Here is a 72,089-nt window from a genome sequence, read left to right on the forward strand (position 1 = left end):
TAAAGCGTTATCCATTCCTAAAATAAAGTCTACAGAATTTTCCTTGCCAGAAGAATTCCAGATGCTCACATGGGGAGTGGACCCTATGTGAGTAAAATAATTCAAAAATTATCCACTCACTTCATGCTTTGTGTATTCTGTAAGGTGTCTGTAAAAAAAATGTATGTATCTAAAGCAAATTTAAATATGATTCACTGCAATGCCAATCCCAATAAAAGCCAATTAGTATCTGTACTCACAATACCAGTAATTTCTGCAATTAATTAAATTGTAAAAGGCAATATCTGTCACCAAAACTCGATGTTCTATATTAGAAACAGCCATGGAAACTCAACTAACATTGGAGGAACTTCTAGTCGAGTTAACCACATCCCTATGATCTATTGCCCGGTAAACAAACTGAACGAAGAGCATATTATGTTTTTTAAGTCGATAAGCTGCCTACCTACAAAGTTCTAACACTCGTATATAATGTTGCTATAAAATCTTTCGAAGAAATTTTCAATGCTCCTTCGTATCTCTTTAGTTTACATGCTTGTTTATAATCTTGACAAGAAATCAAAGGGTTAATATTTTTTAGTATAAGACATCACACTGTACAAAAAAAAAATTAAAATAGATGCATTTTTATGCATATTTAACTCTACCTAGAATAGAAATTAAATAGGACTGAGTCCTTTTGATGATCTTGATACAATAATATTAAAACATAAATAAATAAAAATATAATGCAGATTGGGAGTAATGTTATTCCAAGAAAGGGTTAATAGCACAAAAAATTCCTACGTTTGAAGTTTATTGTGCAAAACGTCCACAATTTACATTTTTCCACACCTTACATTTTTTTTCATTTTTTTTTTTTTTTGCGTTTTCATCTTTATTTAAACTTTTCATAGCGAAAATCACCACTTTCATGAGTTCATCAATTTTTCCAATAAAAATTTGTGAAATGACGAATATGCCCTTCTATTTAAATAAAATGAAAAAAATAAAAAATTAATTGTAATTATGGTCCCAAAATTTTGAAAAAATTACAAATGAGTCCCAAATAAATAATTAAAAATAATAATAATAAAAAACTTCATCTGCTTCCCCATCTCACCCTAATGAAATGATTTTTGAATTCAAAAGCACAATTTTGGGCTGCCAAATATATTGTCAGTCCAATTTCATTAGAATAATTTCAATGTCCACTTCATTCAATGCCGTAAAAACTAGATTATGTTAAAATTTGGGATTCCATCTTAAAATATCAACTTTATTAAGAGGAGTAGTTCAATTCTTTATAAGTTAGTCTATGTTTCATCTTTATTCGATGTAAGGTTTTATCCCTTAACAGTTTAAAGCGACTAAAGTTCGAGAATTCAACATGTTATCTACAACCAAGTCAACTAACAAACCACATTTTGAGTCAATTATCTTCCATGTATGCAACACAAACTAGTAACCAATCTTTCTTCTATATTATCAAACAATTTCAGTCATCATTATATGCACAATATTTGAGTTAAAAGAAGAAAAATTCACGGCTGCGTCTTAGCTTCTCGCTAATTCAACAGCAAAACCCACATTCAAAAAATTCCACCAAACTGAGGCAATTAACTATATAACTGAAAAGAGAGAGAGAATAAACTGAATATACCTCATCGCTGCTTCAAGCGAGGAGGGGGCTTGGGAGTGTTGAACCACGAGGGTTAATCTCGAAGTTAAGCTTTTCAATCAAAAGTACATTCGGGTGTTGGGTTCTTTATCTCAATCGTGCTAGTCAAATAGATCGTTGACTAAATATTGTTTTCGATTTAAATTTATAGCAAGTATACCGTCCATTAATAAGTAATAAAATAAATTTGAGTTCGAGTATCGTTTTACAGAGATTGATTTATTTCAATTTTTATTATTGTGACTTTAATCCAAACAAGAATAATAAGATGTGTTTATTTGTGATAAAATTATAACTAAAATAAATTACTATGCAATTATGAGTGAATTAAGTAAACTAAATGCAAATTATGCTAACTAAAAGTTGATGTGTTTTAATAAATGACGAATGCACTAGGATCCCGAATCTCCATGTAATAATATTCTTTAACCTTAATTCTACATTTAAATCACACGATTGAATTTTGATGAATTAATATTTGAAAGGGGCCAAAAAACCCCACACAATAAGTTGCAAGATTCAATCGATCCAAAAACAGAAATTAAACTTGCAAAAATAAAGAACACAACAAGATTTTTCGGCCAAAGCCCCAGAGGTTCAGTGTCAAACACCTAATCCCCTGTTGAGCATCCAATCAAAGTGGATATTGCTTGGTTGCACTAAAACCCCAAAAACAGGCAATCGACGGTAACAAAGTTCATCGACCAGTAGAATACATAGAAAAGAGACTTATCTCTTAAACGGAAATCACAGATCTGTTTCAGATCCTCTTCGAATCAACAAACCACAGACCCTAACCTCAACACATGAGTACTCTAAGTATCACTCAAGAATATACACGTATTCAGTGGTTAAAACCTTCAACTCTAATCGAATGAGACGATCGATTACAAAATAGAGAAGCAGAAAACCCTCAGATGAGAGAAAACAGAAGAACTCTCTCGAAGCCTCACTCGAAAAGTCACCAAATGAATAGTTGCAGCCAAACGAAGAGTTAAGTTCATACTTATTTCACCAATATGAAACCCTCCATCCTACGGTAAGAGTAGAGCCACGTGTCAGCATCCAGTAGAATGCCACTTACAAAAGCATGTTTCCATAACCCGTTTTATTAGATGAAAATATGAAAGCACCAATACACGGTTTGAGTCACAACAATCTCCACCTTGCTACCATATTTTCAGGCTTAGTGCAGCCAGGAGTCAATATATTTTTTTCTTTTCATTTGCTCCAAGTACCTACAAGTTATCACATAGTATCAATAGATAATGTTTTCAAACAGTTTTTGAATTTGTTCAAAGGTGTTATCTTTGTCCCCATATCAGATGGGTTATATTGAGTAGGTACTTTACCAATTTTCAAAACACCTTTTGAAATTATGTCTCTTATAAAGTGATACTTAATATCTATGTGTTTAGTTCTATCGTGATACGTGGGGTTTTTACTAAGATGTATGGCACTTTGATTATCAGAATATAGTGTTGCATTTTCATCAACAAAACCAAGTTCCTTTAATAAATCACTTAGCCATATGCCTTCTTTAAAAGTATCAGAAGCAGCAATGTATTCTGCTTCAGTTGAGGACAAAGTTACAATCTTTTGTAATTATGATTTCCAACTAACTATTGCACCACATAAGGTAAAGAAATAGGATAAAGTCGATTTTCTGTTATCCCTATTTCCAGCAAAGTCAGAATCAGTAAATCCCTTTAAGGTTACCCCTTCGTCATTCATTTTAAACACAAGACCCAGGTTTGCAGTACCTTTTAAATATCTCAAGAGCCATTTTAAAGCATTCCAATGTTCTTCCCCAGGGTTGCTCATAAACCTACTTAATGTACTAATACTAAAAGCAAGATCGGGTCTGGTACACACCATCAAGTACATGACAGAACCAATAACATTTGCATATGGTACTTTTGACATTTTATCAGACTCTTCAAAAGTTTTGGGACAGAGATCAGAGGTAAGCTTAAAATGATTTGCAAAAAGCAAAGACACAGATTTGCAGTCAAACATGTTAAATTTTTTCAGAATTTTTATCACATAATCATACTGATTCAGAAACAACATGTTTCTCTCTTTATCTTTATAGACTTGCATGCCAAGAATCTTTTTAGAATTTCCAAGATCTTTCATGTCAAATTCAGATTTAAGTTGCTGCTTAATATATACAATTTCAAATTTATCACAACTAGCAAGCAACATGTCATCCACATAAAGTACAAGATAAAGAGAATGTTTACCTCATTTACCTCTACAGTACAAGCAAATATCATAATTGCTCCTTTGAAAACTAAGTTTCAATACAAAGGAATCAAACATTTTGTACCACTGCCTAGGAGCCTGTTTTAGGCCATACAGTGACTTCTTTAACAAGCACACAGTATTTTCTGGATTTCCTTTTACAAACCCAACCGGCTGTTTCATATAAATTGTTTCTTCCAGATCACCATAAAAAAAGGCAGTTTTAACATCTAACTGGTTCCCAATCGAATTAAGTAACTAATGCAAGCAAACATCTAATTGTAGTGTATTTTGCTACAGGGGAAAATATTTCAGTGTAATCTACACCTTCCTTTTATGTAAATCCCTTGGCTACTAATCTAGCCTTATATCTTACACTATTATTTCCTCCCTCCCCATCTTTTATCTTATAAATCCATTTACAATCTATAAGTTTTTGACCTTTTGGCTTTTCAACTAATTTTCAAGTTTTATTTTTAAGAAGTGAACTCATTTCATCTTCCATAGCTGCTACCCAATGCTTCAAGTCTTTGCAATTTATGGCATCATCATAAGTAGTAGGCTCATTATTAATTTGTTCTTGATAGGTAAATAATGAAACAAAATCATCAGAATCATATCTAGCAGGTGGTCTAGTCTATCTTCTTTCCCTTGATATTCTTCAATGGGAGGAGTCGAATTTTCAGTATGATCATTTTACATAGTATCTTCAGTTTCATTTTCAACTTCATTTTCTGCAGTAATAGTTTCTGGTATAACAGGAGCAGGGGTTTCTCCTTCAATTTTAGGAGACTCCACCTCAATTTGAACATCTTCTGAAGTCAGATTATGTTTCCCTTCTAGACAGGGCATGAGAGTTTCATTGAAGACTACATCTTTTCTGACAATCACCCTATACCCTTTCTCACTTTTAACCCACAATCTATACCCCTTTACATTTTCGCCATAGCCTAAGAAAACACATTTAAGTGATCTAGGTTTTGATTTTCCAACACTTCGGTATGCATAAGTAGCACATCCAAAGGTTTTCAGGTGTGAATAATCAACAGAATTCTTGGTCCACACAGTTTCAGGTACTTCAAAGTTTAGGGCAGAAGTGGGTGATCTGTTTACTAGGTGTGCAGCTGTTTTTACAGCTTCACCCCAAAATGTTTTTGACAAACCAAAACTTAGTAGCATGCATCTAACTTTATTTAGCAAGGTTCTATTCATTCTTTCAGCTCTGCCATTTTGTTGAGGTGTATAGGTGATAGTCAGATGTCTTAAAATGCCATGTTCTTTACAGAAATTATTGAACTCATGATTACAGAACTCCAGACCATTATCTGTTCTTAATATTTTAATCTTATGATCAGTTTGATTTTCTATTTGTATTTTTCAATCCTTAAAAATAGAAAATGTCTCATCTTTAGATTTCAATAAGAAAACCCAGATTTTTCTTGAAAAATCATCAATGGTCAAAAGATAGTATCTAAAACCAGAAGGAGTACACACAGATGCAGGTCCCCATAAATTAGCATGTAAATACTCAAGAATTTGTTTAGTTTTATGAGTTCCAGTCAAAAAGCGAAGCTTAACCTGTTTACCAATGACACACTATTCACAATAACCAATATCACCAAAATTTTGTTTTCCAAAAATTCCTTTATTTTCAAGAGCCTTTAAGCTTTTCTTGCTAATGTGACCAAGTCTTTCATGCCATAATTTTGCAAGAGAGAAATTTTCAGTCAAAGTAGTAGCAGTTAGGCCAAGTAAGGGTTTAGCTTTAAAAAAGTAAAGTTCATGTCTCTTAGGGGTGCTTATGACTAAATCATTACCCCTAAGAATTTCAATATGTCCATGACCCAATTTTATGTTGAACTCCATATCATCCAACATTCATAAAGACACCAGATTCCTCTCAAGTTCAGGAACATATCTGGTTCCTTTTAGAAATAAAATTCTCCCATTATCAAGTAACAATTTTATGGTGCCTATACCATTAACTTTATAAGTCATATTGTTACCCATTATAACTTGCCCACCAGTAGTCTTTTCAATCTCAAGAAAGCTATTCTTATTAGGGCACATATGAAATGAGCAGCCTGAGTCAAGAATCCATTCATCACTTAGTCTATTGTCTCCATTGACGAGGACCAAGCCATCTTCAATTTTATCTTTGTTATATACTAAGGTAGCATCCCCAACTTCATATTTCTTTTCTTTAGACTCATTTTTCTTCTTGTAATAGTCTTTAATAAAATGTCCTTGTTTTCCACAATAGAAACATTTCTTGCCCTTGGCTTTATTTTTAGACTTACCCTTATCAACCCATTTTTGCTTATTTTCATTTGAAAACTTTGAGTGATAGTATGGCTTACTGAAACCTTTTCCCTTAGCCAATAAGGTGTCCCTTTGATTTTCTTTAGACTCAGATTTAATTTCTAGGGCCTTAATTATTATTTCAGTAGTCAACTCATCCCTACCATATTCCAAGGCAATTTTAATGTCTCTATACTTATCACTGATGGAGTTCAACAAGATCACAGCCAACTGATCTTGTGAAAGTTTTTCATAACAATTGGTCAGATCTTGGGTCAATTTTGTAAACCTATTCAGGTTGTCATCTAAATCAGTAGAAGGGTCCATTTTAAAAGAAAAGAGTTGTTTTAACAAATAACATTTATTTGGGATGGTCTTGGTCACATACTGTTTTTTCAAGTTTAGTCCATAATTCAGAAGCTGTCTTAGTTTCACCAATGGTTCTTATCACATTCTCAGACAAATACAGAAAGATAGTGCTCCAGGCAACCTCTTCTAATTCAGCCTTCTTAGCAGGGTTTATATCTTGTGGCCAGGTATCATCAAGTGCCCTTACACATCTCATTTGCATTAGTATAGCTCTCATCTTTTGACTCCACATTTTGAAATCAATTTTTCCATCAAATTGTGCCACTTCAAATTTTGCAGAAGCCATATTATTATGGAACACAAAATGCACAAATACGAGTCAAGTTGATCACATTGCACAACAGTGTCCATAAGAATTAACAATAGTATTCAAGGAGACACAGTACTTGCAAGTTTAAATCACACTTATAATATGCAGATCAAATCAAGGACACACTAACAGAGGGCAGAAATTTTGGGTTTCTTGAATTTCTCCGTCAAGATTCCCCAGATACACCCCCAAATTGGGCTTTTCTCAGATTCCCAAGACCTCACAAGAGTTTTTGGACAAAGACCAGACACCAATGGGTGTTCGGTGTATGGTTAATCAAGGGAAAAAACGAAACACACAAATTTCTAAGGCAAACTTTACAAAATAAAAAGATCTTACCCAACGAGTATTAAATACTCAAGGTCCTTCAATATTGCTTAATAGCAGTTCCAAAAAATTATGAGATTTACAACAGATCGACACCCTCTTCTCAAGATCCAGGTATCTTGCCCCAGTTCAACAGCTCTGATACCACTGAAAGGGGCCAAAAAACCCACACAATAAGTTGTAAGATTCAATCGATCCAAAACAGAAATTAAACTTGTAAAAATAAAGAACACAACAAGATTTTTCGGCCAAAGCCCCAGAGGTTCAGTGTCAAACACCTAATCCCCTGTTGAGCATCCAATCAAAGTGGATATTGCTCGGTTGCTCTAAAGCCCCAAAAAAGGCAATCGAAGGTTACAAAGTTCATCAACCAGTAGAATACACAGAAAAGAGACTTATCTCTTAAACGGAAATCACAGATATGCTTCAGATCCTCTTCGAATCAACAGACCACAGACCCTAACCTCAACACATGAGGACTCTAAGTATCACTCAAGAATATACACGTATTCAGTGGTTAAAACCTTCAACTCTAATCGAATGAGACGATCGATTACAAAATAGAGAAGCAGAAAACCCTCAGATGAGAGAAAACAGAAGAACTCTCTCGAAGCCTCACTCGAAAAGTCACCAAAATGAACGGTTGCAGCCAAACGAAGAGTTAAGTTCATATTTATGTCACCAATATGAAACCCTCCATCCTACGGTAAGAGTAGAGCCACGTGTCAGCATCCGGTAGAATGCCATTTACAAAAGGGTGATTCCATAACCCGTTTTATCAAATGAAAATATGGAAGCACCAATACACGGTTCGAGTCACAACAATATTCCTATTTTATTTAAAAATCTCTCTCGATTAATGTCAAACCTATTCTCATATATGGCCCAACTATATTTCTATGACGGATGCGAACATATAAGAATGCATGAATTTTTATAAACACTTTAAGATTCATGTAAAGCATAGTGGTATATCTCTATCTTCTATCAGATCCTATGACGATTTATGCCACGTCTAGCTTATTTCTCTTCTTTCGAATACATAAATAAGACACCACATTTATACAACTACCGTACATAATAATTGTGTAGAAAAGAAATTCATACAAATCATTTAATATCCAAAAACATGTTTTCAATGTCAAATATGTAAAATTGAAGATTAAAAACTCATATTGCACGATTCCTCATTCTACTAGTACAAAGAAATCTAACCTAGCATGTTAGGAAGAAAAAACAAAAGAAATATTGAAGAATTGACATCACTCAATTAAATTTTGAATCAAATCTTCGAGTCTTTGAATCAATTTTAGTGTTTCTTGCCTCCTTCTCTCCTCACAAAATCTCTTCGAATGTGTTATAATATGTGGTAAACTACTTATAGATGGTCCTAGGTCGTTAAAAGAGTCCCAAATCATGTTTCCGTAATAGTTGGAGTCATAAAAGGAAATCATAATTTTACCTCCGAAAATGTACTATAATATACAATCACATGCTGTAGCACAGTTCAATGAAATTTAGCCTTGGAACTCCTTGAAGCATGCCATGCTACTGCATGGAGAAAATAAATATGCTATAGCATAGTTCAAGAAAAATTCCAATATTTGCATTTTGGTTCCCGAACTCAATTTTCTCGTTTCTTGACCTCTTTTCTCACTTCTTCTCCAATACTTCATGTCTTTGCTAAATCGATCTTCAACTATTTCACATCTTCGTTTATTCATCGGGTCATCTTTCAGCTATTTGCACTTTGATCCCTGGACTTCGATTTTCTTCCATTTTAGTTCTTTTCACTTGTTTTTCCTAAATTCCACCATATTCATTGACATTGTTCTATAAACATAATTTAAATAGAATTAAGTCATATTCCAACATATTTTTCAATAATTATCTATTTTTTGTGTCCTAAATATGTGTGTAAAACGTACTTATCATGGATCTGTCGGTCTATACACTTCCCTGTTCGCTTTCAAGTTCAGCTGTGACAACTCCAGATCGTCTTCAACGGTATTATTACCCCGGCGACGAGACCAGAGAAAGAAAATCTCCGGGAAGATTAACCCAATGGTGGCATTTTTTTGGAAATTCTCAATTTGGGAGAATCAATACATTGTAAAATATTTGATGAATCTGTGTGTTACTAAAGCTTTACAGCCAACTTGTTGAACAGGTGAAAGATTTCTTGAAATTACATCTTCTACATGTTTGTTGGTAGGTCAGAATGACATGAGATCCAACATTAACTAATATTACCGTGGGCAACAGCAAATTGATTTTTGTTTTTTAAGTTTTAATTTTTAATTATTTATTTGAGACTCATTTGTAATTTTTTGAAAATTTTAGTACTATCATCGCAATTAGTTATTTACTTTTTTCTTTTCTTTTCTTTTTGTTTTATTTGAATATGAGGGTATATTCGTCATTTCACGGCCTTTTATTGAGAAAATTGATGAAAAGAAAGATTTCCACAATGAAGGGTGTAAACATGAGTGAAAATACGAAAAAAAAATTTGTAAAGTAGGAATGTTTTGCACAATGAACTTCAAACGCAGGGACATTTTGTGCTAATAACCCTTCCAAGAAACTACATAAACAAGCCAACTAACATTAACATAGAACTGAACTTCATGCCTAGATGGAATCATCTGTTGGTGTCATGCTGCTGAAACTTGACAACTCATCAATGCAATTGGCTTTATGTATAAATAGCCTCCCTCATCACCACTTCACATGTGATCCGTGAGATTTGCTAGTGAGCAGTAAACAGCAACAAGACCATAAACAAAGCTTACAGTAATAACACTGTCCAAGAATGTGGAACATGTTCTCATGAGCCTTCAGCTTCATCTCAACATAAACATCAAAGAATCCCTAATCCCTCGATCAGAAGAATGGTGCGTCATTGCTAAATAATGCATGCGAATTGAAGTTATAAAGATAAGGTACAGTACCAGTCTAGGACGCTTTCAAAAAGATGATATCAACTGCAGGTTTTTGAATTTGATTTCAAGTCATCGTTAAGCTTCTTTATGACCTCTTCTAACTTTTTTACCTCAGATCCCGGCCTTACAACATTCACATCACCCCACCTCGAGCAATTATCCTTCAACCAGCTCTTTGGGCTAGCGCACCATGCCCCGGGAACAACTTGATTTCGATTACGATTGAGGATCTTTTTATCGATCATGTCAAGAACCGGATTGTCTTTTTCAAATTGTCTGGCAAAAGCAGCTCCACTTTGAACCATTTTTTCATAATCCGAGGTGTTAAGGAAATGGGGCTCCATCTTAGGAGGGCTATCCCAGACAAAATATCTTAAATCAGAATTCACTGTCGTGTTTTTAAACTCCGGTGAATTGCAAATAACAGATTGGAAGTACACTTCTTGAGACAAGACAGCATTAGTAAAATACATTAAAAGGGTCCGAGATATATTATCCCAACCAAAAACACAAAACTCGAGAAAGGATCGGCTCAAGATAACCCACGGAGAACCTGGATTGATGACAATTCTTCAATAAACAGTCGAGAAGAATTCTGTAAGTAATACAATATTTGAAAAACATTTACCTGTGAAAACCTTGAAGGCATTGGGCACTGGCCTCTTTTCTGTTGCATGAAATATTTGTGTTCTTCGGGCCAAGTAAAGACCTGGGTCAACTACAATGGGCTCAATTCTCTGACCCCTGCAATGACATATGAATAGATAGATTACTAGAATAGTTTGATCATACACTGCACAATAGCACAAAGACTGAAATTTGCCTACTCTTTCCATCCCAGGTCACTTGTGTGATCGATGAAATTCAGGCCTCTCTTAACAGACGAGAATGCGTGGGATAAATCTGAAAGCATATTGATTAAATAGGTAAATTAGCATGTAAGCAGGAATGCAATTCTCTTATAAAATCGCCAAATAGTGTATTGATGGGGAATGGCACAAAATCTTTTGAAAGGACACCTGAAAAAAGCAATAGTATGGATAACACGGTAAATTCCATGACAAAAAGTCCAGTAAGAAATGTACTAGCAATATGAAGGAAATAGATCTAAGCACCGATACGAGGATGGAGGGACAACTTAGTGCTGAAAATGCCAAGGCCACGGCGGTGTGCATGGTTTAACTCTTGCCAGATGCCTTGTGCCTAACTTAGAGACAGTGGAATGTGAGTCAGTCTGGGTTGTGCACAGCCTTAAATCCTCTTTGTTGCGTGAAGTTGTTGTGGCTTTTGTTGCTTCATCTTTAAAAGGGGAATGAAGTAGCATACGTTATAGCTTCTTTTTTATTTTCTAGTTTTGATACAAGATCTTGGAATGACAGTTTGCCTATTTTCATCTAGAGTTTTAGTTCATTGGGACTCGAATGAATGAAATTGGAATTTCATGTTCAAGAAAAAGAAAAGATCTAAGACCAATAAGCAGAAATGGAAACTCAGGTTATAAGTACATCAACACGAGCAGCTACTCTAAAAGGTGGAAAAAGAATATCAAATAAGCACTTGGCAATGTAAATAACATCTAATACAATGTCGCACATTGCTTCACCTTTGCCTGAGACTAAGAGAAGTAAAATACTAGTCATGAGTTCAATCGATACTTAAAAGTCGCCTATAGCCCCCCAAAAAAAGGGAAATAATTGCTGTCGATTCAGAGAAAGATATGAAGAAAGCCCTCTATGAGTGGACGTAGACTCGTCATAAGTCGAATTATAACAAATTTGGTGCTCTTTCACTAATTCTCAATATCTACATATTTTACATTTGTTAATTCATTCATAACAGAACGCTTTGGAACTAAGATCCCTCTCCTTTTGTCAAGCCCTAAATGAAGATTATGGAGAATTAGATTCCTTAGACAACAGGGAATATGAACTACATAACAATAAAGCTTCATGACTCTGCATGGCTTGTGTAGCCTCAGAAATTTTCAGCTTTGTCCTTACCCTTCCACCCAAAAAATCCGATATATTTAAATGTAACAGATCAAGTAGTTTACTCTTGAAAGATCAAAGAACATTTCTTTCAAGTATTTATAATGTTCACCACCAACTGGAATTCTCACCTGAGGACATTGTTTGCATTAATACCCCTACTAGTCCTGTCTAAGTCTATTTCACTGGTAACTGTCCATCCACCGACTCCACCCTACTTTCCTCTTCTCAAAAAGAGTAAAAAGCACAGTTGGGATAAAATTAAGCTGCGTATGGTGTGGGATGGTTAGAGAAGCAAGATTTCCGTAACTTTCCACCACAGAGGCCTAAGGCCATTAGTAGCCTAATGATTTAGCATGAACCAGCACCTGTGTTTGGCCCATGTGTGAGGACACTTGTACAGCCTTGTCAGAACAAACTAAGTGCTCAAAAGATATAAAATTCAAAAATGCTGTAGTTTACACTATTGGCGCTTTGAACTATTAGGGGGACTAAGGTATTTTGTTAAAGATATAGGACCTATTTGGCAGGGCTTCTATTGAGGAAATCACAGTGGATTAATTTCCTCTAAAAGTTCTTCTAACCAAAAAGGCTCAGAAATAGCTTCTTCGTCTCATAAGTTGCTTTTAACTTTTCAAAAGTCCTACCAAATGGACCCATAGATGCCTTGGGAGTTGAGTAGAGATACTTAGAGAATATGTGCTCTAATTCTGATGCATCGGACAGTGAGTAATACTCAAGTATTGAATTTGCTTAATTACTGGATTTTCTAGGGAGATAAGCAGAACCTATCGGCTCCCAGTACTTAAAAAACGGAATAGAAGTTTTTTTTTTTTTTTTTTTTCAAAATTAAATGTCTCTACAGTATCGCTGGTTTGGCTTCACGAAGTTTAGAGATTCCAATGGTATATAGGAAAAAGGTTGTGAGAGCACATAACAGATTGAATAATAAAAGCAGCCAAGATTTGGATCTAAGACAATTTAGGATAGCAAGAGATTTTTTAACTGTTTAAGGCTAAGAACATTTAGCTGTATTGTGTAGAAACTGGAAAATCTGTTAAGTGAACTAATGTGAAAATTGTATCTCCAACTTACACTAGAAAGTGAATCTGATGAGTCTTGTCTTGTAACATATTCTGAGAATTCAGCTACTATCTCAAGCTATACGCTTACAAATTTCAGTAAGTTTGAAGGATAATCTGGTAAGTCTGGAACTATTACACATTCTGAAAATTCAGCTACTATCTCAAGATTAATACTTACAAATTGCGGTAAGATTCAAGGGTATAAGTAGGATTTGCAAGCATTGCCATCATCAATTCATCAACTTTTTTTTTTCTTTTTCTAATTCATCAGGAAAGATTTGTTACTAGCGAACTGACAGCTAAAAGCTTAATTTTGTCCCATGGGATACCCATTAACCAAATTGTCATTCTCCAAATTATGTCAATATATTATAGAAAGAATGAAAATATCTCAAACTTGAAAATAGACATCTTTCCTTACAAAGAAACTTCAAATTTTTATGGATCTAAGTGGAAAATAACAAAGATATTACACATCACAATATACTTGGACAATGGCATCTAATTATGAGATGTTCTTTACAGTGGCATGTAAACGGTCCTACAATGAATCAGATTTAAATTAGAAAAGGGAGTAGAGTACCCTAGATTAAACAATCCAAACAGCAAAGATTTAGCTAAAATGGCTTACTGCAAATCAGTTCAATCGGAGAGCACCCAAAAACCAAATTACTTTCATCAAGTAATTCATTTCTATAATTTCTAACTAAAACCAAAACCCAGTTCATAATTCCTCCATGGAAATAAAAATATTGGATACAAAAAATATGCCATGACAATGTACAGATAAAAATGCCGCCAATTCTCCCAGAGGCTATAACAAAACAAAAACCAGATTTTCAAACAAACAGACGATGCAAGAATCCATATTCCACAAACTATTCCTATCAGGAAGAAACAAACAGCTCAAAATTCCAAAACAGAAAGCTTACCATCTTGCGTAATCAGTGGATAATCCAATGCACTTAGAGTGATAAACCAATCCCATCCACCATCCAATTTCAACAAAATCGAAGCTGCCCTGAGAACGGCCGCAATATTCGTGGACCCCATGTAAGTGACCGGATCGGGCTTCCCTATCACATCCACATTCCCAAAGGCCCGAACTGCAGCCACAGACTTAACCAATGCCACCAGCCTCGTCCTCTCTTCATCAGTCCCATCTGCTGCAATGTGCAGCAAATATCTATTCCTAGGATGATACACAGCCAGCAACAATCTAAAAATACGGTCCTCATCGCCCCTGCCACCCGAAATATAGTACGCGAAAGCAGGTGGATAACCCGGCCCGCGATGAACCGCTGAAGCAAATGATTTGCGCGGGGAAAAGGAGTAGTAATACGAGGACCTAAATCCCGAAATTAAGAACAAGAATACGACCGAAATGAAGGCGGCAGAGAAAAAGATTAAGAGCCATTTCTTATCAGCTCCCATTGAAAATTCCTACAAAAACTAATTACAGAATCCTATTAGCGTGGAATGGATCAATGGAAGAACAACAGCATTAAACAACAGATTTTGAATAGTTTATTGGACAAAAGAATCAAATTGTGAACCAGAAATTCAGATTGTGGCTAGAATTCTAGAGATCTTGATGGTTTTTGGAAATTATTAAGCTGGATCAAAGTGTTCTTGGTGAGAGTTTCGATTGTGAATTTGATTTCGAGATTACTGAAATATATTTATTTAGGGTTTGACGCGGTTAGATTGAGGTTGAACGCGAGATGTAATTTCCATGAGTTTCATAAATTTACATATCTGTTTGATTCCTAGATGAAATTTGGGTTAAAAAAAAAAAAAGAATTACAGCGAATTAAATTGTCTAAAACTATTTTATTGAAAATTATCAATTAAATATATTTGATTGGTATAACTTTTCACCTGAAAAATGTTGAAATTTTATATCTTTTACTGTTTTTTGACTTTATTTTTCATGCAAATTATCAAATAAAAAAAAATTATTATAATTGTGGATAAAATTTATTTTCATTGCTAAAATAAATAAATAAACCTGGAAATTTCACAAATTCATGGAAAATGGGTCACGTGGGTGGCAAGGGAAAGCATTTTCCAAGTAAATTTCTTACAATCAAACATACAAAAATGGTAAAAACTAGAATTCCATTTTCCATGAAAAATGGACCTATCAAACAGGCCCTTTATAGCATTTAACCAACCTTTTGACAACCATTTTTATAAAACTCATTTTTTTTTTTGAATCTCAAATTTATTTATAATCACGCATTCTCACAATAAAATATTCAATACGTAAATTCAAAAAAGTTTCCTAATTTTTCATCAGACATTCTCCAAAAAATTTACTATCCAAAAACTCATTTTTCTCAAAAATTTCCTTTTTATAGTTGTCTAACATGGTCTTAACATCTTTTGTTAAAAATAATTATGATTTGATTTTGGTTTTGGTTTGGTACGTACGTTGAAACGATTTGGTTAGATTTAGAGTTTTATTAAACTGTTTTAAATGGTTTGATATATAAATATGTCGAAAATCTCCCTAGACGAACCGTTTGCACCCCTAAGCTCTAATAGAGATGAATAGCATTGTTCAATTTATTTCTCACCTCCAACTCAATGCAAGTGCTAGTGTATTATCCATTTGACAAGGCTTTTGAAAATTTAAAAATTACTCCTCCACAACGAGGCCTCGTAACACAAAATTTGGGAAATTAAAAGCATGGGAAAGATCGATTGCCCCATTAAGATAGCTTGAGTTCTTGTTTGGTAAGCTAGAGACTGTACTAAGACAACATAAAAGAAGAGAGACGTTCTAATTTTATCTACAGTAGTGTCCAGTTCGTGTACCAAACATATCCTAAATGTTGACATGAAGTGTTCCCAGCCCGTTGGCCAAAGTCCTGCTATAGGATTTTTCTCCTAACCCTTGAACACGGAAGTCGGAGCCAAAGGAGGAGTATCTAGCTGATACAAGTTGAGTGAAGGACCGACAAAGCGGAACAGTATCCATCCTCCAATAATAATGAAGATTGAAGCATAAGCAAACTTGTTAAGCCAAAACAATAAACCCTTCTCTCCCATATATAACTCGATTGCCTTCTCAGTGAGACTCATCGAATCCCAGTCCTTGGGAGTCGAATCCCGTGAATTCATTGTGATTTTAGCATCTTGTTGCTGCTTTCTCCTTTGCCTTGAACCTCTTCGAAACCGTATTTCTACGGTATCTGGTGGTGTTATGCGTGATCGGGAAGGGGGTGATGCATTTCCGTCATCACTGCTGGTGGTGGTGTTGCCATTCTCGCCACTGCTTCTGATGGGTCCCATTACAAGGGAACGAACCTGGCTATGTCGGGAAGCACATGAAATTCTAAGAGGGAAAGCAGTGAAAGGATTTGCCAAGGACAGCATGGTGGAGTTTTTCGCGTTGCTGTCCTACACTACAAGCAGAGGGTGGCCCAAAGTGGGATGAATTTCTTATCCCTTGGTACTATCCTTTTGAGATGGCAATTTTTTCATCTAACGTGGGAGCACTATATTCAAGGAGCAGTTTCCAATCACCTGATGGAAAATGACCAAAATAACGATTTGTCAATTAGAGCTCAAGTAACAAAACCTTCTTTGAAATTTATCCTCTCTACGAAGCTTTACGGATTTTCTTTTCTTGTACAAACAACTCTTTTTTACGGTAGTAAACTGTACAGCCGAACAAGAAGCATAATTAACCAAGAAAAAGGTCTCTAATATCGAAAACAAAGACAACAATAAAGCACGGTTGACTTCAAATATTTATGCAAGCGATCGTATGTGGAGCTGGTAATGGACTCATGAAGCAACAAAAAGGTGTTTCAAGAAAGGACTGAGAGCATCAAGAATGACCGATGAGATTGTAGCCATTTGGCACTAATAAAAAGAACCTAATGCAACTGTAGGCTCGAGTAGATAGTTGATTTTATTGGTTTCACCCTTTGGAAATGTATATTATTCCAGCTTACTAATAAAAAGAACCTAAAGCAAGTGTAGGCTCGAATAGATAGTTGATTTTATTGGTTTCTCCCTTTGGACATATATATTATTCCAGCTTACTTATGAGCTATCTTAACCGAAGAAGTAGATTATGTAAGAACAGGGAAAATTATTTCCTACAGTTAGCCCATGTTTGGCTCCCCATTTTATATAACTCATTTTTTCTAAATTATTTTCAACCACATATTTAATGGAACTCGTAACTTATATCAACTTTACAACCATTCGGTTCGTTAACTTTTTATCAAAAATCTAATTCTTATTTAAACCAAGCAAGGGCTTAATGGCCTGCCCAACTTTCCGTTACTTTTTATCTCAAACCATCAACACGGTGCACTGGGACCTCTCAATAATTGGTTTCCTGTTCTATTAAAACTTAAAAGACTAAGAATTCAGACTCTGATACGCTCTCAAATTATGTGGGGGAACCTAAGCAAGCTGACAAACAAGAGAACTATTGATCAGCAATCTACTTCCAATGTTTACCATACTCAAAGAAATTTACAGATAGTCACCTGCCATACACCAATGTTCATGCACACAAAGAATTAATACACAAAATTCATATGCTGAGTGGTTGACAACCACATATTACAAGATCAGAAACATTTGGTACATAATATTTGTTCATGAATAATCGTTCCTTAGATAATTTCAAGACCAAGATTTCCTCTAATTCTATGAATTTTTCTAGAATACTCTTTTTCAGAATATCATTCAAAAAAAAATTGGATTGCCAAGTATCCCACCAATTAGTAACCCAAGATTCCATACCTTTTCGTAAATGAGAGAGAAATCTACCACGGAAAGAATAATATAGATGCAAATTATTAAAAAGAAGTAAACGCCTTCTTTTTTTCTTTTGCTAAAAACAAGTGTGCAATTTCAGATTATTACATCACTGTCAGTTTCCAGAACTTCACCAATTAAATACTTATTTCAGTAGATACATTCAACAAAGACATTATTAACAGAAAATTTTGTGAAAAAAAATAAGGAAAGTTCTGGATTTGAGGAGATCAGTGGAACAAAACTACCGAAGCATCCAATTGACTGAATTCAGTATAGATTCAGCTCAAAATGGAACAATTTTATTTCATTATTTCATATTTCAAGTCTTATTTCCCCCATTACAGGCTACAACCCGAAACGATAATTTCAAATCTAACATACTTACATAGATTTTTTAAGATTCTCATATTTTTATCAATGAATTATTGAACACATAATGTTAAAACTGTAAAATCGGGTCTTATTACTATCTGAATTAAGCAATATATGATGAATTCTTGATTTCTAAAGTTATGCAAACTACGAGAATTCAAAATTAAGCCATCCCAACTTCCACCCCTTATTTGATAACTGAATTTCAATAAAAATTACAGACCAGTGTTCATAGACACAAATATGTTCAGAATAAATTTCTATAAACAGTGGGAAAGAAATACTTACCCGTTTTGGACTACACACACCAGAAGAGAGAGTGAATTTTTATGGCCTCAGAATGTTTGGGTTTGTGATATGAGAGGATCAGTAAAGAACCAACAGTAACACGTTTTTGAACCTAAAGTCGCTTCTCGCTAAAGCGACTTACACAGGTAGAAAGACGATTATTTATTTATTTTGGTATTTTTGAGTCATTTTAATCCACGTAAGGTCAAGTCAAGTCAACTCGATCGGTGAAGAAGAAGAAATGCGAGCATTTTAATTAGTCATACTTATTTTTCATGAATGTGGTAAATTAAAATGAATAGCATGGTCGTTTGATCGAAATAGTTTGAAGGATTGAAATTTAAGAGAGTCAACGTAATAAAACTCTTATGACATAAAAAAATAATTTAATTATTTCTTGAAGTTATCGTCGATGTAGACTTTACTTTTATTAGATTGATCTACCATTGAAAAGAACCGAGAGAAGTTTCTTTTCTTTTCTTTTTTTTTGGAGGAGTTTGACATTTCAATTGTAAATTTATAGATCGCAAACAACCCAAAAAAAAGAAGAAAAAAAGAAAAATCTATCCATTATCCAACACTTCAACAAATAAAAAATTCTACAAAAGTTAACAAGGCAACAATACATACATACATACATATACACACACACACACTAGCAATTAAATAATAAATGGGAAAAAAATAGTGATGGCAAGCATAATACCTACTAAATTTAAATGCTAACCTCTGTTTGATGACCATTATTTTGAGAAAATAAAGTTTTGATTTTTGATTTTTTAAATATTGTGTGGTTAAAATATATGAAAAATAAAGTAATGAATTTACGCGTAAAATATTTTTAAACAACCTGTACTATTTTTTTTCCTCCTTAGATGACAGAATTTGTGTTGGCAATTTTTTATCGGAGGATAAAAATAGTTTTTTTTTTTTTTTTTAATGGCAGATGGTGGAATGTCATGTGACATTCTGTTAAAAAAAGACGTCAGAAAAGATGCACACCAGGTATGGTTGTTTTATTGTATAAAATGTGTTAAAAATAAGTATGAGAATTAAAGAGTTTTAAAATAATGATTGGACTAAATGTGTATCCAATAGCGTGAAACATCGAGTGTGGAACAACTTTGCCCAGTAGCCTAAAAACGAGCATTCTGAGCAGACAATTTTTTTATGCAGGAAAAAAAAAATCATAATTCAATATGCTACTTAATGCAATTAAAGCAACAAGCAACGGGCAACCATGAAATTATGTTTTTACTTTTTTCAATTGAGGGCACTCAGAGAGGGAATATAAAGAACAAAAAATTGAGCAAGCTAATACTAAGCTTCAAATAAAAAAATAAAATAAAAAGAAGAAGAAGGTATTCTTCTTTCATTTTCTCACAAATTTCTTGGAATGCAAATGGAGAAATTTTAAAAAGGAGGCCCGGGGGGGGGGGGGGGGGTTTCAAATAAAGACCTTATAGATGGAGGCTTATTTTATTTAGCATGTAACTTGATGAACCATTGAGAAATCTCAAATCATTGCTGGGAAGTCAATCGAGTCTTGATTTGGTAGCAAATTTTCATAAAGAGAGATGATCCTGGTCGGCACCCCTCCAATAGGGGGGCGTCACTGTTTTTAACCCTATCCCGAATCCGAGACAGGGAGATTTATTCTTTCATAAACAGGGACAGGTTGTGGGGGAAAATCATGAATATTGATAATTTAGAATTGAATTGGGTTCAAATTTCAATTGAATCATGAATTTGGAAGATAAAATGATAGATTAGATGGGATTGGGTTTAGTGATAGGGACTTAGGATAATTAGTCTAAGACCCAAGGTGTACTTTGTTTTTGGACATATGGTCTAACTTCTTTTTTCTTTTTCTTTTTTCTTGGATGTATTTCGTGGGGAAAAAAAAGTTTCAAAATGAATGATATGACTAGTGGGTTGTAACCAGATCCAGTCCCTCCTTCATCCGTCTTTGCATATCAAAGTTGTCACCCATATTGATTTACTTTGAAGAAGACAAGAAGAATAATTATGAAGAACCAATTAAGTATATAAATCGTTGCATGCATGAAATAATATGGGGGCGTCTGTTTCCCATTTTTATAAAAAGAGAATGAAAAATATAGTCGTTATGGGTCCCATTTGATAACCTGATATGATAATTAACTGTCATATTTTTCATTTTAATCAGAAAAGAATGAAAAACAAACAGGGACATAGTAATATACCTTTTAATATGGTTCAACTTTTTCCAAAATGGGGGTAAGTTGCCTAAAATTTGAATTTAAGTATATATTATGCATATTTTTACAGTTTTTGCGAGTGGTAGAATAATTAGTCCATGTTTTTCTCTAATGTTTTAAAATTTAATTTTCTTCAAACTTATTTTCAACCATAATTTTATGAAATTCATATTTTATATCAACTTTTTAACTATATATTTCATTTACTTTTATCAACATTCTATCATGATATTATTATATTGCAAAATCTATGTATCCATGCACCATGGTAAATGTTGTCACCAGACTCTGAACCCTTGTCTGGTTTGGAAGAAAATTAATTTTTTAATAAATTTTAATAAAAATTGATGAAATATAGGATTCAAAACTTAATAAAATTTGTGGGTTATGTTTGAGCCCCATTTTTTTTTGGATAAATGATTTTTGGATTAGTGATTTTTTTAGAAAATATGTGATTAAAAAGTATTAAAAAAATTGAATTCACACGTAAAGCTATTTTATGAGAAAATGTGAGATTAAAATGAATTTTCGAAAAAATAGAACTCAAACAAGGGCTAAATATATATCTCAAGTAAAAATACCTGAGATTGAGTTCTTGGCATTGCCATCTCCTCCATTCATGGCAGAAAATTGATCAGACATCTCTCTCTCTCTCTCTCTCTCTCTCTCTACAAGTAAATATATATATGCATATCAGTAACCAGTCTTCTGTTTCCTTATTAATAGAGCCAACAGAGTCAAGTCTTGGCAGCGTGATTCATACCAGCAGAATCTTAGTCTTGACAACTGCGTGATTCATGCATTGCTCTCAGACTCTCAGTCTTGAGTTTGTTTGGTGTAAGAACTATTTTATCATACTAGGTTCTCCAAAAATTATTTTTCGCAAAATTGATTCATAAAAATCTACAATAAAAAGAGGCTCTTACGTTGGAATATTTTAGCTGTAAAAAAATTTTAAGACGCACTCTTTGAAATTATTAAAAATATGATCAAAATCAATTTTTTTGCATAAAATAGGTTACATGTAGATAAAAACCGTCCATATGTCCCTCAACCACAAGGAAATAAAAGGTTTGGAACTGTGAGCGCAACAAATAAAATATTAGGAAAGAAGCTGCATATATTTTTGAAAAAAATTGAACTTTGACTGCAAATATCCCTAATATTTGATAATCTACATGGGATCTTAGTAATCCAAAGAAAGTTTAGTGATGATTCACTTATTAAATTAACTCATACACCAACACCCTGAACAATCTTATGCTATGATACTACTTATTGGGAATTGAGATCTATTCCTCTACTGCTCAGGTTTATGTGAAAAACTTTATAAAAATCTCTAACATATGTTACATATCCCAAACCCTCAAGCACACCATTGAAATATTATCATATGAAATTATAAAAGATCCATAAGTCTCACGTCCAAGATAGTTCACGACTATCTTACAAATTGATATCAATTTTTGTTTGTTATTTATTTCATAGAACAATCTAATGAGTAAAATATAAAATAACTTCGTATACTATAACATAATATAATGGTAATAGCTCTTTCCCGACATAATGTAAAACGAAGGAAAAATATACCACTTATTTTATTGTGCAATATGGCATCTCAAAGTGACAAATCGGACTATAGTGACTTCTCTTTAACCATTCCGAAATGCAAAAGCCATGGAAAGATCGAGACCACCAACCCCATCTCTATCTCTTCCAAGCATACCATACAACTCTCAACCTCGTTGCTATCGTCCTTGTAATCAATCTCCTTCGTCAACAGAGATATGATCGCATCCAGGCTCGCAGGTGTCATGTTCAGACCATCACTTGACCCCAATGAAGTTTCTTCTGTATGGTGAAAAACAGTATTTGCTATACCAATATCTAACAATTTGTTCTCATCCTTGCAACCGAGGACGTGTGCATAGTTAATTAAAGCATCGACAATTTGTTCTTTAAAGCTCTGAGATCCACAATTTGCAAGTTTTGACAACAGATCTTGCTTCAAATCATCATAGACCTCACCAAAATCAACCCAAGTAAATCTTGATGTCACTGATACTCCACCTTCCCTTAAAACTTCATAAACACTGTAATTCACCCAGCAATTGATTTTTTGAATTGAATTTCAGGAGAAAATTCATTGTTGACAAAGAGTTGTTATGAACCACCGGTTCAGTAACCTGTCCTTGAATGCCCACCAACATGTCATCGACCCGGACTCTGTATTATACATTCCCGTATGCATTTATATTTGGGATATGCTATATGTACACCTCATGGTGTACACAATGCATTACACCCTCATATGGAGGGAGACCCACAAATATTTTATTGTATGTAGACCCTCTCTATATGGGGGGATGTAATGTTATGTACACCATTATATACATATAGCATTATCCTATTTGAAATTCAGAGAAAAAGCTCGAGTCTGGAGAGATTATTTCTGGGAAAATTATGTACTTCTGAGAAAACGATGAATTGCTTACAGATGATATTGTAATTATACATAGATTTTAGAATTTCAATTCGTGCAACATTACGATTTCAAATTTCCAGGTCTTGGTTAAGTATAAATTCCATCTCCATGTAGGGTACGGAAACACTTTTGTATTTATGGAAACAACACAAGAATTATATGAAAATAAGTTCAATATTTTGAGATAAAATAAACGCTATTTTTATATAATTACATAACAATTTTCTTATTCTTTGTTCAAGTGAATTAGAATTTCAATCGAAACCTAAACACATATTGTTGCTTTGTTCGACAAATTCAGGAACTCAGATTATATAATAGTATCACAATAATAATATTTATTATTATTAGATTTTGTTCTTTGTACTACTCGACATGAATCACGATTTATTTAACATTCAACTCCTCTATTAAAACAAATACTTAAAAATTTGACAAAGTTGATTATTTTTATGTTTTTAACAGTCTTTAAATAAAATGTGTAGCTCTATTTTTCCCCCAATATTCCTATTTTTGTCAAATAAACCATATTGTCGATTGACAATCGTAATAGGCCCCCACAATCAAAATCCTAGTTCCGCCACTGATTCGATGAAGCCAAAATAGACTCGTTCAACTTGTATTTGTACGACACATTTCCGAAATGAATTAAACACCTATTTAAACAGAGGAATAAAGATTTCAGTATCGAAAGAATTAAGATATTGTACACCCCAACAAAGCATCACGCTACAAAATCTCAAATCATATAACATGTCCATACGAGCCGGGTTTGACGGGCTATTACAAATTCACTTCGGACGTGAAATCATGGAAGAACTATTTAACAGATTTGAAGAGAGAGTTGAATAGTCTGCACTTCTATTTAGTCCTAATGCAGATACTTGATAACTTCATCTCATAGTTCCAAGGTGGAGTCGTCTCACGGTTACAGACTCCCCTGGTTCCGAAGAAAAAGGCGAACAGTAAAATCTATAATCCAAAGAGCTGGGAGTCGAACAGATATCATTCCAAGCTATCTTACCAGTTAGTCGAAGTACACTTCCAATCTATCACAATACAAAGACAGTAGGCATATGAATGATGAATCCTTAAACGTATCTGATGTTCAAGAATACACACATTCTCCAACCCCGAATCTTCAACCATGTCGCGAAGATTTGTTACCACCATGAAATAGTATTATGCAAACAAAATCTTCTAGATTTTCCCACGACATTCAAAACGCTGTTCTTAACTCAGTGCTCCAACACAAGTATGTAGCGGAAAATAAGCTGTCCAGTTTACGTTCAAACACTTGATGGCACGATAATCAATACTATAAACACTTGAAAAAAACTAACAGCTCAAATTACTCCCAAGAAATACATGGGACACTGAATAAAGAATATTTGCCTAATGCCGGGAATATCAGATCATGTTATGTTTGCTAGTTAAACCACCTGGTCCGAAGAAATGTGCTGATCTAAAACCAGGGTGATGGCAATTAGCCACAAATAACAATGAATGCATAAAATATTCCAAGCATAAATTCAAAAAAAGAAAAAAAATGTACAAGTCTTCCATCTCACCTTCCATTATTACGTCACATGATAATAAGGGAGCTTGGCAAGGACTCTTGGCGCCACATCTGTAGCACAATCCTGCCGTTGACATAAAATAGAAACAAAAGCCGGAAATTTGGTCCCAAAAAAAATCTGCTGTTGTTGGCATGTGCCACAAACAAAATTATTTTCGTAATTGACAGTAGAGGGAACAAGAGGAGAAAAATAATCTATCTATGCAGAAGATTCCTTGGCAATCTTCTCTGCCTTGGCAATGACCTCTTCGATTCCTCCAACCATGTAAAATGACTGTTCTGCAAGGTCATCATATTTTCCATCCAGGACTCCCTGTTGAAAACAGTTGAGCTGTGCATCAACTTACGACATCATATTGAACAAAGCACTTATAATAAAGAAAGGAGGAACAAGTTAAGAGGAAATATTGACTAAAATCCTCTTCAAATAGCAGATTATAAACCACCAATCATAAGAAAGAAGTTCAAAATTCCCAAGAAACAGCAGTTTATGAATTCAGACACATTTTTTTTCCCCAGTATGCTTTCTTCTTTACGGATGTAAATTTCATTAGATAATATCAAATGGAAATGTTAAAGTTAGCTATACAATTGATGGAGAGCAAAAATAAAGCACGAGCAGCAAGGAAGTCTTTACCTGGAAGCTGTTAATGCTCTCCTTCAACTCAACATATTTGCCAGGGGCACCCGTGAAAACTTCTGCAACATGGAAAGGCTGGCTCAAGAACCGTTGAATTTTACGGGCACGTGCAACAGTCAATTTGTCATCTTCGCTGAGCTCATCCATTCCAAGAATGGCAATAATATCTTGAAGATTCTTGTAGTTCTGGAGGACTTTCTGTACCCCACGGGCTGTGTTGTAGTGTTCTTCTCCCAAGATATGTGGGGAAAGCATGCGAGATGTTGAGTCAAGCGGATCGACAGCAGGATATATACCAAGCTCAGAAATCTAAATAAGAATAATAAAAGTCAAATTGTAGGTCACAATGTTTTTTGCAGTAAAAGAAAGTCTAAATTACCTGTCGCGATAACACAGTTGTGGCATCCAAGTGAGCAAAGGTGGTTGCAGGAGCTGGATCTGTCAAATCATCAGCAGGCACGTATATGGCTTGGACAGAGGTAATGGAACCTTTCTTAGTTGTTGTGATGCGCTCTTGAAGGCCTCCAAGATCTGTAGCCAAAGTAGGTTGATAACCCACAGCAGATGGGATACGACCCAGCAAAGCAGACACTTCTGAGTTAGCCTGCAAATAAGTTAGCAAGACGAACGAAGACATGGTATTATCAAGATGTGATCCAAACACAAAATACTTAATCAAGAATGATTAAATAATGCAAACCAACCTGGGTAAATCGGAAAATATTGTCAATGAAGAGAAGCACATCTTGCCCTTCTGCATCTCGGAAATGTTCGGCCACAGTCAGTCCAGTAAGTCCAACACGGGCACGAGCACCAGGGGGCTCATTCATTTGACCATAGACTAGTGCACATTTGCTATCAGCCTGATAAATATTTTTTGCATTAAATACATGTAAAAATGGGAAGTATAGTAAACTAGCAAGAGAAAATATTAATTGGATGGAACAATTAACAAAATTTAAATATACTAACCTGCTTATCACCTAGCTTAATGACACCACTCTCAATCATTTCTCTGTACAAATCATTACCCTCACGAGTTCGTTCTCCTACACCAGCAAAGACAGAGAAACCACCTGACAAGAAAAGCAAATGGCAGAAGTCAGAAGTCAGAGCCTTAAGCAAGCCAGGGCTCGATGAGATAGAATGCAAAGAATCAAAAACTAACCATGAGCTTTAGCAACATTGTTAATCAGTTCCATGATAAGTACAGTTTTTCCTACACCAGCACCACCAAACAGTCCAATCTTTCCTCCTCTTTGGTATGGTGCAAGAAGGTCGACAACCTTATACAACAATTCAACACAGAATATTGGTGACCAACATAAAGAGGGATGAATTTCCAAACTACGAAAAATAGCAGGTGAATGGGATTGGAAGCCATCAAGTACAGATTGGACCTCTGAGAAAGTACCTTGATACCAGTGACTAGAATTTGCTGTTCAGTTGCTTGCTCCACAAAGGCGGGAGCTTCACGATGAATTGGTAAGTAGTGATCGGTTTCTGCAGCACCATTCATATGTTAGTAAAGACACAAGCCCTTTTTAGTCACTAAAAGAGTTGGGTCAATCCGAAGCAACACCACTTACTAATATCGCCTTTCTCATCAATAGGCTCTCCAATGACATTCATGATACGGCCAAGAGTTGCTCTACCCACGGGCACCTTTGATGAAGTGAAGAGAAACAAAATCATCGTCATATGAAAAATAACACTCTTAGAGGACAAAATCATAAACAACTTCTTAAGAGGACATAATCATAAACAACTTCAGAAATCAAAGTAAGAACGATCTGAGTAAAAATTAACCATCCCAAACAGAAAGTCAAACCATACTTGAGGCTCACGACATCAAGTCTGCAAACTGTTTGGAACAGAAAAGCACGTGGGGTGTCAAGACCTAAACAGACATCATATATATCTTTAAAATCACCTCCTTAGTCAATGAAGACAAGAACTGACCACCATAAGACCTCCACAAAAGAAACGAAGATTACTCGCTCTCAATTAAAACCAAACTATTTGAGAGATGCTGAAGCTAACCATGTCAATCATAAATCCAGACACTGCTTTTAACAAGCAAATGTAAATGTCATCTGAAAAGTGTTGCAACTTTACAAATAATACCATCCTTTAGTAACATGACCCAAATTTTAAGATTTATTCAAAAAATTCAAAGCTCTAAAAAAAATTCAGTCTTTACCATATTAAGTCAATCAAAGAATTCAAAATTTCTAATTAAAAAATAAATTTCTCAAGAATCAAGTTCCCAAAATCAAATTGAAAAGGCTTAAATCCACATCAGTTCAGATCTAAACCTATGTTCGCCCAAACCATAAAAACCCCAAACCTGACCGTTTGAAAATTATATCAATTTACGAGAATACAAAGTCTTCAAATAAATAAAAACAAATGTTTAAGATAAATCTGAAACGACAACTCACGGTGATGGGGGAGCCAGTATTGAGCACGCGCTGGCCTCTGACAAGCCCTTCAGTACCATCCATAGCAATACACCTGACGACGTTCTCACCCAAGTGCTGGGCCACCTCCAAAACCAGCCTGATCTGATTATCCAAGACCTCCAACGCCGTCAATATCGGAGGCAAACCGTCATCAAACCTCACATCAACCACAGCACCGATAACCTGGCACACCTTTCCGATCGCACCTTTCCCGGTAAACTCATCGGTGATCTTCCCACTGGGACCTCCACTGGTTCCTTTGGGCGGGGATGGCGAAGAGGAAGGAGCGGCAGCGGAGGTGGCATACTCAGCGACACGGTGGAGGAAGTGGCCCACAGGAGATGGCCGGTGCTTTGGTTTTGGGGCCGAGTTCAAAGCTCTCGATAGAGAGCTACGGGAGCCGGAGGAACGGAGTAATGAGGCTAAGAGCCTCCGCGAAGCCATGGCAGAGCTGTAATGATTTTCTAGAGAGAGTAAGAAAATGAGAGGGGGAATGCTAGGGTTATTGTCAATTGGGAATTAGGAGGTATAATCGAGGGAGAGAAGGGATGACTGAGTAGCGCACAGACTGTACAGTGTTGACCACTGGGATAAAATTTTCAGCATTAGTCCCCAAGGCTTTGTAGAAGTTTGGTCTTAACCTACTAATTGTTAGATACAATGTATTTGCAAAGTCATCATGACAGTATCGACCATGTAGATAGTTTAAGAAAGCACAATCCTCCATCCTTGATCCGCTTGTATTGATTATCTAGCATTCCTAGAACTTTTCCACAATCCTTTTTTATTTATCTTTTCAATTTTAACTATTATTAAGAAAATAATTAATTAATCACACTTGCACTATAAATTGGATAATTTTAATCACCTTCAAAAAATTCTCAATGGTTGGAAATGGTAATGACAATCTTTGTTCGTCCCTTCTCGTTCCATTGTCATTCTTAGTATAATTAATGATCAAAATGACGGAGAATCGCATAAGGGACTAACACGGTTGCAAAACAAGTAAGTTGGGGACAATACGGCCAAAAATATAAGTTGAGGACCAAGTGTACGAAGTCTGTAGGTTGGGCACCAGCACTTCAATTTTCTCAATTTTTTTGGGGTAAATATAAATAAAATGGTAAAGATTGATTTGCAAAAATGTTAATGGTAAGGAATGGTCAACGACGTGCGGCCTGGGCGCGTGACAAATGGCGCACGTTGAGTTGTTGATTTCCGTAATCTGGATCTTGGCAGGTCCGTTCCATGTCTACCCGACCCGACCGTCCGTGTAGCAAACAACAACGTGCATAAACCACAAGAACCCTAACTAAAATAGTGGTAAAAATTTCACCTAGTCCACGCATTTGTGTCGAGATTTTGGTATGGGGAAAGCAGCAAAAGAGAAGCTGACCCGATCTCTAAACGAGCACCTCAACACAATCCACGAAACTCTCCAGGTGAAAAATAAGTTTATTTAATTGTTTTTGTGATTTGAAGAACATGTTTTTTTGTGTCTTCTTGATTTGCTGTGATTATCAATTCTCTTAGCAATTTTTTTGTGCTACTTTGCAGATTTTGGATCAAACGCCAGCTTCATCTCTTAAAAAGGTTGGCTGGAATGAGGTCATTCAAATGGGTGAACAAATCTCCAAACAAACCACTACGGGTCTCTCCCTGTTTCTCTCTTTGTCTCTGTACGGTTAATTCAAGTTCAGTTTCTTGCGTGTGACTTCCTATTAACATGTGTGTTCGTTTATTGGTTTTGATTGATGGGTTTTTCTTAAATTCGTTTTCTCGTCCAAGAATTTTGTGACAGTTTATGAAATGCTTTGCAGTTCCTATTTCTTCAAGTTTTTCTTTGGTTATCATTATTTTGTTTGATTTCTTGAAAATTATTATAGTTTAATTTACAGCAGTAGTTGAAGTGAGTATGTTGGGAGTGTATCAAATGGATTAGGTGCAAATACTTTTTCACACCAGTCATGAACTTGGTGTTTTTATTTATTGCTTGGTGAGACCTTGTTTACTGAAATCTAGCTGTTTTTAATCTTTTGATTAGTCAATATTGCTGTGAATATTGATTGGTTTTGGTTAAATAAATAATGAATTTGTGTTGATTTTATAACACAATTCTGATTTTATAAATGACTACATAACCGGCTAACTCGACATTAGCTCATACTAGAAAGCCACTGTCAATAGAAAATGCTTAACAAAGTTAGCATTGTAATTGCTTCTTCATTTGACTTTAGACAAACTCATTTTCTTCTCTTTTGTCAATGTAATGCACATTAAGGAAGGTTTTCCTTTACATTTTGACATATTTGAAACGTTTGTTATGGCCTTGGTAACTTGAAATATTTTGTGCCTTTTTTCCATTATTAGCTGCACTAAAAGTTCATTCACGTGGACAAAGATTGAGAATTCAAAATAGTTATTTTGTTTGAGCCCCATTTTTGAGGAGAATAGGTTTTGAAATAGTGATTTTTTGGAAAATGTGTGAGTAAAATGTAGTGAAGAGTTTAGGGTTTACGTGTAATTTGTTTAAACCTACCGTGTACAATTTTAATACATGAATATTTAGATTTTATTTTGAACGTTATGCAAAGTACAAGAACTAGTTACTCCTCTCATTTAAAAAATCCCATCTCTCCAAAAATGAAAATCAAAGTTCAAAAAAAAAAAATAAATAAATAAAAAGATACTCATTTTGAAAAATAATTAAGCCCCTATTTGACAACCATTCTTTCTCTCTTATTCTGATTTTCAACCACACATTCTCACAATAAAATATTTTTCACGTAAATTCAAAAAAAAATTCCTAATTTTTAACCACACATTCTTCAAAAAATTACTATTCAAAAACTCATTCCCCCCCCCCCCAAAAAAAATAAATAAAAAAAATAAAATCTGTCAAAAATTAAAATAAAACATAACATGCATTAATGCATAGATAGAATTTGAATAGACGTGACCCCACTTATCCGTGTCCTGCCTTTTTGGAAAAGTTACATCTCTGTGTCCATATTATGGTGTTAGAATCTCATGTTTGTGTCCATGTGTGTGCTTTGTATTTGACTGCTCACTAGAATGCTGATGGTTGGTTTGAATCTCAGCCAATATCAAAATTGTATTTTCCCAATAGCACTTCACAAGCTGATGGATATTTTAAACAAGTAGAACTGTATACCAATGATCACATTTACATAATAAAAGAATTCAAGTGAAAGAAGGAAAAGGAAGAAATGGAAGGATAGGGAGAGAGCTGTGTTTGATGTTTATGAATTCGTTCTTGTTGCCTTATTTAGATGTCTTGGTTGTTCAGTTCCTCCTCAAAGCTGTGGATGTCCAGTTAGTAAAGCTAAAAATGGTTTTCTAGGAAATTGACACAATATTTCTCTACTTTCTCTTGTAATAGGGGATATGTGTGGGAAAATAGCCTCATATAATGTGGTTTATTTTGTCTTTGATCTCTAATGCAGTTGGAATGCTTTACACTGGAGAAACCCCAGAAGTTAAAGTGCTCGAAGAAAACATGGCTGCATACTTCAATATGTTGCAGGGCTTCCTTTTACTATCCCATGGAAGTTCCGTCGGAGCAGGACCAACCCTCTCTTCTTGCATTCATTCGTCCATAAAACAAGTTGTTGACAGCAGTTTCATGTTGTTGAAAGATGCAGTCTCTTCATATGGTGTCCTCTCTCTCCCATTCGCTCTTTCTCTCAGCATGTGTGTGTAATAACATGCGTGACGAATCTGCATGCATCCATGACCATGACACACTTCTTGCACAAATATGTCAGTAAAAGATAATCTTTTCTTCATGAAAATATGATCCCATATTCTTGTATCATTATTGAATTGGATAACTTCCTGGTTTTATATGGTTATGATTGTAAGTTAGATTGTCAATTCTCCACTTCAGAAAAGGGACAGAATGTTGAAAATATAATCATTCGTCTCAGATCCCTAATTTTCTTGGAAATCATGGTCAGCTTGTTGTACACTTCTTGTATTACTAGTTATATTGTTCTCCATATATCAACATTCTCACAATTGGCAAATACTCGCAGTCTTCTTATGTTAAAACTTCTGTAATAGACAAATAGCCAGATTTTTGGAATGAAGTCCTGTTCGTGTATAGTGTTCTGTAAGTAAATTTCCTGTTCTGTTGGGTTAGAAAACCAAGCACTTACTGGATGCGCGTGCTTCTTCAATTCCTTAAGAGTAACGCCATTTAGCCACACAGGTGCTTAGCACCAGTCTATGAGCAGTGGGGGCACTGCCACGTTTGTTAATTAAGTTATAATACATTTTGTGTATTGGGTTGGTTCTAAGCACGAGAGGGGCTGAACAATGTTTATTCATTCCTTGAGTTCATTTATTTCATACATCATAAGTCATGACATCTTTTCCCAAATCACTTGTAACATTACATCATGCTTGCATTATTTGAGTATGAAATTTTTTATCGTATTTTGCTCAAAATCAACTCATTCCTTCTCCTAAATGATTGTGTAGGATCCAATGATAAAGCTAAAAAAGTGTCAATTCCACAACTAGTGGGCACAGTCTGGGATGTATGTTCGGCCCTTAAGAAGACTCCTTCGTCAAATGTAATGGCAATCGGACGAGCAATGACCCAAGTTGCAGTTTCCATTAAGGACGTTCTTCGTGAAATGAAGGAACTGAAACCAGCTTCCTTTGATCCAGTGGACGAAGCTTCTGATAAGGTAGACATCAAAGCAGAAGAAAAACCAGATGACGATAATGATTCATGTAATGAAGATCTGGGCAATGACCTGTCTCCTGAAGAGATGAAAATTGCTCATTTAACTACCAGCGTTGTGTCTGAAACACTCGCATTTATCAAGGAACTGGTTCGCTCTATTACAAGGTTGCTTAAGCAGGAAAGTGTAGATGGTTGTGCTATCTCAACAGATTCACTAGAGAAACTTTTGATGTTCTCTCAGAAAATTGGAGTACAAGTTGATGAGCTCGGGGCATGCCTTTATCCTCCACAAGAAATCTCTGCAATTAAGGCTGCTTTGGAGAAGATTTCCAGCTTTACTTGTGAAACAGAATTAGAGCTAGGAAATCTAAAAGGCTCTTCCAATGACTTTGTTACAGCTTGCACTGGTTTGAGGAATTCATTGAAACGGTTAGAATCCGAACTAAGTTGCTTAGGTACAAGTATTGTCCCAGAAATGGAAAATCTTGATTTAAGCAATTAGAGAGAGGTCCACGGGTCTGTTCTTGTATGCTTTTGATTATACTGAACTTGTAAGAACTCGATCATCAAGGTTTCTTTTGTTTCCCTTAGGCTAGTTGTAAGTAGTCACAGCTGAGAGGCTGAGAGACAATTCTTATTTGCACTACTTGAATTCACATTCTCACTAGATATATTATTTTGCTTCTCAGACGTGGCTTAATACCGTAGAACAAGGCCGGTAAGTTCACTGGTCCAACTGCTTCGGGTTATTTGGCCAATGGTAATACAGCCACAAGGGACCAGATGGGCCAAGAGAAGTCGGAGAATTGGAATGTGAAAAAGATAAACAACACAATCAAGACGCTTGTTCATAGTGGGTCGGAGTTATGTTGTCCACCGATGAAGTGGCAACACCATTATCCACTATGGGCAAGAGATCGGTGCTGATCAAGACATTTTTAATAGTTGTTAAGAATAGAATAGTATTGGTTACTAAACATGCACTTAACTATCCTATGCATCATAAGTAGATTTCACTACTACTATAAATTTTAGTCATGTCATTTGCCAGCAATGTAGTGAACAAAACATAATCCTGAAAAATTAATTTGAACATGAAATCAAGGTAGCTGTTCAATAAAATTTGGCATCAGCCTACCCAATAAAATTACAGTTGAAAATTAGAAAGAGAGGGGATACAAAGTGATCCTCAGTCGGAGAAAAAATAATGGTATTGAAGGTAAAGGAGGTTGTTTACAAGAAGCTATGCTCCTCTCGATTCTCAAATAACTTGAAGACTGCCTTTATGATTAACTCAAGAAATTTCGATTATGGTCTTCATCAATTGGTAAGGAACCAATATGTAGAGTGACTTGGTCGACAACTCAATAAAGATGGGATCGTAACAAAATTTAGGGTTCCATCTTAAAATATCAACCTTGTTTAGAAGAATAATTCGAGCACTTATATGTTGGCTAATTTCATATTTAATCAATGTGAAATTTATTCATTAACATGCACCTATCACAACAATCTTCATATTCAATTGCTCATTAAATACTATACTAAAATTTGAAATCTATCTTAAAAAATCAACATTGTTAAGAAGAGTAACTCAATCTTTATATGTTAGTTAAAATTCTTATATTTAATCAGTGTGACATTAATCCTTAAACAGATGGTTGATAGCATATCTATGAAGCTAACTAATCAACCTAACTCGAGGCACTAGAATTTTGTTCGCCGTATTGTTCAATCATGTCCAATATTGCGAACCAAACATAATCAAATAATTTATGAAGCGAACTAACAATCTTTGCCTCGTAACAAAATCAATAAGAGAAGCTCAATATTCTTGCCAAACCAATTGCAGATTAAAATATCAAGAATGTGGCCGGAGGTTAGCTGAAAGCACCAGCATAAATATCATCTTAATGAACTAATATACATCAATCTTTAACATTTTCTTGGAACTGAATATAAAGCAACAGAATAGAAATACTTGCATTAAAACAAAAGCAACCAAATAAAAGATTACGAAAGAAGATATCATACATAAACATTCTTAAACCTGTTTTTAGGATTTTCAGACACAGAGACTTTTACTTTTTTATCAAGAAGTTTGTGTGTTTTGATCATTTAGGAAGAACGATATTTTGAATAGTAAATTTTTGGAGAAAGTGTAGTTAAAAAGTAAGAAAAATTTTAAATTTACATGCAAAATATTTGTGTAATGTGTTATTGAAAATGAGTACGTATAAAAGGAGTTCGGCTAAGGAAGTTATCAATTAGGACATCCCCCAGCCACAACAGATCCAAGGACGTAGGGGTCCCTTTAAATTTTAGGATCAATTTATTTGAAAAATGTGACAACAAAGTTGTAACAGTTGCAGCTTGCAAGCTGTGAAGCCTGTGATTCAACACCCCAACAAAGGTAATGACAAATGTGTGTCATTACATTGTTGGATTCATCTCCCTTGAGTTCCTTGACATACTCATCCAACAAATCTTGTCTGATAGACAAAGTATGATAGAACAAAAATGAAAAGAAAGAAAAAAAAAACTTTAGCCAGATCAATGCAGCATTTCGAGGACAGCTCACTATATATAAACACTCAAGCTGATTTTTATCAATACATTACGAAAAACCCACAACTACAATCACTCATACACCACTTATTTCTATCTATTTATGATTTAAATCATTTATTGACACTTTCAAGCATGCTTAAAAATAAGCAGGACAGTGCATGACCTAACCCAGATTTCATAACATGGCTTTGCCCTTTAAGACATCTTCGGCTGCGAAGAGGAAAGCCTTAAAGACCTTTCTCGAAGAGAAAAAAAAAATACTAAACTCTTGTTCATTATAATCTCCTATTTTGTCCACTACTATATATACAACATGCACTTAGTCTTAAAAATTATGGTAATGCAGTAAGTTGTTACCAAAATAACGACCACAAAATTTTTCAATATAAAGGCAAACAAAGATCACAATTACACAATAATTCAAACAACTTTCAGATCACCCTATCAAGATGGCCTCTGATCAGCATCCAAGTACTTCAAAATAAGATTACATCAAGATGGTCAACTAGCACCTAACTAAATCCACCCTATCAAGGGTGGAAATTCAGATAAATCCTTCTCACATCTTATTTATTATTCAACCGCATTATATTAAATAAGGAAATAATAGAGCGACGGGCTTTTCCATTGCTTCCTAACAAGAGAGAAACTAAGCACTAATCAAAATTACTCGACCATATCGGGTTGACTTGTGAATTAACCTGGCACTTAGTATGTGTAGCCCTTAACAAACATTCCCTTCTTAGCTTCCTCGCTCTCACCTTCAGCTGAGTACTTTCCAAGCTGTGCCAAGGAATTCGCCTTTGCACGCACCAAAAGTGATTTCTGTGCAGCTTCTAGGTTCTCTGGGCGTCCTTGCCATGTCTTAAGCACGGTGTTTTGAAGTGCTCGTGCATAGGAGAAAGAGACATGCCAAGGATTGGGGCTCTTGTTCATTGCATTGAGGTTCAATGTCGCCTCTACTTCAGATTGTCCTCCTGACAAGAACTACAATAGGAAAGAAATTTTACTGAAGGGACATTAAATCAAAAGAAGTGTTCATAAGGAAATATTAGCAAAACTAGGAGCGCTCAAAGAATGACCCCAACATTTACAGTGTGATGCAGTGAAAAAGAGCATTCCCGATGCAAGTATTCAGTTCAAATCGATCATTTTCATTTTTCATAGAACTGTTTAATTAATATAAAATGAAAACAGGACAGTTCGACACATCAACTTGTTAAAAGGTCATCGTATGGGGTAAATTTGGCTGCACCAATTTTTTTATTTTTTATTTTTTCGTTTCTGATGTGCTTTTTATTTGAGGACCTCCAATTGCAGAACTTGAAACTCCGCGTCTTTAGTTTCGATCTCAATATACTAGTCAAAAGCTTTGCCACGCCAAATTTTTGAGGTTACACACTTGGTGCTTCAGGACAAATGTGAGCTATCAAGAGAAAAAGGTTTAATACCATGATTCCAGGAACTGCCGGAGGCACTCTTCTTTTAAGCATGGTGAGTGTATATTTGGCAATGGTCTCTGGAGAGGCCTTCTCTTTGTGTTCAGCGCCTGGAGTTACCATGCTAGGTTTAAGTAGAATGCCTTCAAAGACGACATTGTTCTCTGCCAAGTAGTAGAAGACTTCTGACCACCCACGCTCTGCCACTTCAAGTGTCCTCTCAATTGAGTGGTCTCCATCCAGAAGAATTTCAGGTTCTACAATGGGCACAAGACCATTGTCCTGCACAAGAAATCTCAAATTCATCCTCTAAATTCACCACCAGTAGAAAGTAAGATACCTGTCTTGTTCCTAGGTTTTTAAGAATAAACGTCTGGATTTAATACACTGAAACAAGCCAAGCATGCTCGAAAGAGAAATGAAAGGAATATAGTGGAATTCGAATTCAGATAGGTACCTGAGAAATAGCAGCATAACGAGCAAGACCCCATGCTGCTTCTTTAACAGCCAAAGCAGAAGGACCACATGGTATGCTAACAACAGTTCTCCTGAAATTTTAGAACGCAAAGGAAAAAAGGTCAGCACATAAAAGGAAACAATTTATTGACATGGACAGCCTGAAGTAAAGGATACAGCTGGCATTTTAGAATGAAAACAGCAAACCATTTTGCAAAACGAGCCCCTTGCTTATAGTATTCAGCAGATCTAGAAGCCAGTCCATCTAGCCCCTGGCACCAAGATTCATTGTTCGATCCTGGTAGCGGAACCAAGCCCTGTCAAAAAACAAAACAAAACACGGAGGTATGACATAGCAGCTTCTAACCCTGAAAGTTCAGGTAATTTGGTGATCTTCAAAACAGAAAAGGTACATTTCCTACAGATTAAAGTGACACAAGCTTACCTTATCAACTTTGATACCGGGTACAATATTCTCATCTCGCAAACAGTCCACAAACTTCTTTCCATCTGTAGTTGACTGGTAAAGTGTCTCCTCGAAGAGAATGGCACCAGAAATATAGTCACCAAGGCCAGGAGTGGTCAGCAGAAGTTGTCTATAAGCCTGTCTGTTTGTTTCTGTGTTGTCAAGTCCAATGGATGCCAACCTTTTCCCACATGTTGCATTCGATTCGTCGATGGCAAGGATACCCCGACCTGGGGATGCAATTGATTTCTGTTCCCAAAAATAATAAACAGAAATGAGAAAATGCTTTAGAAATGGCACCAAAGCTGAACTTCCAATTCATAAATGAGATAGCAACAATATTTGTGGCATAAAATACATTGGACTGCCCAGTTTACAATTACTAAGCATGTTTGGGTGGACTTAGATGAGCTTGCTTATTTTCGTCATAAGAGGAGACAAAAAATTTTATGCTGCTATTGCTAAGAGAACAGAATCTTTTATGCTATTCTAAATAAGTAATCTCAACTTCAAAACCTTTTTCAATTGTATCTCTAGTTTGGGTTTTAAAATCCAAATGATATGAAACTCGGAAAACATAGCTGGAGATGACACATGCTTCCGCAAGCCTATATATTAACTATTTCGAAGTTTAATTAATCAATTTGAATCAGTAAATGACAACAAAAGTGGACTCTGAATAAATAAATAAATAAATAAATATATATATATATATATATATATATCAACGGAGTGGTGTCATACTACAACACACAGAACCCTGAGCTCATCCAGAGTTACAACAAAACCTTCTTATTATCAAATGACAGAAAACAATTTTTGAAACTTCATTGGCTACAAGACTCTGTTCAATCACTCATTAGCAATAGCATTAATCATCCCAAAATCCAAGATTTACATTGATTAATACTAAATTAGATCTTTTTATATTAAAGCTACAAAAAGAAAAACAAAGTGGGATCAATTAGTAATAATCTAACTCAAAAATATTCGATCCCATGTTAACAACTCTGTCAAAAAATCAAAATCGGTTATCTAAGCATTCAAGCATTCGCTTTAAAACTCCTGGGGCTGGAATAATTATAAAATTCAAACAAGTCAAATACATCAACAAATCGTTCATGAACACAATGTTCCCCTCAACGATCAACCCGAAACTGAACGTCTTAGTTTAACTTAGTGATGAACAAAAAGTGAAAAGAAGACGGTATCGAAGAAAGATGCTAGCTTTATAAATCTTTAGCGACAATTCTTCAAAGTCAAACCGTAACATTCAATTCGATAAACCAAAAAGTACATTAACTGATTAACATACACGTGCATACAACTCGTACATCCATGAAACACCGTTTATTTAATTATTTAATAATTTCCAAATCAAGGCAGCTTACAGCGGTTTTAAGGAGCTCATCGGCGTAAGAGCCGGCGCGGATGACAGATAAACGGCGAGAACGCAAAGGGCCGGCCGATCCGGGGCGTTGATTGAAGGACTGGTGCAAACATGCTAAACTATCAAAATAATTAGATGGAAAAATTCAGCTATGATCATAAGCCAATTATAAAAAGAAAGAACTATGATATTGGCATGATGCGTAATAACATTCTTACAGAATTGGGAAGAACTTTATTCCCAATTAATAGGGGAAGTTTAACAAATAATAATGTTAAACCATTTATCGACATTCTAACTAGCACTTATTAAAATGTTGAGATTTATGTCCATCAACGTTAACAAGACACGGTATTAATTATATAATTTGAAAATTATACTCATAATTTAAAATTTGAGTAGGAATTTCGCAATCTTCAGGTTACAAACACAATGTAATCATTTAGTGTATGTATCAAATCTACTGAATACAAAAAATATTTAGATGATCAATGTGGAGGATGATGGGGGCCCATTTATCACCCAAATTAATTTTAAGAAATATAGGGAATTTATTCCCTATTTTAGCTAATGATGTTTAATGATCAAATTTTGATAACGAGAACCAACATCATATAGGATTTCATTAGATTGAAAAATCTTCCGATTCTTCATTGAGTATCCATTTGAATTTTTTTATTTTACATCATTATTAATCTAGTAATGATCCAATTGGTCATGCCATTCAAATTGAATTTTTGGTTCAATATAAGATATAATCTAATTATTTATTTTCAAATAATACAATTAAATATTATATAATCATATAATGATTAATGTCCACATGACATAAGTCATATGTCTTCCTTCAGGGGTAAACACAAATTCATAATTACATATGATATATTCTTCAAAGCATGTGCTATTTCAAGAGCAGGTTGTATTCTATTATCGCTTCTTTTAGAGCAATATCAATATTCTTCATAAATATTGGAATTGTATTGTCATGCTCTTCCAGAGCAATAACATATAATTATTTGAAATAATAAATTGTATAAGAATTTACTCTTTAGGAGTAAAAACATAATATACATATATCGTATTTAATTATGCTCATCTGAATTAAGTAAAATCTAATTAAAATATCTGTCAATAATAGTGTGCTACCTAAAGAACACTAGAATTCATTTTAGAATATTAACAATGTTGTGCTACTTCAGGAGCACTGATAGATTATTGTTTAAAAATATTAACTTTTCATGAGTATGTTTTCTAGACAAATATTAATATTTGTAGAGTTGTACTTCTTCGGGGGTACTCAATATTTTATTATTGCTTTTTCAGCAGCAATAAATTGATATCTTTATTTAAAATATTAAAAATTGTAATTCATGTTTTTCACAAATAATATATCAATGTTTTTCTAAAATATTGAAAATTATAATTCATTCTCTTCAAGAGCAAATAATATTCTTCTGAAATATTAAAGAATATAGTTCATACTTTTCAGGAGCAAGTAATATTCTTCAAGAATATTAATTATAATATTGTGCTACACCAAAAGCAACAACAAACTATTTATAATAGATAGATCTAGAGGGTGTTTGGTAGGAATTTTTATGTGAAAATGAATTTTTGAATAGTAAATTGATGGGAAATGTGTGGTTAAAAAATAAGAAAAAGTTTTTGATTTACGTGTAATATTATTTTAATAAAGAATTTGTGGTTGAAAAGAAGAGAGAGAAAAATGCATTTTGATAAAAATGGGTGCCAAACAGGGCTCTAATATTAATATTCTTCTAGAATATTAATCATAAAGTTGTGCTACTATTGTAGCAATAAAATGATGAAGTATCAATTTAAAGTAGAATATCTAAAGTTATTTAAATATTAATCATAAAGTTGTGCTACTATTGTAGCAATAAAACGATGAAGTATCAATTTAAAGTAGAACATCTAAAGTTATTTAATCAGGTTAAAAATACATATTATATATTTTGTGAATGTTGAACAATTAAGAATATTCCACTAAATACATATTCATTATTTTGTAATTATTGAACAATTAAAAAAAATCCACATTATGTTTTTATGAATCATCATAATTATTAATGAATAGAAAACGGATTCCAGAATAATCATAATACCATATGTACACATATTTAAAAGTAAATATATGTATGCAGACAAACGTAAATATGCAGAGCCCATACATATACCCTATTTATGTACTGACACATACGAAATTATGCAAACACATATATAGATATAAATGTTGGATAATTTAATACTTTTAATCACCGGATCTTTCATCTTAAATCATCAAGAAATACAAGAATTAAAGCGGAAGCGTACCTAAATCAGACATGGTTAATAGCGTCTTCCAAATCTACACGCAGTCTCCTTTTCCTATCTGTGATGGGATGCAGTAGAGAATGAATAATACGTGCGTGTGATCTAAGGACCATAACCTATTTATATAGCGACGCCCTTTGACCTAATTCGGCCCATTATAGAATTAGAATTTGGGCCCGATCTTTACACATATGTAAATCCACACTTTAATTGGATACATTAAAGCCCAAAATCGAAGCCTTATTAGATCACTTTAATTGGGCTCAACCGAATTCGATAGCCTATAATCTAACACACAATTATTCACACAGATAGACCCATCTATTGATTAAAAATCCTTACAATCTCCCACTTGGGCTATATGTGTCACCTTATAATTGTGCATTAAACATAACCTTATGAGTACTCAGAATTTTGCTATCATTATTGAATGTATCCCCAAACAATCCCGTCCATCAATCATATCAACATAGGATCAAAGCGACTTTCGCTACTTTCACGTAGCTAAACCCATCAATAGTCACGTATATCAATAAAATTGAATGACATGGATCAAGCATGAATGTGTAGCATGGAAATTACATGTAATGTGATCTGTGACATGCCTATTTCCAACTGGTCCACCTTAATACCTTAGTGAGATCATTTTAAACAAGTTTATAGATAATAAACCAAATAACTTTATAACTAAAAATAAATTTAACTTTAAATGGTATCCAAAATAACAGTACATGTGTCCAATATAAAAAGCAAAAATATAAACTCCCACTGAAACTAGATATCCTCAAGAGACATTACACCCATAGGAGCAGTGTGCTCATGAAAGACCTTGGGTATCAATCCCTTAGTAAGCGAATCCACAATCATGGAGTTTGTCCTAATATGCTCTATTGACACTTGTCCACTCTGAACTCTTTCTTTAACAGCCAAGAACTTGATCTCTATGTGTTTTGACTTTGTCGATTTTCTGTTGTTATTGGAATATAGCACTGCTGATTTATTGTCACAAAATATCTTAAGTGGTCTTTATATATTGTCCACAATGCGCAGCCCAGTGACAAAATTACGCAGCCATATTCCATGATTTGATGCTTATAACACGCTATAAACTCCGCTGCTATGGTGGAAGTAGCTATAAGTGTCTGCTTAGCACTCTTCCATGAAATAGCACCTCCATCAAGCAGGTAAATATAGCCTGAAGTGGATCTCATACTATCTTGGCATCACGCGAAATCGAAATCAGAATAATCGATGATCTCCAACTGATCCGATCTCCTGTATGTGAGCATGTAGTCTTTTGTTCTCTGTAATTACTGCATGACCCGTTTAGATGCTTTCTAATGATCCATTCCCGGGTTACTTAAATATCTCCCTAGCATCCCAACAATGTACGCTATATCCGGATGCGTACAAACTTGAGCATACATCAGACTCCTTATAGCTGAGGAATAAGGAATCTTCTACATTTCTTTAATTTCCAAGTCATTTTTAGGGCACTGACTTAAGCTGAACTTGTCTCCTTTAGCCACAGGGATGTTACATGATTTACAATCTTGCATGCCATATCTTTTAAGTACCTTTTCGATATAGCTCTTTTGTGATAATCCAAGAATACCCCGATAACGATCTCGGTGTATCTGAATTCCTAATGCAAAAGAGGCGTCACCAAGATCTTTCATCTCAAAATTCTTCGCTAGAAATCTCTTGGTTTCATGAAATGAGCCTATATCGTTACTGACAAACAATATGTCATCGACATATAAAACCAGAAAAATATACTTGTTCCCACTGAACTTGTGGTATATACAGTCATCGACCAAATTCATCTCAAAACCAAATGAGATGATCACCTGATGAAACTTGTAAAACCATTGACGAGACGACTGTTTAAGTCCATAGATGGATTTCTTTAATTTACAAACGATTTGCTTTGCATCGTCCGATACAAAGTTTTCTGGTTGTACCATATAAATTATTTCATTAATATCACCATTGAGAAACGCTGTCTTAACATTCATCTGATGTAACTCAAGATCAAAATGCACTACCAATGCCATTATAGTCCTGAAAGAGTCTTTCGAAGAAACCAAAGAGGAAGTCTCTTTATAATCGATGTCTTCTTTCTGTGTAAAGCCCTTTGCGACAAGACGAGTCTTATACCTCTCTACATCACATTTCGAATCCCTCTTGGTCTTAAATATCCATTTGCAAACAATGGGTTTCGCACCTTCAGGCAATGGAACGAGGTCCCATACGTCACTGTCCTTCATGGACTTTATCTCTTCATTCATGGCATCGAGCCACTTTTGAGAGTTAGAACTTTCCATGGCTTGACGGAAGTTGATCGGATCATCTTCCACCATTCCAATGTCAATTTCATGTTCTTGGAGAAATATGATGTAATCATTTGAAACCGTACTACTCCTCTCTCTAGTGGATCTTCTTAATGGTATTGGTTCTTGAGGCTATAAAGTTTGTTCTTCTAGAACAATTTGTTGATCTTGAGAAGGAGGTATGACATTATCTTGATCCAGAGTTGCTTCTTGAACAATATCAGGGATAGAAACCTGATCATTGTCAATGGCAATTGGAGGAATTTCAACATATTCCTCCTCAAAGACAAAGCCTGTAACCCTTTCTCCCCCCGCAAACTCAACATCCTCAAAGAACTGAGCATTTTCTGTCTCAAAAATTGCCTTAGTAGTGGGATCATAAAACTTGTAACCCCTAGACCTTTCAGAATATCCAATGAAATAGCAACTGATGGTCCTTACGTCCAGTTTCTTTTCATTTGGCTTATAGGGCCTTGCCTTAATTGGACACCCCCAAATATGTATATGCTTCAAACTAGGCTTCTTTCCAATCTAAAGCTCATATGGGGTTTTATCAGTGGCATTAATTGGAACTCTGTTAAGTATATAAGCTGCGGTCTTTAATGCTTCAACCCAGAGAGATTCTGGTAAGTTAGAATGACTAATCATACTCCTTACCATATCCTTAAGCGTTCTGTTTCGTCTCTCAGTAACACCATTCATAGTGGGTGAACCCGACATAGTGTACTATGGGACGATACCGCATTCCTCTAGGAATTTAGCAAATGGTCCTGGACGCTGTTCACTTGAACCATCATATCTGCCATAGTATTCACCCCCATGGTCAGATCTGACGCTTTTAATCCTTTTGCCGAGTTGGTTCTCAACTTCAGCTTTATAATTTTTTAGCACATCCAGTGACTATGATTTTTCATGAATGAGATATATGTAGCCATATCTTGAAAAGTCGTCTATCAACGTTATAAAATATTGTTGACCATTCAAAGAACCTGTAGGGAATGGTCCACAAATATCCGTATGTATAAGTTCTAAGACATCCAAAGTCCTATAGGCATGAAATCTCCTTTTATTGGTTTGTTTTCCCTTTATATAGTTGACACACAAATCATAATCTGTGAAGTCAAGGGTCAAGAATCCCGTCTGACACAAGTCTCTCAATTCTCCTTTTGGAGATGCGACCTAATCTCTTGTGCCACAACGAGGCAGAATTCTCACCAAGTAATTTTTGCTTTACACCTCGAGTACTTACATGCATGGATTCATTAAAAGAAATAATTGTATCAATTGAATAAATATTATCGTAGCCTGATACAGAACTGGAACCAACCAATTTTGAATNTTGTTACTTTTATAAAAGTCCTTTTTTTAATTATAAAAGTTTTTAAAAGAAGCTAACTTCTTTTAGAAATTAGCTATCAAACACTAATTAAATTAACTTTCTTAGGAAAAAATTTACAAGAAGTCGAAGCAAAAGTAAATGTTCTGTCAGAATGACTGTAAATCGATTGGGCTGCTTGTGTCTTATTGGTAAAGCCCATAATGGTGGAACAAGAAGGATCAGCTTTGAGACCTTTTGAATGTACAATGTAGGCCCATTGGGCCAAAATCTTGTGGGTAATGTACTTTTTGATAAGATAAACAATACTGAAACTTCAGAGAACATTTGAAATATTCAAAAGCATAGGGTCAATTGTGCAACAGCTTTATATTATTTAAATGTGAAGAACCGATTTGCACCAAATAGAGAGTTCGAGGAACGAAATATCAGAATCAGAAACTTGAGGGGTAGATTTGAAATCTCAGAAAATACAGGGGCAAATGCGTTAATTTTTAGAGTTCATGGATCAATTTTGAAATCTTATGGACCAACTTGCATAATATACAATCTCTGGGGCAAATAGCACGTCTCTAAAAATTTAGGGGCTGAATTAAACCAATCTGACAATTTGGGGACAAAATTACAAATTTATGAAAATATGGGGGACTGATTTGTTATATTGTTGAAAAGACAAGGGCCAAAATGCATTCTAGAACTTCAACGACTGATACGTTCCAGCGGCTGTCTTGCATTATTTAGCAACTGAAGGGGTGAAAATGCAAAATTTGATAATTTTTAGGAACTGATTCACAAAAAATGGGTAAAGGATTGTAAAACACTTGGGATGAAAATTCTATTAAGAGTATCATCAACCATTTCAACGAGATATCGAGTCAACATTGGACCCAATTTTCCAAAGGTAGTAAAGGATCTTGTTACTGACTTCTTCAATGAACTAAGATAATGAGGCCAGTCTCATATACGAGATCAAAGAAAAGATATGCAGCAACATGGATTGCATGGACTTTGGTGATAGTATGTTCAATGGGAACCTTACTCGCCATTTTGCGACGAGAACATCAGAACTCTTTATGGACAGCAATCAAAACTTAATGAGTTCAAAACAGATGCAACTCCTGTAGGATAATTTATTACTTTAAATCATCAGATATTTCAAGTTAAATCATCAAGAAATACATAAATTATGGCGGAAGAGTACCTGAATCAGATATGGTTAATGCAATAATGAATTTCGCGATATAATCTTCCAAATCTACACGCAGCCTCCTTTTTCTCTCTGTGATGGGATGCAGAAGATAATGAATAATACGTACGTGTGATTTGGGGACTATAATCGTATTTATATAGCGACGTCCTTTGACCTAATTCGGCCCATAATGGAATTAGGGACTTAGGTCCGGTCTCTACACATTTATAAACTCATATTTTAATTGGATGCATAACGGCCCAAAATCGAAGCCTTATTAGATCACTTTAATTGGGCTCAACCGAATTCGATAGTCTTTAATTTAATACACAACAATTTACACAAATAAGCCCACACGATCGTTTAAAAATTCCTTATAATCTCCCACTTGGGCTATCTGTGTCACCTTATAATTGTGCATTAAATATAACCTTATGAGTATTCAAAATTTTACTATCATTACTGAATGCATTCCCAAAACAATCTCGTCCATCAATCATATCAACATAGGATCAAAGCGGTTTTTGCTACTTTCATGTAGCTAAACCCATCAATGGTCACGTATATCAATATAACTGAATGACATGAATCAAGCATGGATGTGTAGCATGGAAATTACATATGATGTGATCTGTAACATGCCTATTTCCAACTGGTCCACCTTAATGCCTTAGTGAGATCATTTTAAACAAGTTCAGAGATGATAAACCAAATAAATCTTATAACCGAAATAACTTTAACCTTAAATCGTATCCAAAATGACAGTAAATGTGTCTAGCACAAAATGCAAACTCCCACTGAAACTAAATATCTTCAAGAGACATTACACCCATATGAGCAGTATGGTCATGAAAGACTTTGGATATCAATTCCTCAGTAAGCAGATCCGCAATCATGGAGTTTGTCCCTATATGCTCTATTAACACATGTCCAATCTAAACTCTTTCTTTAACAGCCAAGAATTTGATCTCTATATGTTTCAACTTTGTCAAGCTCTTGTTGTTATTGGAATACAATACTGTTGATTTATTGTCACAAAATATCTTGAGCGATCTTTCTATATTGTCCACAATGCGCAGCCCAATGATAAAATTACACAATCATATTCCATGATATGATGCCTCATAGCAATGAATCTCCTACTATCTTGGCATCCCGCGAAATCGGAATCAGAATAATCGATAATCTCCAACTGATCCGATCTCCTGTATGTGAGCATGTAGTCTTTTGTTCTCTGTAAATACTGCATGACCCGTTTGGCTGCTTTCCAATGATCCATTCCCAGGTTACTTAAATATCTCCCTAGTATCCCAACAATGTACGTTATATCCAGACGCGTACAAATTTGAGCATACATCAGACTCCCTATAACAAAAGAATAAGGAATCTTCTACATTTCTTTAATTTACGAGTCATTTTTAGGGCACTGACTTAAGCTGAACTTGTCTCCTTTAGTCACAGGGGTGTCACCTGATTTACAATCTTGCATGTCATATCTTTTAAGAACCTTTTCAATATAACTCTTTTGTGATAATCCAAAAATACCCCGAGAGCGATCTCGTGTATCTGAATTCCTAATACAAAAGAGGCGTCACCAAAATCTTTCATCTCAAAATTCTTTGCTTGAAATCTCTTGATTTCATGCAATAAGCATATATCGTTGTTAGCAAGCAATATGTCATCGACATATAAAATCAGAAAAATATACTTGCTCCCACTGAACTTGTGGTATATATAATCATCGATCAAATTCATCTCAAAACCAAATGAGATTATCATCTGATGAAACTTTTAATACCATTAACGAGACGCCTGTTTGAGTCCATAGATGGATATTTTTAATTTACAAACCATTTGCTTTGCATCGTCCGATACAAAGTTTTCTGATTGTACCATATAAATTGTTTCATCAATGTCACCATTAAGAAACGTTATCTTAACATCCATCTGATGTAACTCAAGATCGAAATGTGCTATCAATGCCATTATGGTCCTAAAAGAGTCTTTCGAAAAAATTGGAGAGAAAGTTTCTTTATAATCGATGCCTTCTTTCTGTGTAAAGCCCTTTGCGACAAGACGAGCCTTATACCTTTCTAAATCACCCTTCGAATCCCTCTTGATATTAAATATCCATTTGCAACCAATGGGTTTCGCACCTTCAGGCAATGGAACGAGATCCCATACGTCATTGTCTTTCATGGACTTTATCTCTTCATTCATGGCATCGAGCCACTTTTGAGAGTTAGAACTTTCCATGGCTTGACGAAAGTTGATTGGATCATCTTTCACCATTCCAATGTCAACTTCATATTCTAGGAGAAATACAATGTAATCGTCCGAAACCACACGTCTCCTCTCTCTAGTGGATCTTCTTAATGGCATTGGTTCTTGAGGTTGTAGAGTTTGTTCTTCTGGAATAATTTGTTGATCTTGAGAGGGAGGTATGACATTGTCTTGATCCAGAGTTGCTTCTTGAAAAATATCAGAGATAGGAACCTGATCATTGTTAATGGCAATTAAAGAAATTTCAACATATTCCTCCTCAAAGACAAAGCTTGTAACACTTTCTCCTCCCGCAAACTCAACATCCTCAAAGAACCGAGCATTTCCTGTCTCGAAAATTGTCTTAGTTGTGGTATCATAAAACTTGTAACCCCTGGACCTTTCAGAATATCCAATAAAATAGCAACTAATGGTCCTTGCATCCAGTTTCTTTTCATTTGGCTTATAGGGCCTTACCTCGGCTGGACACCCCCAAATATGTATATGCTTCAAGCTAGACTTCTTGCCCATCCAAAACTCATATGGGGTTTTATCAGTGATCTTAGTTGGAACTCTGTTGAGTATATAAGTTGCGGTCTTTAATGCTTCACCCCAGAGAGATTCTAGTAAGGTAGAATGACTAATCATACCCATCACCATGTCCTTAAGCGTTTTGTTTCGTCTCTCAGCAACACCATTAATAGTGGGCGAACCCGGCATAGTGTACTATGGGATGATACCGCATTCTTCTAGGAATTTAGCAAATGGTCCTGGACGTTGTTCACCTAAACTGTCATATCTACCATAGTATTTACCCCCACGATCAGATCTGACGCTTTTAATTCTTTTGCCGAGTTGGTTCTCAACTTCAACTTTATTATTTTTGAACACATCCAGTGACTGTGATTTTTCATGAATGAGATATATATAGCCATATCTTGAAAATTCGTCTATAAATGTTATAAAATATTGTTGACTATTCCAAGAACCCATAGGGAATGGTCGACAAATATTCGTATGTATAAGTTCTAAGACGTCCGAAGTCCTATTAGCTTGAAATCTCATTTTATTGGTTTGTTTTCCCTTTATACAGTTGACACATAGATCATAATCTGTGAAATCAAGAAGGTCGAGAATCCCGCCAGACACAAGTCTCTTAATTCTTCTTTTGGAGATGTGACCTAATCTCTTGTGCCACAACGAGGCAGAATTTTCACTTGTTAATTTTCGTTTTACACCTCGATTACTTACATGCAGAGATTCATTAAAAAAAGCAGTTATATCAATTGAATAAAAATTATCGTAACCTAATAGAGAATCGGAACCAACCAATTTTGAACAATAAAACAACCTAAATTTTCCATTTTCAAATGAAAAAGAATAACCAACTTTGTCCAAAACAAAAATAGAAATCAAATTTCGTCTAAAAGACAGTACAATAAATGTCTTAACAAGATCCAAATGAAATCAGTCTTTAACAATAATCTAAATTTTCCTATTGCCTCTATTTTCACCTTCTTGCCGTCGCTAGCATAGATGTATCTTTCACCATCACTTGATTTATGGCAACTTAGGCAACCCTGCATAGACGTACTGATGTGAGTTGTTGTACCAGAATCTATCCACCATGTAAGTCTAGGTACCGAAGTTAAATTAACTTCAGAACAAATCAAATGAAGAAGAATACCTTTCTTTACACGCCATGCGTGGTAATTGGTGCAATTCTTCTTCTTATGACCTGCAGCTCCACAGAAGAAATAACCATATTCAGTTGGTTCCTTATGTTGTTTCTTTTGCAGTGTTGTACCCACAATTTCCTTATTAATCTTCATTTTCTTGTTTCTTTTGTCCTTAGAGATGGTGGCCAAATGAGCACTTTCTGTCTTCTTATGCTTCAATCTTTTCTCTTCCTGGACACAGTGTGAGATGACCTCATTAAGAGACCATGAGTCCTTTTGACAGTTGTAGCGTCACCTTGAATTGAATGAAATGTACCGGAAGGGATATCAGAACCAAGTGCACCAACAAGTCTTCAGATAAATCCAACTTAAGTGCCTTTAGTTCTGAAGCAATGTGAGACATTTCCATAATGTACTCCCGAATGTTTCATTTCCCTTTATACCTCACTGAGACAAGGTTTGCAAAAAGTGTACTTGTTTCATCCTTTTCATTCTTGGCAGACCTCTTCTCAAAATCCTTAAGGAAACCCTTAGCCGTAATCACCTTATCGAACATAGTGCCCCATAATGTTTTTGGAATAGCACGCTTCATGACCATTAAGCTTATGCGGTTCGATGATTCTCACTTTTTCATCTCCCTCTTGTCATCAGAGGTACTCTTATCAGTAAGTGCAGCAGGTTGATCGACCCGTAAAGCAAGGTCAAGGCCCATGACTTCGAGAACAATCATCACGTTCTCTTGCCATGCCCTGAAGTTTGTGTCATTTAGCATTGGAATTGAATTGATGCTAGCAGATATATTAGCAGCAGAATTTGAAAATGAATTAGAGAACGTTTATTATGAATAGCTCACATGGATATCTTTAATATGTAAATAATAATAATAATCTCAAATAGTGGTAGGGCTCATCACAAGATAGCAAGCACAACATTAATATCTAGTCTTTGGACAGAGATATTGACTTGTAAGCAGTACTCTTGGCGTAGTGATCAAACATTGACGATAAAACAATGAATCAATCAACAAATATTTCTTTGGACCGATTTATTGATCACACATTAAACCAAATAATCGTCACACGTTTATCACCACAGGTGCACGTGTATTCGGCTAAATATTGACCTTCCTTTGGGCCGACCAATATTCCGATGAATAACACATGCACAAACACCTTTTAATATTCTAAGTTAGTTAATTTCCACAAGCGAGGTTGCTTTGACAACATGTTGCTTCAATTAACTAACTTTCGAATATTATATCTTTTAAAAGAGTCCTTGGTACCAAAATTTGAGAAAGAGAATCATTATTTTTGCATATTCGACTTAGTTTTAAACTTTAGGGGGCTTAGGATTAATAATTCAAAACTTTAAGTGGGCAAAATTAATTAATTTCAAACTTTAGGTGTTGAAATTAATAATCTTGAAACTTTAGGACCATAATTAATTAATTCAAAACTTTAGATGATCAATTAGAAAAAAATTTAAAACTTTAGGGGCCAAAAATTGACCAATTCATAACTTTAGGGATCAAATTTTAAAAATTTTAAACTTTGGGGGTCAATTTGAATTAATTACAAACTTTGGGGGCCAATTTGAATTAATAATTAAAGTTTGAGGGCTTTAATTATAAAATTCAAAACTTTAATGGCCCGAATTAATTAATTTTTAAACCTTAGGGACTGAATTATTAAATCCAAAACTTAAAGGTCCAAATCTGAAAATAACTTAAATATTAGGGACTGAATCCTTAATTTTATAACCCTAACCCTAATTGCAAGCAGGGCCTCAAATTATCTAATTTACACGTGAGGCCCCCGCCCCCAAATCAACCAAAAACTAGAGAAAAAAAAACCCTAGAAAAATCTCCCTCTTCTCCCTTGCGGCGTCGCCGTAGCTTTGCTGCTACAGCAGCCCGCTACATACGTCGGCAGCACACCCGTCGCCGGTCAAATTTGCAAAATAATTTTTTTTTAAATTTGAAAAAAAAACTGGAATCTGAATTCAAAATCATAATCTGAAATTTTCAACCCAAAAGCTGTAATTCCTCAAAAAATTCATAATCTGAAAATTCCTTAACTATAAATCATAATTATTAAAGACAATAAGGAACAACATACCGCAAAAGTTTTCAAATTCAACAAAATAAAGATCTAAAATTGTTAAATCTGAAAACTTCAAAAGAGTATTGCAAGAACCAAATCAATTATTCGATTCCCAATGATTGCTTTAAATCATCGGATATTTCATGTTAAATCATCAAGAAATACATAAATTATGGCGGAAGCGTACCTGAATCAGACATGATTAATGCAATAATGAATTTCGCGATATAATTTTCCAAATATATACGCAGCCTCCTTTTTCTCTCTATGATGGGATGCAGAAGAGAATGAATAATACGTACGTGTGATTTGGGGACCATAACCGTATTTATATAGCGACGCCCTTTGACCTAATTCGACCCATCATGGAATTAGGGATTGGGTCAGGTCTCTACACATCTATAAACTCATACTTTAATTGGATGCATAACGGCCCAAAATCGAAGCCTTATTAGATCACTTTAATTGGGCTCAACCGAATTCGATAGCCTTTAATTTAATACACAACAATTTACACATATAAGGCCACACGATCGTTTAAAAATTCCTTTCAACTCCTTCTTTCATGAGATTTAATTAGGAAGATATAATTCCACGGGTTAGGGATAGTGACTCATTCGGAGAGTGATATCTTATCTCATGATGAACTTGCTCGTGATAGACATGAATGATAAAGAGTTCAAATGTGACAATTATGGGGTGAGTTTTGTTTATCTATTTTAATATCAGGTCTAATCTCCCTCTTTGTATTATTTCTTTCATTTTTAACAATATTTACAATTAATCATTTTTAGCTTATAAAAATACAAACTATTATTCGCGATATCCACACTTTTCAAATCTATTTCGATCGTCGATCCATTCAAAGACACCGAATAATTGGCTTCATGATTAAACCACTGAATCATTGATCCATCGTAAGTCTAAATGTCCATTACCTTTCATATCACTCATAAATTCATCCACAACTTTTGGAAAATCGGTGCGTTTAAGCTAGTAGCGCTAGCATACTCCATGGCCACAGCAACGTGCTACCCGTCTAGTGCAGATACTCTGTGTTCAGCGTGCTGCCTTGCAACACCAGCCTACGCACTTGTGTTGTCAAGCAACACCAATAATATCTTTTCGTCCTTAAATGATCTTTGGCTATTAGAATTTGATATTTTTCGGTTTTCTTTGATGTATTTCAATCCTAAAAGACACCTTTCAGTGATTGTCACTTTGTGCGACACGAATCTATATATATAGATTCAAGGTTTCTTCGATTAAATATGTGATAACTCGATAGAATTCTAAATAATTCTTTCTAACTTCTTCTACACTTCCATGCATTATACTCAAATTCAAAAGTTGTATTCTATTATACTGCGGAAATGAAACATAAAACTTATTGCATAAGTTTCTCAAATTCTTTACCGTTCAGATTGTTCATGTTCAGTACACTAACGCCAACCATACTCAAAAGAGGTTCCAATGAAAGTTAAATAATGTCTTAAAAAGCGACATGGTAACAAACCTTTAAATCGAAACTTCATATTTTCAATATTACAGAAGAAATCCAACCAACAAAAGATAGACAATTCCACTACCCAAATATGGTTACGTGTCTCGACGACCTAAAGACACACAATCGAATACTCTGCAATTCCAGCACACCTATTAACTAACAATAAATTTGACATATTTTGCTCCAACTCCAAGAAAATATCAAATTTTACCTTTATTTTATTATCTTAAAACATTGATTTCTTCCCTTTTAATTTGGCAAAAATTGGCAACTTTCCCAACATCATTTAGCAACGAATATCTTGACCATAAAAGAAGAACGATGCTCCGTAGATAGACCTCGACCTCGACCTCGACCTCGACCTCGACCTCGACCCCGACCCCGAGAGTACTTGGTTGTGTATAGCGGAAGTAGCGAAGGATTGCCTTTTAAGTCGTAATTTTAGGAGAATCATTGACTTCTTCAATTGTTGAAAACTTTTGACTTGCAAATCAAATCCAAGAAAAAGTCACAATTCTTTTTTATTCTCATCCCGTGCTGTTTATGTAATTTTCCCACAATTGTATTAAAAAAAGGGGTTTCGCTAGGCGTACAAAACTCTTTTTCACAGACATCATACAGATGTCTCACACTTCGGTGGGACCGGATTTTTTTCTGCCTTTTTTTAATACACTACTCCCGCAGTGGGGCCGACCTATATGTGAGGCTTCTGGTTTTCCTATGTGAAAACACTTCTGTACAACTAGCATTATACTATAAAAAATGGAGAAGGCGGATTGTATTGGAATCACACATGGCCCACTTTTGTGAATTACTTTTCTTAAACCCCAAATTTCGGCTTAATTATTGCTAGATCTGTATTAATTGTAGACCAGTGAATATATCCAATTTCCCATTTGACATAGTCAAATCCAGCTGTGCAAAGCTTGAAAGTTTAAAAATATCTTGTTGACAATAATACAATCGAATATAAATTTAACTAGAAAATGAAAAATTATAACTTTGGGTGTCATCAACTGCGATTGTAATGAATTTTAAAAATCCTTTTAACCGATTTTAATGAAATCAATTAAAATTTAGGTGTTCTTGTTTGAGATTTTAATGAAATTCAATGAAATCCTATAAAATTTAGGTATTCTCAATAATTAATACATTTATAAATTTCATTAATAGAAGGATTTTAAAAAAATGGGGATGGATTTCAAGTTTAAAAATGCATATCATCAAATCTTTTGAAATTTTACCATATTTGATAAGATTCTTATGGAATTTGTGGAAATCTATTTAAATCATAAAATTCATTAGGATTTATAATCTTTTGAAATTTATCAAAATCTTAGTTAAGAATACCCGTAAAAGTTTATATTCACGACCTTATCATTTATTACAATATATATATATATATTAAAGGAATTACTTAATAGACAAAATCAAGTAAATAAATAGTGATAAGTTAAAAATTATTTCAATCTGAAAATAGATTACTTGCATTACAGTATATATATATATATATATAAAGGAATTACTTAATAGACAAAATCAAGTAAATAAATAGCGATAAATTAAAAATTATTTCAATCTGAAAATAGATTACTTGCATTACAGTTTCGAATATTATGTACGAAATATAAACTAAATATTTATGATTAAAGAGATGCTTTGTGAATAGAGTTTTTAAATGCAGAATTGATTGGTTCATTTTTCGGTCTTACTAGCACGAAATAACAATGGAAAATGCCATATATACAGAGGTATGGTATACAGAATTTTTACAGAACACTCACACGGACCCACCCCATGTGATTAAAATCAATAAAGCCATAAGTACAGGGAAAATTTAACGGAATTTGTACCGATGCTCACATGGCAAAATGTAAGTAAATTTTTTTCTTTTTTCTTTTTTCCATCTTCCAATAATGCCGTGCCATGTATTTATCTGTAAAAAAGATTTGTCAAAAAATTCTGTACTTGTAGCATGATTGGGTTAAAATATTGTCAAAAAAATCACTCCACCCACCCACATGTGTGTGTCCAGTACAGAACATGTGAAGCAAGGCATGTAACCATAGCTTTGTCCAATAATAATTCGATTCTAAATTTCAACATGAAGGAGAACTCAAATTCTCATTTCCTTTTCACTCACACGATGAATTTAAGAAAGAGAATTGAAAATGAGATATTTTAATAATATTTATGTTTATTTTATTTTATTTAAGTTTGTTAAAGACGTAAATAATTGACTTTGTGATCTTAAATTCTGAGTAATCAAGTTGGAATCTCTAAAGAATTTAGAGTGTGTTTGATTGATATGGAAAATTTCACCTAGAAAAGAAAATATTTTCCATCTTTTGTGGAAAATAAAAACCACCTCTACCCAAGGAAAATATTTTCCTTAAAAACAAGGAAAATTAGGCATATTTTCAAAAGTTGGAAAATATTTTCCATGGAAAAAAATGGCAATCAAACACTCCAAGTGAAAATTTGGATGGAAAATTGATATTTTCCATGGAAAATAAATATAATCAAACACACCCAGTATTTGTGACCTTGAAATCCACTCAAATCTACTAAAATCCTTTTACTTGGTGAAATCCTTTTGAAATTCACAAATTATTAGGGACGTCTGAAATTTTAATGATTTCTATAAAAATCTGAATTGGAGATTCTTAGGACTTAATGAAATCTATAAAATTCAGAGTTAGGACATTTAGGAGGGTGTCCTCAATTAAGATTGTGATAGATTTTAAAAATTCGTCTAAATTAAGGTGTTCATAATTCAGATTTTAATGAAATTCATTAAAATTTAGGTTCTTCCAATTTAGATTTTAATGAAATTCAATTAAATTTTTAAAAATTTAGGTATCATAAATACCTAATTGATTTATAAAGATTTCATTAATCGATGGATTTTAGAATATTTGAATGGATTTCAAGCTTCAAAATACTTATAATTAAATCTTTTAAAATTTCACCATATTTGATGAGATTATTATGAAGTTTGTGGAAGTTTTTTCAAATCTACGAAATTTATTAGTATAATATTTTAAATCCATCAAAAGCATAGTTGAGGACACCTAGATTTATGCATACTTTTAAAGTCTATGTTTAGCTACGCTTAAAAGTTATTAAAATTCGAACATAAGTCTTGTTGACCTCGAAAAAATGTTCCTCCAATGTGGCCAACAGATCCCAACACTTCTCATGCACCATGCAAACCTTGTTTCTGCATATTTTGACAAATCGTTAGTCACATGTGACTTTCTCCGATGGGATGAAATTGGATACGTGCCTCTGGCGGTCAAGTCAGTTGGAGAATTAGTTATATGAGTGTGGGAGGATTCTAGGCGTAAGCCTCCAATGTAAAAAAAAAAAAAAAAAGGTTGGATTCTAATCTTGAATTACATCTTGAATGACACAAAGTTTAAGCTTTTATAGTAAAAGATGATAAGTAAATATCATTGAATGAAAAGATATGTGGTCTCAGTCATAGGCATCAATATTAATCCATTTAATGTTGTGAGCATTTGCAGCCATGGGCCTGATGTGGTAGTCTAGAATTGACTTGTTGATCGAATAGAGCTGCCTATTCAGTGAGTTATCATATCACCTACTTGCTATGAGGTCTTGCATGAAGATTTTCCCTATGGTGCCTTTAACTGGGTCGCCTTATCCACGAGGGTTCGGCTAATTGCCACATGTGTAGATGACATGGGGTGTTGGCCTAGGTTCGTCTTGTTGTGAGGGCTGCCACCTGGCATTACTTAGAGCCTCGTCAAAAGAGACTTAACGAGTATGTTTATTTAGAGCATGTTTAGGAAAAAAAAAATGTTACTGTCTTATAAATCGAGACTCGCAGATTAGGTGAATTTTGGTCCATGTAATTTGCGGTTATAAATTTCTTAACTTCAATTCTTCACTTGAAAAAGAAGTTAACATTTTTAAACACGCCTAAATATGCTATTGTTGATACCCATAGCTTATAAATCATAATCTTATTTATCAAATATGTTCATAAGTAACTTCAAATTTAAATTAAAATTTCAAAATTTCAATTTGTTTTGTTATACTTATATGTGTAGAATATCTAATGAATTCATAAAGTAATTGTTAATTTTATCAACTTTATAAACGATTTAATTTATAAATAAATAGAAAATGATTAATGAACGGTAAGTACATACTTGAATCAACTTCAATTGTACTCTTTTCATTATATTATACGAATCACCCATCTCTCTACAGTTCTTAAGAGTCTACTTATCACACCAAACACGCCCTATGTTAATTTTAAAACAACAACAAAATAATGTTTTATTGAAAATTATAGAAAAAATATTGAAATAATAAGCTTTTGTTAGGTGGATATTAAAATCAAATTAGAAGTAATTTTTGACAAAAGTTCTTGAATTATATATCAAAAAGTTGGGAATCTTATGTAGTCAGAATTAATTATTAACTTTTACTTAAATTTAAATCTAAATTTTAATTCATATCTAACATGAGTTATCTACTTAAACATCTTGATATCACCGTTACACAAAATTATGTAACAAAAAATATGGCTTATTAGCACAAAATGTTCCTATGTTTAGCCTTTAGGGTACAAAGCATTCATACATTTCAATATTTTTGCGTTTTCACTCCTATTTACATGTTTCATTGAGGCAAACATCATTTTCATCAATTTTTATCCAATTTCTCGATTAAAAATTGTAAAATGACAAATATGCCCTCCTATTTAAATAAAACAAAAATAAAAAGAAAGAACAAATTACAATCATACTTCCAATTTTTTCAAAAAAAGTACAAATAGTTCCAAATAAATTAAAAAAAAAAAAAGAAAGAAAGAAAGATCATCATCTTTTCTTTCTTCTCTCCCTCTCCTACCCTATACAACCACCGATAGAGGCATCAACAAGTGAACATTGACCGAGTCCAGGATTTGAACCGTCTTCATCTCGTTACTGCAAAATTGAAAAATGAAGAGAGAACATCCATATGAGGGCTCATTCTACTGGATTTAAATTTGATGACGTTGGAGGAAGAGAGTGGCTTGAAATGTTTTTATCAACTCAACTGACTGACTGGTGAACGGCAGTAAGAGTATGACGGTGGGTAATGGTTCAACTGTTGTATATTGTTTGCGGGAGAGTTGGAAAATTACGACTTGGAGAGGGGGCGGGGGCGAGGGTTTAATTGTAGAATCTAAAGTTTAGATCCTATGTAGAAATTTTTTACATAGTTTAGCAGGTTTCTTTAAGGTGCAAAACGTTGTATTATTATTTCTTAAGAATAGAATAGGATTGCAACTTTATTCTTAAATATTTGTGCGTTTCCCTTCTCTGATCGACCATCATTTGGATTAAGCCCGAACAAATTGGGTGGGGTTGAGGAGGAAAAGAAGAATATATATTTTTTTAATTTGATTTATTTGGGACTTGTACTTTTTGAGAAAATTGAGAATTGTTATGAAAAGAGAGAAAAAGATTAAAGGGAATAAAAGTTAATAGACTTGTGTCTCTTATTAAGAATCAAAGTCATATATTTATAGGAAAGAATCAGAGATACGACAATAATAATTTCTAAAGTTGCGGAGATACAATTTTCATTCACTAGTAAACTTATAATTTACAACATTCCCCTTGAATGACACATTACAAAATATTTGCCTCGTTAAAATCTTGTTCTGTAAAAATTCAGTGTGATGAAAAATCAAACAAAGAAAAAGAATACGGTTATTTTGAAGTACTAAAAATAATAATTGTCTTATTAAAAAATACTAGGAAAATCCAATGGGGGTAATAACTAAGCGAAATAAAAAGAGTACAGCTACTATCTCTAATTTTGATCACTGAAAATTTTGGAGTCGATGCATTCCAATCTCATGAACAAATTTATTGAATATAGATGTCGACAATGCTTTGTGAATAAATTAGGTGCATTGTTACTTGAGCGAATTTGTTGAATATCAATGTCGTCATTCTTCTTAAACTCATGTGTATGAAAGAATTTGGGAGAAATATATCTCATCCTATCACCTTTGGTATAACCTCATTTGAGTTGTACAATACAAGTTGCATTATCTTCATATAAATTTGTTAGACTATCTTTTGTTGAAATTAACCCGCATGATACTTGGATATGATGGGTCATATTCCTCGACCATACATATTCTCGACCTGTTTCATGAATTACAATAATTACAAAATGATTTGAGGATATTGCTGTCAAAGATTGCTTCACAGATCCCATTGATATAGCTGTTCCTTCACGTGTAAACACATATCCTGTCTGTGATTTAACTTTATACGGGTCAGAGAGATAACATGCATTTACATATCCCACTAAAGTAGATATCGATTTTTGAGAATAAAATAATTCTAAATCAATAATAATCTTCAAATAATGAAAAATATATTTAATACCAATCAAGTGTCTTTAAATTGGTGTAGAGTTATATCTTGCAAGGAGATTTACAAAAAAAATCATATCAGGTCAAGCGCAACTTGCAAGATAAGTTAATGGTCCAATTGTACTAAGATATGATACGTAAGGACCAAGAATCTTTTCTCTATCTTCAAGTGGAAGGAAAGGATAGTTTTTCATTTTAATTGATTAAACATTTATAGGTAATGTCAATGAATTTACATTATCCATACAAAAATATTTTAAAACTCTTTTGCATATGTTGATTGATAAACAAATAATCTTTCTAGAAAATATTCAATCTGCAACCCAAGACAAAATTTGATTTTTTTTTCAAATCCTTCATCTCAAATTCATTTTTAAAATAACTAGCAATTTTATTGAGATCTTTATGAGTTCTAATTAAATTTAAATCATCAACTTAAACTGTCTCAATCACATGTCCAATATCTGTTCTCTTTATAAAAATGCACGGACAGATATAATCATTTTTATAACCATCATTCAATAAATATTAGCTAAGACGATTACACCACATGAGTCCAGATTGTTTCAATTCATATAATGATATTTGCAATTTAATTGAGAATGGGGTTCTCGAGCATGTATCGTTCGTTCCTGGCACTTTAAGTTCTTCATGACATCAAGAGTAATTGTTAAATTTCTATTTCTATAGTATTAATAATAGAAGTGTCTTTTCCAAAAATTATGACATTATGAGTAGTTGTTAAACTTCTATTTCTACTAAACAAGAATTTTATTTCTATAGCAAATTCATCTTTTATCAATACGCTAACTAATGTAGTTGTTAAACTATACCGTCTTTCTTGGAATTTAATCTTACAATCATCGAAAAGTCTCTCTTCGAATCTCATTTTACTACCGTCCATTTGACTTCCTCTTATTTCATATTCTAATTTTTGTCTACAATCTTCTAGCACTAAATCTTTTCTAATTATATTAAATGTACAGCCCGTGTCTATTAATGCTATCAAATTTAATTTTATCATTATCTGTACTTCTACAGGTATTCTGATACTTTTTATTGTCTTTACTCTAGATATTTGACAAATTATTTCTTTCTGATTTTATGTTTCCAAATAATTATTTTCTGTACAATTATTTATAGGCTGTTTTCCTTTTGTTTCTAAATTTCAAATCCTATATTGTATTCTTCTAATGTTTCGTGTATTTTATCTATTCTATTATTTGTATCTATTATTTTATTTTCTAATCTTTCTATACTTTCACTATAGTCTTTATTTTTATTATTATTTATTTTTTCTTTAGTCCCTAAACAATTATGGTATTGAATTTTTAGACAATTCTTACACTGATTTCTGTTTTTGTGTCATGGGTATATTTTGCATATTTTACATTTATCCATCATTGTCCTCTAATCCATTCATGGATACATTCTTGTTCTACATTCATCATTTTTATATCTAAAACTGAAAAATCTAGTTTCTCTAAACTATCACAATTGTCTTCAGAATTAATTGTTATTTCTAAATTATCTAACTCTTCATCTGTGTAAATACTATATACCGAGTTACAAGATTCATTATCAAATAATTCTATTATGTTACATCGTATTTCTTCAATTATCATGGATTTAACTGCATTTTCTTTATTTTTATATTTATTTGGGCATTTGTTAGCAAAATATTTAGGGTCTCCACAAATATAATATTTACGGTCTTTTTTAGTTTTTGATTTTTTAACATATTTATTATAATTGGATCTTCTATTTTTATAGTACGTCCTACTTGGTCTAATATTATATTTCTTTTTATTTTGATATTGCCTTTTATATTTTTGTTTTTTAATCTTTTTTATACAATTTTTTATTTTTTCTTCTATCATCATATGTCTGTAGTGTATATAAATCTGAGCAAAAATAATAATTTAATTTCTTTATTTGCTTTCTAGTTACTTCCTCTATACAATATTCTTTCAATTTATCAGTTATAAATTGTATGATGGCACTAATATTTATTTCCCTTGTTGGGTTTGACTCTACATCTTTTCTAATTTTATAATTCCATGGTGGTATTATCTTTCTATATAATCTTTCAAGTATAGGATAATCTAATACTAATCCCACCGCGCTTACTAATATTTCAAAATCTAACAAAAATGGTTAATACTTAATTTTTCTAAATCTTCTAAAACTTTATTTTGTTCATAAGTATTATCGCCACTAGGATCAAAACCTATAATTAATTCTTTAATAAAGCTTGTAAAATTTCTAGAATTATCTCCTCTAGTCATTCTTAATCTAATTTCATCTAATTTTAGTTTTTTTTCCTTTAACGTATACATCTAAAGTATTTTTTCCTAAATAAGTTTCTAAGTAAGCCCACATTTTTTCTACAGTCATTTGTATAGGTACACTATTATACGCTGTAATTACAGAATTTTCTCATCTAGTTATAGTACTAGGTCTGTTTTGTGGTTTACAATTATTTAACTCCAAGATAAATCCTCTATTGCTTGTTAATGATAAACTACATCCTTCTTCGTTTGTCTTGTTCCTAAACTTTTATATTTTTTATCAGTTCATTCAAAGTCTTTTGCTGGTAGAGAATGATATTTACCTCCTACATCGTATTTTGTATTCATGGGTTCTTTTTTTTTTTCCAAATTCTTGATCTGTTTCCATTTTAATTCTCTTGCTAGTTTCTTCCATCTTGGTTTCTATGTCTATTTGATCTTTTTCTATTAACATTATAGTTTCTATTTCTCTAGCTTTTCTAAGATTTCTATAATATTCCATATTTGTATATCCAAATTCTTTTTTATTGTCATCGCTTTCATCTTCCTTACTATTTTCGTTTAAGGCATTAATTTCGTCTTCACTTTCATAGTCCTCTATTTCAAAATATCCACATTCTGGTTCATTTTCTTCCTCATTATGGTGTGTCTGTTCTGCTTGATAATTATAATTTTCAAATCTAATACTTAAAGTTTTCCATTACTATTTTTTTACATGATATTATTTTATGGTACTAATATTGACTTTTGTTGAAAATTTCCTAAATGTCAATATAATCCTGCATATGTTTCTGAAGAAAATTTCTTTGTTAGGATACTCTTTATACATTTTTGTCCTAATAATGTAATTATTTGATTATTTTCTAATTTATAATTAGTAGAACTATTTTCACGAAGTCTTCCTATGAATCCTATGCAAATTAATAAATTAACTTCATCTCTTTTCATTTGATATCCTTTGCTTTTTATTTTTATTTTAATATCTTTATAGAAATTTTTTGTTCTAACAAAATAGTTTGGTGTAAAATATAATATTCCGCATTTATTATTCATACCTAATTTTATGCTTCCTAATAATCACTGTTCTATATCAGTGAACCTGCTATCATATAAACATACTAATATTTTAGCTCCTAAATTCTCTCTATGAAGCCATTTTACTCCTATTATTACTAATCATAAATGAGTCTGTTGAAGATTTTTATTAACGATTTATTTATAAGATTCGTTTTCTATTAAATCTAGAGGTATAAATGGATCTTCATGCGTACAAGAAATATATCTTTCTTCATAATGCTGATATATTAAAGATTTGCTAAATAAATTTTCTTTTTTTATATATGTCTAAAACTTTTACTAATTTCAATTTATTCTGTCTAAACATTTCTATTTGTTCTTCTATATCTATTAGATATTCTAGTCTTGTTTAAGATTCTGTTTTTATACTTAATGTTTTTAATAAAGGACTACCTACTAATTTACTACTACTGGCTATGATTTGTTTTCCTTTATCCATTATGTATAGATCCACTTAGTTTTCTTAAATCTACTAGACTCTTTAGCTTTACTTAAATCTAATTTTTATAGTTTATTTATTATATTATCTAAATTTTGTTTATTATCTGTCAACTTTTCTTTTTCTAATGCTTTAATTATGCTTTCCAATTTTTCTAAATTAGGACTAGATTCTGTTTCTCCTGTATTATTAGATTTTCGTTTTAGTATTTTAGTATTTTGATTTTTAATATATCCTAGATTGGTTTCTAAAATCTTTATATTTTTATTTATATTTTCTAATAAAATTTGTACCCTTTTATTTGAATTGTTCCGTTCTATATTTTCTCCTAAATTTACAAGTAAGTCTACAATACTATTTAAGTGTTTATCTTCACTGTATATAGTATGTCTAAACTTATTATCAAAATTACAGATTAGAGAAGCTGCTTCTAAGTTATCTTTTTATTTATAATTTCCTAAAATTTCTAAATTTAAATACTCGATTTTTTTCATAAACTATATAATTTCTGACTATTCTAGTCTCTGATACCAATTCGTTTGACAATTAGATACTAATTCTCATTGTAATAAATTATTTGCAAGAAAATTCTTGTAGCAAATGGTGACTTCAAGAGCAAGACTTTTTCTTTGAAAGTAATCTTTGTAATAAATTCTTTGCAAGAAAATTCTTTGTAGCAAATGATGTTTATCAAAGAAAGAAAATGAAAACACTTTGAAAATGACAAGTAAGAAAATTTTCTACATAAATTTACCAATTTCGATTTAAACGACAACTAAAATATTTTCTACGTAAATACAACTAAAATCTTGTATGAAAGTGACAATTACGAAAAATTTCTTCTAGGAAAATGACAACTAAAATATTTTCTACGTAGATACCAATTTTGTAGATAAACTATTTCCAAATTCTTTGTGCAAAGTTTTCGTGATAAATTCGTTTCAAGAAAAAGTCTTTCAAATATTAAAGATCTTTCGAAAATTTAAACACGTTTCAAATATACCAACTTCAAAAAAGTCTACTAGCAATTATTTTCGAAGTTAATGTCTTTTTAAAAGATTTTTAATACGTTTGAAATTCTACACCAATTTATTTTATCTTTGCTACTAAAGTTCAATTGCTAAAAAAGTCTAACTAGTTCTGCTGGAATTTCTTTTATTATTTTCTTTTATAATCTTTGCTCGTTGTCGTCTTTCTTTACAATCTTTAGGATCTTCTATCAAGAAACTCCGACACTGAAAGATAGAGAGCTCAATGATTTGCTTCTTGGTCTGTAAAAAGGAGTCACCTCTATTTCTATATAGAGTGGATAAAATATGATTTCATACAACGATTAATCTTCCTATTTCTCTGTTCTCTAAACAAGTATTAATATATTCGTTACAACTTTCTAATGAACAAGTAAGTAAGGTAGTGTAATCTAAAGGCATTAAATATTAGAACTTTAAAACGATATGTTTGTAATGGCCTTTGAATACTTTACCGTTCAACAAATTAATTTCTTCGAACCTTTTTTTTTTTACTCTCTCTTAGCTTTTTTATTGACCTTTTAAATAAAGTTTAAGACTGTAGCCAAAAATATTTTCATCATATTTAAAAAGACATTAACAAATTCTCACAATTGGGACACAAATTGGCCAACTTAGCTCAGATAATTACTTTATCTTTGGGCCATGGAATTCAGAATAAAGAGGCTAAGAGTGTTAAAAATATATTTTTGAAACTGAAATAAAATATTATTTGTGAATAAATTAATTGCTTACTTGGCGTTTTCCCTTTTAGGCCTTGCCCAAAAAATAACTAAAGTAAACAAAAATTATAAACAATAGAAGATATAAAAAGAACTTACTTTAGTTTCGAAGTCTTTGAATTTACAAGGATATCTTTGAATTCACAAAGATGGTGGAGAGATTTTTGAGTACAAGCGTGATAGTGTGCTTTGTGCTTTCTTCGATGTGTGTGTTTCTTTTGTGAGAGATGTGGGTATTTATAGACGCTGGTACACCACGTCTATCCTATTGGAGTTGTAAATGTGCTATCAATAATTAAAGAACACTGTGCAAATTTTTCAGGTGTGCGATCTAAAATCAAAGAAAAAACAAATAATGTACAATTCTCTATGTGAGTAATTAAAGAATGAATTATTTGAAAAGATGCTCCTGACAACTTTTGTCTTCATGCCTGAATTTTTTTTTTTTTTTTTGAAATATGGGAATCAACTTTGCAGATGTTTGAAATATGTTCAAAAGCTTTATCTTTAAGCCTCTTCTTTTTGACTTCCTTGTATTGGTAGTTAATTCTTTGTCTTTCTATCTCGTCTTTTTCAATTATTTATCTGTCTATCATTTTTGCTATGGCTCTTCTAGTTCTGGATCCATCTCATTATCATTGACATCAGATATGTATGTTTCCTCTTCTGTATCTGATAGAGTTTTTGTAAATTCTCCATTAGTCTCTTGAAACGCCACTATCATGTATAAATTTTTTTGTTTAACATTTGATACTAGAATTTTTTCTTCTTTAGTTCTCAAGGTAAGGTGCTATTGGTAGAAAATAACTCCTTTGTTCCATTGTGCTGCTAATCTAAAATCATTATTTTGAACTTCCATCATGGCTGCAGTTTCTGATATCCTTCTTTCGTAATCAATTTGGCTAATTTTTATTTTAATATTCGTCTTCGAAGAGGGTCTAAATCTTTTGGCTCCTTTGTAAATTAAAATATGAAGATAAGCTCAAATTACAATGCCATTATTTGCAATCGGGGGTATGGAAATGTATTGAATCATTAAGGGATGATCTTTTAGCTGATCAATAATCCATTTAAGTTTCAGTGGAAAAAATCGAAAAGATCCGTTTAATATGCATATAGTATCTATTAATCCAAACTGTAAAGTTGGGTAAAAAGTGTCTTCTTATTCAAAGATTGTATAATCAAAGGAAAATTTTGGATAATTGTATCTAAGAAAGACTGAATTTTGGGATGCGTCGCATTTGAGATCATGACTAAGGAAATATTTGTTTTCATTATGATAGTAACTTAAAATTTGAGCAAAATCTATAATTTCCTGTACAGCGAAATTCTTTATAGAATTTCGAACCCTACTGGCGCAATCACCAATTTTCTGTTCTAATTCTTATGAAGTCTTTTCTTGTCCTGTAACTGTAGAATTTGTTAGTTCGATAAGTCTTTCTATTTTATCAAAATAATTTCTACTTGTAGAGGCGATGTCTTTATAAATGGGTTTTTCAAGTGTATCTTTAGAACTAAGTCTGTCTAAACTATTATGCAGTTTAAGAATCTCATTTTGCTATTTACTAATAGTTTGTTGGGATGAGGAAATTTGATCTTCAAAGAGTTGTAGTCTGTAACGCCCCGACACCTAGTGGACCGAAACGCTGCTTACTTTACTTAATTTAACCGGTGATTTAGTAACATGTGTATACGTTTTAGCGGAAGCTTACATCTTCGGATAATAATTTAAATAACAATACTTCAAATACTTTAAATAAAAACACTGAATCATTTTTCAAAACAACAAAATGTAATTTATTTGAAGAAAACATAACTTGTTTTCGCATTCTGCGTTATTCAAAACTTTAAAGAAATAACATTGGAAAATATTTCATAAAAATAAATCCAAATCACTTATTCACCGGATTTCCATGGGCTCGTTGCATCACTCTCCATCTTCTCCTCCATCCATGCCCGAGGTAGAATTCCTTCAATCTGTAAAGATGGAATTAAACCCGTGAGTTAAAAAACTCAATAGGTGTCATAGGTGCATTCGTGATCAAGCTATACATTTCAAAACATTAACTTTATAACTTTTCATACATACCGTACTCGAAGGCACCATTTGACATGAAGGGGTATGTCGTACTCGAGAGCACCATTTGACATACGAACATTTCTTCAACATAGAGGGGTATGCCGTACCAGAGTACCATTTGACATACAACCATTAACATAGAGGATATGTTGTATCGGAGTACCATTTGACATACAAACATTAACATGAATCGAAACTTATAACTTAATACGATTAAACACATTACACCTCTACCCACTTTGATTGATACTTTTGAAACTTTGAAAACTTGGATTGAAAACTTCGATGAAACTTGAAAGTTGAAAGAAATGCACTCCTTGGATGTTTGAAAACCGTTGAGAATTGATGCTTGAAAATACTTCTTAAACTTCTAGGAAAAATAGATTTCCTCCTTCTCTTTTTCTCTCTTGAAAACTCTTTCTTTAGTATGTAAAAGCTCTTGCTTTTGGTGTGAGAAAAAATGAGTGAGATGAGGTCTCTATTTATAGGTAAATATTCCATAACTTAAAGTAAATGAAGGGTCAAATTTCATTTAAGAGAGAAAACGTGAGTGCCATTTAAGTTTGAGGTTAAATGCTTCAATTTAGTGGGGATTTTATTGTCAAAAACGTGGGTGGCCCTTTGAGAAAATAATTGATGAAAATAAATATTTAAATTCTAGAGAAAAATGAGAATTTTCATTTCAGGCAGTTTCGGTCGATCTGTTGTAGTCCGGTTGACACTGCACAACTTTCAGTGTTTCTATCATAACTTCTTCTCTCGCTATCCGATTGAGGTAATTCAAAGTGGGTTGGAAAGCTAACTCAAAGAGCCACAACTTTTATTTAGATATCATTTTCCAAATTGAATGTTTCCTATGTCGAAAATGGGTCTCAAATGAGACTAAAAATCTGAAATATACTTTAATCATCCAATATTCATATCTTAGTGCCACTAAGGTGTCTAAAATTATTTGGGGTTCTACATAGTCTTTCTTCTAAAGAATGCTTTCTAAGATCTAAATTTCTAACAAATTTTGTCATAGTTTTACAACAATCACATAGTTGTATTCATAAAGATGATGAAGCTTGAGAGGGGGTTTGTATGATCTGTCTAATTCTTTCGGATATATGAAAATTAAATCATATCATTTCTCTACAAAAATTTAATACTTCCTCAAGCGTATAAAATCCTTTGAAAAGAGGGTCAGGAAATCTTTCTACTTGTTGTAGTATTTCAGGCCAATAATTATATATACCAGGTTTTCTACCTTCAATTACTGCAAAGAAATTACAATTTTTGCTTTCTACTCGATTATGAATCTGTCTAAAATGGTTAGTTAGAGCATTAATGTTGTTTAATTTTTGTTTAGAGTCACGTGCCATCCAATTATCCAGTGGACAACCCTCCATTTCTAGTAATCTTTCTAAATTATTTCATCTGAATCGAATATTAGATTCTCGAGGGGCCACTCTTAGAGTGACATTCCTAAAGTTCATCATCATTTGATCCATCTGCACCATGAAAATAATGAGTTAGAAAATTAATAAAATGCCTACTTAAATTATCTGCTAAATTATTATTTTTTTCGTCTATATGTTCTATATTAATTTTATAACTGTTTAATATCTCATATAATTTCAACCATCTTTTATGTCTTATTTTATCAAAATTCGTCTTTTTAATAAATTTTATTATTGCTTGACAATTTGTCCTAATTGTAAATTTAGTGTTTAAAAATAATTTAAAACTTTTTATACTATGTATGATGACCATTATTTCATAATTTAAACTAGTTAAATATTTTCCTTTTATCTTTTATTTTACGCTAGCATAGCTACAAATTTTTTTCTTCTTTTTTATCACTATATTTATTTGGTTTGGAAAATAAAATTTCTCTCCATCCTAATTCGCATCCATCTGTTTCTATTGTTTTATATTCACTATCTAATGGTAATTCTAATGGTGGTAAATTTTTAACTTCTACTTTTATCTTTTTAACTAATTCTATATCTGATTAATTAAAATATTTTTGTCCTTTATTGGACAATTTACTATACAATGGTCCTACTTTTCTTCCTAAATCTTTAATAAAATGTCTAGCATAATTTAATATTCCTAAAAAGACTTGTAATTTCTTGATTTTTTCAATTTTGTCTGAAAATTATAAAATTGTCTATATTATATGTGGCTGTAACTGAATATTTCCTTCTTTTAAAATTATTCCTAAAAATTCAATTTTTTGTTTGTTTATTTCCATCTTCTTTTTACTTATAATTAAACCATTTTCTATAAATTTCTTTAAGGTTATATCTAGATGTTTCATATATTCTTTATAATTTTTACTATGTATTAGAATATCATCTATATATACTCAAACAAATAGAAAAGAATTAAATATACTATCAATATTTCTTTATAAAAATAGAAAGTGCATTTTTTAATCCAAAAGACATTACTAACCATTCAAAGTGTCCCAAAAGAGTAGTAAAAGCTGTCCAATGAATAGAATTCATTGTCATTTTTATTTGCCAAAATCCAAATTTACAATCAAATTTAGGAAATATCTTGCTATTTTATATTTTATTTATTAACATATTTTTATCCGGTATCTTATATTCATCTTCTACAGTATTATCATTTAATCCTTTATAGTTTATAACCATTCTTACTTTTCTTTTTTTTTATTTCACTATGATTTCTAACCATAAAAGCTGTTGATCTATGTTGACTATTAGATGGTCATATTACTTTTAAATCTAATAATTCTTTAATCTGTATGTTAAAATCTTCTATATCTTGATTCGTATGTTTTATTTCTGCTGTTCTAATTTTTATATTTTCATTTATTATTTATAATTTAGCTTCTATTTTATTTTTATCCCAATGTTTTATAGGGTTTTATCCTATTATTTGAATCTATTCTGTTAATTCTAAAATTTTTCTATACTATCTATCTTAGAAAATGTTTTGTTAAAAAATATAAATTCTTTATTTTTTGGTATTAAATCTACTGTTAAAGTTTATAAAGATAAGTTATTTAAAAATTCTAAATTTTCTTCAATTTCTGGGTCTGGTTCTAGTTCTGGTTGTAAGGGTCCACCACACTTAGCTCGCAACTCTGATTATTCTATAATATTAATAATAGAAGTGTCATTTCCAAAATATATGACACTATGAGTAATTGTTAAACTTCCATTTCTACTAAGTAAGAATTTTATTCCTATAACAAATTCAGTAATGCGCTAACTAATGTAGTAGTTAAAATATATTGTCTTTCCTGGAATTTAATCTTACAATTATCAAAAAGACTTTTTCTTGAAACAAATTTATCACGAAGACTTTGCGCAAAGACTTTTTATTACAAAAAATTTGGTTGATCTCATAGTTTGTCTATAAAATTGGTATCTACATATAAAATATTTTAGTTGTCCTTTTCCTAGAAGAATTTTTTCTTAATTGTTATTTTCATACAAGATTTTAGTTGTATCTACGTAGAAAATAAAATTCTTGCTTAGTAGAAATGGAAGTTTAACAATTACTCTAAGTAAACTGTACAAATAAACGGTTACTGCATCCATAAGGAGCACATCAAATCTTTGTAGCGCGGTTAAATTAATTAAAAATTTAAAAGTGATAGTATCTATTATGGGAGAATATGTTTCCTCATAATCAATTTTTGGTCTTCATTAGAAACCTTGAGCTACGAATCAGGTTTTGAATATTGTAATTTCATTATTTTCATTTTTATTTCGTACAAAAACTCATTTGTATCCTATATGGATTACATTTTCAGGTATTCAAACTACATGTTCAAATACTTTTCATTTATCTAAGGAATTCAATTCTGTCTGTATAGCTTCTTTTCATTTTGACTAATCATTTTTGTATTTTGTCGGTTTTAACAGGCCGTGGTTCAGAATTCTCATTTTTTTATAATATCAAGAGCCACGTTAAAAGCGATTGTCTATAACAATATTATTTCATTCCCATTATTTATGAGATAACATATAATTTATTGAAATTTCATTATTTTCGGACATTTGTGGTTCTCCAATTGCTATATTTTTAATATTTGATTGATCAATCTTTTCTAATATTACTTCTTCTACAAATTTTATTTGGTTTTTATCTTATACTTTTATTTTTCAAGATATAGAGCCTTTTGAACTAATTGTTTGATCATGCTTT

General features: G+C 33.1%; 5 protein-coding genes across 6 annotated transcripts; 1 reads left to right on the forward strand and 4 right to left on the reverse strand.

Annotated features, from left to right (window-relative positions):
• Window positions 1-9,685: 9,685 nt before the first annotated feature.
• LOC111369343 (beta-glucuronosyltransferase GlcAT14A) lies at window positions 9,686-15,013 on the reverse strand. Of its 2 annotated transcripts, XM_022990824.1 has the most exons (5): window positions 14,162-15,013; window positions 10,984-11,059; window positions 10,785-10,900; window positions 10,166-10,709; window positions 9,686-10,085 (listed from the first exon to the last, which is right to left on the reverse strand). In XM_022990824.1, exons 1-4 carry the CDS (start codon window positions 14,661-14,663, stop codon window positions 10,195-10,197), a joined length of 1,209 nt encoding a protein of 402 aa, XP_022846592.1. In that variant the 5' UTR covers window positions 14,664-15,013; the 3' UTR covers window positions 9,686-10,085; window positions 10,166-10,194. The 2 variants fall into 2 exon arrangements, with proteins under 2 accessions (XP_022846592.1, XP_022846591.1); XM_022990823.1 differs by having other exon boundaries at window positions 9,686-10,709; window positions 14,162-15,012.
• A 765-nt stretch (window positions 15,014-15,778) lies between these two features.
• LOC111369344 lies at window positions 15,779-18,813 on the reverse strand. The gene is made up of 2 exons (XM_022990825.1): window positions 18,681-18,813; window positions 15,779-16,763 (listed from the first exon to the last, which is right to left on the reverse strand). The coding sequence occupies exon 2, from the start codon at window positions 16,611-16,613 to the stop codon at window positions 16,125-16,127; it is 489 nt and encodes a 162-aa protein (XP_022846593.1). The 5' UTR covers window positions 16,614-16,763; window positions 18,681-18,813; the 3' UTR covers window positions 15,779-16,124.
• A 5,931-nt stretch (window positions 18,814-24,744) lies between these two features.
• LOC111369345 (ATP synthase subunit beta, mitochondrial-like) lies at window positions 24,745-28,609 on the reverse strand. Its single transcript, XM_022990826.1, has 9 exons — window positions 28,069-28,609; window positions 27,214-27,289; window positions 27,039-27,127; window positions 26,793-26,910; window positions 26,597-26,700; window positions 26,329-26,487; window positions 26,004-26,228; window positions 25,622-25,933; window positions 24,745-25,297 (listed from the first exon to the last, which is right to left on the reverse strand). The coding sequence occupies exons 1-9, from the start codon at window positions 28,531-28,533 to the stop codon at window positions 25,184-25,186; spliced, it is 1,662 nt and encodes a 553-aa protein (XP_022846594.1). The 5' UTR covers window positions 28,534-28,609; the 3' UTR covers window positions 24,745-25,183.
• Window positions 28,610-29,257: 648 nt separating this feature from the next.
• LOC111369346 lies at window positions 29,258-33,491 on the forward strand. The gene is made up of 4 exons (XM_022990827.1): window positions 29,258-29,531; window positions 29,647-29,740; window positions 31,557-31,766; window positions 32,596-33,491. The coding sequence occupies exons 1-4, from the start codon at window positions 29,457-29,459 to the stop codon at window positions 33,306-33,308; spliced, it is 1,092 nt and encodes a 363-aa protein (XP_022846595.1). The 5' UTR covers window positions 29,258-29,456; the 3' UTR covers window positions 33,309-33,491.
• Window positions 33,492-35,739: 2,248 nt separating this feature from the next.
• LOC111369275 (fructose-bisphosphate aldolase 1, chloroplastic-like) lies at window positions 35,740-50,859 on the reverse strand. Its single transcript, XM_022990725.1, has 8 exons — window positions 50,710-50,859; window positions 50,321-50,492; window positions 39,130-39,242; window positions 37,718-37,987; window positions 37,480-37,589; window positions 37,274-37,364; window positions 36,829-37,098; window positions 35,740-36,364 (listed from the first exon to the last, which is right to left on the reverse strand). Exons 1-8 carry the CDS (start codon window positions 50,857-50,859, stop codon window positions 36,086-36,088), a joined length of 1,455 nt encoding a protein of 484 aa, XP_022846493.1. The 3' UTR covers window positions 35,740-36,085.
• Window positions 50,860-72,089: the final 21,230 nt, after the last annotated feature.

This window comes from Olea europaea, chromosome 20, assembly GCF_002742605.1.
Source record: "Olea europaea var. sylvestris chromosome 20, O_europaea_v1, whole genome shotgun sequence".
In the NCBI taxonomy this organism is placed as follows: Eukaryota; Viridiplantae; Streptophyta; class Magnoliopsida; order Lamiales; family Oleaceae; genus Olea; species Olea europaea.

Bases quoted from the DNA above. Each gene is read 5' to 3' on its own strand.
- LOC111369344 (XM_022990825.1), bottom strand. From the start codon at position 16,613: ATGCTGTCCTTGGCAAATCCTTTCACTGCTTTCCCTCTTAGAATTTCA.
- LOC111369345 (XM_022990826.1), bottom strand. From the start codon at position 28,533: ATGGCTTCGCGGAGGCTCTTAGCCTCATTACTCCGTTCCTCCGGCTCC. The intron at 27,128-27,213 runs GTAAGTGGTGTT...ATGGTGCTGCAG, and splicing joins TGATGAGAAAGGCGATATTA to AAACCGATCACTACTTACCA. The intron at 26,488-26,596 runs GTTAGTATATTT...AATATTTATCAG, and splicing joins TTAAGCTAGGTGATAAGCAG to GCTGATAGCAAATGTGCACT.
- LOC111369343 (XM_022990824.1), bottom strand. From the start codon at position 14,663: ATGGGAGCTGATAAGAAATGGCTCTTAATCTTTTTCTCTGCCGCCTTC. The intron at 10,901-10,983 runs GTAGGCAAATTT...ATGTCATTGCAG, and splicing joins AGTGACCTGGGATGGAAAGA to GGGTCAGAGAATTGAGCCCA. The intron at 10,710-10,784 runs GTAAATGTTTTT...TCATCAATCCAG, and splicing joins TGCCTTCAAGGTTTTCACAG to GTTCTCCGTGGGTTATCTTG.
- LOC111369275 (XM_022990725.1), bottom strand. From the start codon at position 50,859: ATGGTCATGAAGCGTGCTATTCCAAAAACATTATGGGGCACTATGTTC. The intron at 37,988-39,129 runs GTAAGCTGCCTT...TTTTGGGAACAG, and splicing joins ATGAGCTCCTTAAAACCGCT to AAATCAATTGCATCCCCAGG. The intron at 37,590-37,717 runs GTAAGCTTGTGT...GTTTTTTGACAG, and splicing joins CCGGTATCAAAGTTGATAAG to GGCTTGGTTCCGCTACCAGG.
- LOC111369346 (XM_022990827.1), top strand. From the start codon at position 29,457: ATGGGGAAAGCAGCAAAAGAGAAGCTGACCCGATCTCTAAACGAGCAC. The intron at 29,532-29,646 runs GTGAAAAATAAG...GCTACTTTGCAG, and splicing joins CAATCCACGAAACTCTCCAG to ATTTTGGATCAAACGCCAGC. The intron at 31,767-32,595 runs GTGTCCTCTCTC...ATGATTGTGTAG, and splicing joins AGATGCAGTCTCTTCATATG to GATCCAATGATAAAGCTAAA.